This window comes from Bubalus bubalis, chromosome 4, assembly GCF_019923935.1.
Source record: "Bubalus bubalis isolate 160015118507 breed Murrah chromosome 4, NDDB_SH_1, whole genome shotgun sequence".
Taxonomy (NCBI): domain Eukaryota; kingdom Metazoa; phylum Chordata; class Mammalia; order Artiodactyla; family Bovidae; genus Bubalus; species Bubalus bubalis.
Genome location: NC_059160.1, coordinates 21,194,722 through 21,266,810, shown reverse-complemented (window position 1 = coordinate 21,266,810; position 72,089 = coordinate 21,194,722). Strand labels below are relative to the sequence as shown.

The 72,089-nt window shown below is 38.2% G+C and overlaps 4 protein-coding genes and 3 pseudogenes across 4 annotated transcripts; 6 read left to right on the top strand and 1 right to left on the bottom strand.

The window, feature by feature from the left end:
* Positions 1–7,685: 7,685 nt before the first annotated feature.
* On the top strand, positions 7,686–9,167 carry LOC102401174 (taste receptor type 2 member 42-like). The gene has a single exon (XM_006076446.4). The coding sequence runs from the start codon at positions 7,686–7,688 to the stop codon at positions 8,613–8,615; it is 930 nt and encodes a 309-aa protein (XP_006076508.2). The 3' UTR covers positions 8,616–9,167.
* Positions 9,168–18,355: 9,188 nt separating this feature from the next.
* Positions 18,356–19,294, top strand: LOC102395093 (taste receptor type 2 member 42-like). The gene has a single exon (XM_045165306.1). It carries the CDS (start codon positions 18,356–18,358, stop codon positions 19,292–19,294), a length of 939 nt encoding a protein of 312 aa, XP_045021241.1.
* A 10,136-nt stretch (positions 19,295–29,430) lies between these two features.
* SMIM10L1 (small integral membrane protein 10 like 1) lies at positions 29,431–31,656 on the bottom strand. Its single transcript, XM_006076430.4, has one exon. It carries the CDS (start codon positions 31,439–31,441, stop codon positions 31,235–31,237), a length of 207 nt encoding a protein of 68 aa, XP_006076492.1. The 5' UTR covers positions 31,442–31,656; the 3' UTR covers positions 29,431–31,234.
* An 8,919-nt stretch (positions 31,657–40,575) lies between these two features.
* On the top strand, positions 40,576–41,490 carry LOC102394451 (annotated as a pseudogene).
* Positions 41,491–48,609: 7,119 nt separating this feature from the next.
* Positions 48,610–49,527, top strand: LOC102394127 (taste receptor type 2 member 31-like). The gene has a single exon (XM_044940628.2). The coding sequence runs from the start codon at positions 48,610–48,612 to the stop codon at positions 49,525–49,527; it is 918 nt and encodes a 305-aa protein (XP_044796563.2).
* A 6,082-nt stretch (positions 49,528–55,609) lies between these two features.
* On the top strand, positions 55,610–56,519 carry LOC102400854 (annotated as a pseudogene).
* Positions 56,520–60,799: 4,280 nt separating this feature from the next.
* On the top strand, positions 60,800–61,600 carry LOC102400523 (annotated as a pseudogene).
* The last annotated feature ends 10,489 nt before the right edge of the window (positions 61,601–72,089 follow it).

The window sequence follows — 72,089 nt, the reverse complement described above, 5'->3', positions numbered from 1 at the left end:
TCCATCCTAAAGGAGATCAGTCCTGAGTGTTCATTGGAATGACTGGTGCTAAAGCTGAAACTGCAATACTTTGGCCACCTCATGCGAAGAGTTGACTCATTGGAAAAGACCCTGATGTTGGGAGGGATTGGGGGCAGGAGGAGAAGGGGACGACAGAGGATGAGATGGCTGGATAGCATCACTGACTCAATGGACATGGGTTTGGGTAGACTCTGGGAGTTGATGATGTACAGGGAGGCCTGGCGTGCTGGGATTCATGGGGTCGCAAAGAGTTTGACATGACTGAGTGACTGAACTGAACTGAACTAAAAGATGATTACACATCTCTTTTCTTTCAATCTAATAATGTTTATCATGTATGTTTGTGCATGTGTGTGTATATATTTACTACTGAACCATGACTACATTTGTGGAATAAACCTTGTATGATCTTTATGATATTGAACTTATAAGAGAACAAATAGCCTTGCTGAAGTATCATTGACATACAATGAACTGCACATACTTAAAGTATACAATTTGACAGGTTTTGACATAAGTTTACATTCATGAAATCATTACCACTGGTATAATTTTTTTAATGTTTAAATTCATTTGTAAGTGTATTATTTAGAATTTAAGAATGTCTTTAGACTTGCAGTCAGCCCATTTTTTTCCTTTTTTGTGCTCCCATAGGTTTTGGTATCAATTGATGAATGAAATGATCGAATTTACAATTCAGATATAAGAGGTGGCAAATTCAAGTAACTTAACCTAGTGTGAGCTCTGAATGATAAGACTTAGTTTCTCATTTCTTTCAGGTTTCTAGCTGTTTGAACTTTAATAGATTGTGCATGCTTACTCATGTCTGACTCTTTGCGATCCCATGGACTGTACCTCATGAGTCTCCTCTGTCCATGAAATTCCCCAGGCAAGTATATTGGAGTGGGCTGCAATTTCCTCTTCCATGGGTTCTTCCTAACCCAGGGATTGAACCTGCATCTCCTGTGGCTTCTGCATTGGCAAGAGGATTCTTTTTACCTTACCACTGAGCCACCTTGGAAGACCTCGTTTGAACTTTAACAGGATACATAATGTCTCTAAGTCTCAATTCATTAATCCATATAATAGTGATAATATAGTACCTGAACTAGTAGGGTTGTGAACTAGTAGGTTATAACTAATAGGACTATTGTGAGGATTAAATGTGAAGAGTAAATATAATAATTGTAAGGTGCTAGGAAAATAGTGAGAGCTAATTAAAATTTATATAGATGTTATAACTGCCAATATTAATTGATTTAGCATCTATTATTTTCTCCATTTCTATTATATTCTTTACTTTCATTTTAATCTTTATCTTTACTGTTGTTGTACTGAGAGAATTATATCTTATGTTGCACTGCTACCTAAGTTATTTTAATTTTTGCAATGTCTTGTTCAGTTCAGTTCAATTCAGTCACTCAGTTGTGTCTGACTCTTTGTGACCCCATGAATAGCAGCACGCCAGGCCTCCCTGTCCATCAACTCCTGAAGTTCACTCAGACTCACGTCCATTGAGTCAGTGATGCCATCCAGCCATCTCATCCTCTGTCATCCCCTTCTCCTCCTGCCCCCAATCCCTCCCAGCATCAGAGTCTTTTCCAATGAGTCAAATCTTCATATGAGGTGGCCTGTCTTGTTAAAATTGCTATAAAATGAAGGTTTCCAAGAGTCTCATGAATATACATTCATCTGTATAGAAATCAGTGTAATTTGCTAATTAACATGAACTTGGGCAAATTAATTAACCTCTCTGTATTTCTATTCCTTTATGTGTAAAATGGAGATAGTGACAATACCTGTTAATAGGACTATTGTGAGGATTAAATGAGCTTAGACAATAAACTGTGGAAAATTCTGAAAGAGATGGGAGTACCAGACCACCTGACTTGCCTCTTGAGAAACCTGTATGCAGGTCAGGAAGCAACAGTTAGAACTGGACATGGAACAACAGACTGGTTCAAAATAGGAAAAGGAGTACGTCAAGGCTGTATATTGTCACCTTGCTTGTTTAACTTATATGCAGAGTACATCATGAGAAACACTGGGCTGGAAGAAGCACAAGCTGGAATCAAGATTGCCAGGAGAAATATCAATAACCTCAGATATGCAGATGATACTACTCTGATGGCAGAAAGTGAAGAGGAACTAAGAAGCCTCTTGATGAAAGTGAAAGAGGAGAGTGAAAAAGTTGGCTTAAAGCTCAACATTCAGAAAGCTAAGTTCATGGCATCTGGTCCCATCACTTCATGGAAAATAGATGGGGAAACAGTGGAAACAGTGGCACACTTTATTTTGGGGGGCTCCAAAATCACTGCAGATGGTGACTGCAGCCATGAAATTAAAAGATGCTTGTTCCTTGGAAGAAAAGTTATGACCAACCTAGACAGCATATTAAAAAGTAGAGACATTACTTTGCCAATATAGGTCTGTCTAGTCAAGGCTATGGTTTTTCCAGTGGTCATGTATGGATGTGAGAGTTGGACTGTGAAAAAAGCTGAGCACCAAAGAATTGATGCTTTTGAACTGTGGTGTTGGAGAAGATTCTTGAGAGTCCCTTGGACTGCAAGGAGATCCAACCAATCCATCCTAAAGGAGATCAGTCCTGAGTGTTCATTGGAACGACAGATGCTAAAGCTGAAACTGCAATACTTTGGCCACCTCATGCGAAGAGTTGACTCATTGGAAAAGACCCTGATGTTGGGAGGGATTGGTGGCAGGAGGAGAAGGGGACGACAGAGGATGAGATGGTTGGATGGCATCACCGACTCAATGGACATGAGTTTGGATAGGCTCTGGGAGTTGGTGATGGACAGGGATGCCTGGTGTTCTGTGGTTCATGGGGTCGCAAAGAGTCGGACACAACTGAGCGACTGAACTGAGACAAGTAAAATAATTAAACAGTGAAGACAGTGATTAGACAGAACAAGAGCCCAGTAGATGTCAGCTCTTATTTGTATTCTTACTGCTTTCAGGGGGATAATTGTATTCAGATCATGCAGTGAAATTACATCAGCAACCCTAATGACTCTCCTATACTTTACTGCTGCCTCTATGTACAATGGAGATATAAAATAAGCTTTAGTTTTGTGGAGGACCTAAGGTAGAGGGCATCACAGTATTGGGTGTGGAAGGATGAGAGTTGAGTGTCCTTACTACAAAAAATAAAAGGCTGATTTTAGAGAATTTAAAAACTGTAATACAATGAACTAAAAGTCAGTCCACTTTTTATGATCTTCATGCACTTATAATTCAGCAATAAAATACTCCTTTCATGGGAGCTGATATCTCAGTTGGTAAAGAATCTGCCTGCAATACAGGAGACCCCGGTTCAATTCCTGGGTCAGGAAGATCACTGGAGAAGGGGTAGGATATCCACTCTAGTATTCTTGGGCTTCTCTTGTGGCTCAGCTGGTAAAAAAATCCACCTGCAATGTGGGAGACCTGGGTTTGATTCCTGGGTTGGGAAGATTCTCTGGAGATGGGAAAAGCTACCTACTCCAGTATTCTGGCCTGGAGAGAATTTCATGGACTGCGGAGTCCGTGGGGCCATCAAGAGTCGGACACAACTGAGTGACTAACACGCTTTATGGGAGCAGATAGTTCCCATCCTCTTCTTATGTGGCATGCACATACAGGGTATATGAGATATTTGCCTGTAGCTATTACTGGATAGAAGCTTTAAAATGTGACAACCATTATAATTAATGATGTAAAGTAATTTTTCCTCATACTCTTAAGATATTGCTTTTACACATGGGAAAGCATTTTAATGATAATAATGATTAAGTATTATTTTCAGGACTTCAGGCTGAAATATTATGCTTAGAACTGACAGAATATAGTTTTCTTTATATGAGGCTTTGAACAACACCCAGTACTGTGCCTTGTACCTGGTAGGCATTTGATCTAAATTTTCAAAATAAATATATATTTCCTTGCTGCTACTGCTAAGTCACTTCAGTCGTGTCCGACTCTGTGCGACCCCACAGATGGCAGCCCACCAGGCTCCCCTGTCCCTGGGATTCTCCAGGCAAGAACACTGGAGTGGGTTGCCATTTCCTTCTCCAATGCATGATAGTGAAAAGTGAAAGTGAAGTTGCTCAGTCGTATCCGACTCTTTGCGACCCCATGGACTGCACCCTACCAGGCTCCTCCATCCATGGGATTTTCCAGGCAAGAGTACTGGAGTGGGGTGCCATTGCCTTCTCCAATGTATTTCCTTAAACTCAGATAAACACTGGAAAATATTTATCTGAATAACTCATGGTAAACATATACACTGCTTCAATTCATAAACCACTTCCAAAGTATTCTGAATCTTTTGCACATTCCTTATTAATGGTGAGACCATAAGGTTGTAGCTGGCAGGTGTTCTGAATACCACTGGTGATAATCTTGGATCTGGTACAGTTCAAAGAAAGTTCCAGTTTTCAGTGAGACAGAGGTGTCTGAGACTAGATACTCAATGGTCATTTTACACCCTTGGTGTATGCTTGAACTGTGATTACTCCATTCTCATTTTGATTTGTCATCAAAATGAAATACAAGAGAATTGTATTCTCTTCTAACTGCACCTTTTAAATGACCTTCTAATTGGAAGGTCATTGTGAGTGAAACCCAGTTTTCTGTTGATCAGATTCTTGTTAACCTGAAGTCTATTCACTTAGGATTTCTCAAATCTTGTGTTCCTTGTCAGTTAACCCTCTGTGGAGAAAACAGCAGATATCTGGCTCAAAGGACAGAGGCCAATGAGAGACCATGAGCATTTTGATTGCTTTCTCTTCTTTTTCTTTTATTTGGAAAATTTTCTAACATCTTTAGCTACTTTGCAATCAAGAGGAACATAGCTGTGCTAGGTGGTTATTTATCCCTCAGCTTAGCCATTTATTCTGATGTGGGGAATGAAAAGAAATGATCAAAATGGAGATAATATAAATGATAGAGGATAATCAAAGAAGTAGAAAAAATATTCCTGAGTGGAAAGAAAGACTGATTTTCAATTCAAAAGGACTATTGAGCCCTGGATGAGCACACTGAAAAAATAAATAAACATACTTTTTCATGCATCCTAGCAAATGTACTATGTTCCAAAGATAAAGAGAAAAACCACACATGCTTCTGGATGAAAACAAAGGTTGCCTACCAAGGGAAGATAGCTGGATGGTCTCCAGTTAGAAGACAAGGAAGTAGTATTTACAGATCTCCAAAGAGAAAGAGTTGTGACCTTTATGTTGTCAGCGATGCTATTACTCTAGTGTGAAGGTAAAACCAAGTCCTTTATGGAAATGCCAGGATCCAGAAATACCACACGTGCAATTTTTTGAAAACAAAACAAAACAAAACAAAAAAAACAAAACAAAAAAAAACCCAGAGCTAATCAAAATAAAAGTGTTAGGAAAAGAGGCCTCAGATTTAGCATAACATTTAACACATGTTACGGGTGTGCTAAGTCACTTCAGTCGTGTCTGACTCTGTGATTCAATGGACCATAGCCCGTCAGGCTCCACTGTCTGCGAATTCTCCAGGCAAGAATACTGGAGTGGGTTGCCATTTCCTCTCCATGGTAGGAACACAGTAGACATTCAATAAATATTTGCTGATATGAATGAATAGATTTTGATTTTAGTGGTTTTTATGAGGCTAGGTAATGGTAAATAAAAGGTAAAATGATTAGTACTACCTTTGAAAATGTATCTGTTTCTGTGTTCACTGGAACAATATGAGAGCAGAAAGATAAAAGTGAACGGTCATTATTTGGCATATTATAAATTTTGATCTCAGTGGGGACAGTGTTGGTTAAAGGGTGTGTTCTCACTCAATCACATCTGATTCTTTGTAACCCTATGGACCATAGCCTTCCAGGCTCCTCTGTCCATGGCATTTCCCAGGCAAGAACACTGGAGTGGGTTGCCATTTCCTTCTCCAATGCATGAAAGTGAAATCGCTCAGTCGTGTCCGACTCTTTGCGACCCCTTGGACTGCAGCCCACCAGGCTCCTCCGTCCATGGGATTTTCCAGGCAAGAGTACTGGAGTGGGTTGCCATTGCCTTCTCCGTTTTTCTACCCTAATGGCTCCTAAACCTGTTATTTCTCCAACAATTCCCTCAGGTCACTGTATTCCACACATTCAGGTGCAAAACAAGCTTGCTGTCATTGTTGGTTTCTCTTCCTTTTTATAACCCCCAAATCCATCACCAAGTCTTACTGATTCTACTTCCTGGATGCTTCTCATTGTTGTGAATTTCTCTCTATCTCTAGACATTAATTTATTAATAGTTGTATGTACCATTCTCCTCTTGAAAACAGAATCAAATTTCTTGCTCTAGCCAATAAATTCCTTCCTTTTTTTTCCCTTCCCTTCTTCCTTCCTGTTTTTTCCTTCCCCTTTTCTTCCATTCTTTCTTTCTTCTTATAATTTTAAATATTTGTCCTAAATAAAAATATTTTTTGTACAAAATAACTTACCAACAGTTCATTACACATCATTGTTCTTCAAAAATACACTTTAAAAATTAGTAGAATTTAACTGAGGCATGTGACAGCAGCATTGAAAAGGTTGAATTTTTTAATGATTTTATTCATTCTGGGGGGATGTTATCTGGCAACACTTAAATGCTTGAATAATTAATACTAACAATAGAATACCTGCAAGCACACCAAGATACAAAGGTTGTAAAGCTCATTCTAATGCATTAATGGCTTTGGTCAAAATTATTGTTCCTAGAATATAGAACAGATACATTTGTTCACTATTTTCTTATTTAAACTAAAACAGTTTTATACCTATTCTCTGCCTACTATTTAATTGTGCATGTTACTAAAAGTAAACTTTCAGTTAGGCTTTTATTTCAGAAAAGTGTGAGTTTTGGTGTCTTTTTGTAATTGTTCAACCAGTCCAAATTACTTGCCAGTTTCCTCATGAAATTCTAAATATCTTAAAAATCCAAGGCAAATATCACCTCCTTTTCTCTCCTGACAATAATGTTTGTAGTTACCTTTTCCATGTTCACATTACATTTTATTTTTACTTCTATATTGTTATTTCTTTGTGTTTTGACTATTTTATAGATTTCCTAATGCTTTCTTTGTTCTTTTTTGTATTAATCTATTCTGTATTTGGAAAAAACTCTGACACAAAGTAGGCACTCATAAAATATAATCATTGAATAATACCTAAATTACTTAGCTTATTTCTAAAGCAAGCTAAGATATTTTGATCCAAATGGTATATAGGACTTCTGGTGAGGAGGAAAGTACAGTCAGTGAAAAAGAACCTCTCTATATTTGCATGCATATTTGCCTTTAACATCTTCATCACCACCACAAGTGGAAAATTTCAGTCTCTGCCCATGATAAATGGACACACAAATTATTTGGCTTGAAAATTAGTAGCTCTCTCAAAGAAATAAAACCATTTCCATGAAAGTACTTAAGACTGTAAAACTTAGCAAATCTTTCTGGATTGATATTGGCATTACAATCAAAGCAGAAAGGTTTTCTAGGTATGAGACTGTATCCAACAGCAAGAATTCTTCTTCAGACTGGAACTGCAATAAAAGCACTGAAGATAAGGATCAGAAATGGATCCTATTCTGCTGTAGCCTCATTCTAATTTTTTCATTGAGACGTAGTATTAGAAATCTGGATTTCTTCCAGTGGAAATGTTCCCTGGGTTGAGTACAGTCTTTCTGATACTATCAGGAGTGGAATTCTTAATCGGAATTCTAGGCAATGTGTTCATTGGACTGGTACTCTGCTCTGAATGCGTTAAGAACCAAAAGACATCTTTATTTGACTTCATTCTCACTGGCTTGGCTATCTCCAGAATCAGTCAACTGTTGGTGTTTTTTGTGGAGTCACTTGTGATGGGACTAGATTCACAGGTATTTGCCATTTTTAAACTAGCAAAACCCATTACTTTACTTTGGAGAATATCTAATCATTTGACTACCTGGCTCGTCACCTGTCTAAGTATTTTCTATCTCCTTAAGATAGCTCATTTCTCCCATTCTCTTTTTTTCTGGCTGAAGTGGAGAATGAACAGAGTCATTCTTGCGATGCTTGCATTTTCTTTGGTCTTTCTGATTTTGGATATTCTTTTGCTAGAAACATTTAATGATCTCTTCTGGAATTTAATAAATGAAGACAATTGGACTTTAGTTGAAAGTAAAACTCATTATATTAAAAGTGAGAGTCTTCTTAGTTTCTCCTATTTCATTCCTATTGTTCTGTCCCTGCTCTCATTGTTTATTTTATTTTGGTCCTTGGTGAAACACACCAGAAATTTGCAGCTCAATTTTATGGGTTCCAGGGACTTCAGCACAAAGGCCCATAAAAGAGCCATGAAAATGGTGACATCATTCCTCCTCCTTATCATGGTTCATTTTCTTTTTACACAATTGGCAAATTGGATGTTTCATAGGTTTTTGGACAATAAGTTCACAAAGTTCATCATGTTAGCACTATATGTCTTTCCTTCAGGCCACTCGTTCATGTTGATTCTGGGAAATAGCCAGTTAAGACAGATAGCCTTGAAGGTACTGAAGCATCTTAAAAGCTCCTTAAAAAGACAAAATCCATTGGCTTTATAGAAACACTTTCAGAGTCTTTTCAAAGATGAAAACTTTAGGAGGAGATTTTGAGGGTTAATTTTCACTTCTACTATTTTGTTTTTCCTCTTGGGTTCCTTTAGGTATTGTTGAGCATAACTGAAATTTTCCCTAGAACAGGTAGCTTTTGATGATAATTCACACATGTTCATTGGTTACCAATATTTAAAAGTTTCAAATATTCTTTTAAAGAGAGTTAAATTAGATTTCTGAAAAAGATGTGTGTAATTTCAACTTGTATATGGGAGAAGAGGCTTGTAACTCTTTAGAAATTAAGATAAATCCTAAACTTGACTAAGTAGAAGATCTATAAAATATTGATAGAAAAGTTAACTAAGCAGCTAAAGTCATAGGTGGGAAAAACATAACCTCATAGCTCAAAAGTCTTAAAAAGAAAAAAAAAGGCTTTGCATTGTTATTGGGAGTCTTACTGATAACAAAAGAATGAGATGTTTCAGAATAAGAGTGATATTCATAGTGCTGCTGCCAATATAGACGTTATCTGCAAAAACATGAAAAAGACCTCTTCCTTTCCCATATTCATTTGTTTTTATATTACAATGTTGTATCAATTACCATATTTCTTTATCCTTTATGCCTACATCAATCAGTGTTATAAGAACACTACTGAAAAACAGCAAGGTTACCAGGCATCTCCATCTTGAGGTTTCAATAGTTTTTATCACATTAAAGAAGTGTTCTCCTAGACCAAGCCTATTAATGGTTATATCTGGATTGAGGGTGAAATTTTATCAGAAGTCTTTTTGACATCTATCCAAATAAATTGCTTTTATTTCCCTTGGAAAAAAGAATTGTATTCATAGTACAAAATAAAATAAATTATATTTAAGTAGAAGTTCAAAACATGCTTATAATATTAATCTTAATTTGAAACCCCAAATCATAAATGATGTATCTGGGCACTTACTAATTTTGCTGAATTCCAGAATAAGGGGTATGTATTTTCAGAGTGGTATAAGTCAATATTTCTATCATGTTATGTAATAGAAGTAAACATATATGGAAGAATTATCCTTAATTCAAAATCACACTACTGCTTTTACAAAAATATCATAATTACAATTTGAGAATATATTTTTGTCTGTGCAGATACATTTTCTTGTAATCTGATCAGTGGAGTTCTTAGAGAAACAGATGGAAACAGGTCAATAGTAAAGACACAGAAATTTTTTATTAGAACATTACCTGTTTAGTGTAAATTTTGGTCATGCATGTGTATAGTGTTGTTTTGACTAAAATTATCTGAATTTATATAAGGTGACTACAAATTGTAAATAAGGTTAAGGATAAGAAAGTTTACTATAAAATTTCAAAATGATGGTATGAATTTTAATATTGCACAGATCCTATACTTGTATATATAATGGAAATTATTAGAAATAATCCTTGTTAAGGTTTACCTTTGATATAATCTTCAGATTGTATTAGAGTAAAGAAACAAAAAGCTGCAATTAGATGGTGATAAATATGTGACCTATAAGTTAATCTTAATAAAGCCATAAGAAAGGGCACTGCTTTAGGGCTGTTCCCTGAAGCTAGGAATGATGTTAGAATTAGTAATATTTATGTCCACCCTCAAACATCATATGTAGGAAACTAAACAGAGACATTACTTTGCCAACAGAGACATTGCTAGCAGAGACATTATTTTGCCAAAAAAGGTCCATCTAGTCAAGGCTATGGTTTTTCCAGTGGTCATGTATGGATGTGAGAGTTGGACTATAAAGAAAGCTGAGCACCTAATAATTGATGCTTTTGAACTGTGGTGTTGGAGAAGACTCTTGAGAGTCGCTTGGACTGCAAGGAGATCCAACCAGTCCATCCTAAAGGAGATCAGTCCTGAGTGTTCTTTGGAAGGACTGATGTTGAAGCTGAAATTCCAATATTTTGGCCACCTGATGTGAAGAGTTGACTCATTTGAAAAGACCCTGATGCTGGGAAGGATTCAGGGCAGGAGGAGAAGGGGATGACAGAGGATGAGATGGTTGGATGGCCTCACCGACTCAATGGACATGAATTTGAGTAAGCTCTGGGAATTGGTGATGGACATGGAGGCCTGGCGTGCTGAGGTCCATGAGGTTGCAAAGAGTCGGACACGACTGAGCAGCTGAACTGAACTGAAATGAACCGAAACGGCTAGCACACCTAGACTCTGTGGTGCTTTTGTGTATCAGTTACAATAATGATTCTGATGATGGTTTTAATGATAAGAAATAGAGTGTCTTGCTCAATGCTATGTAGCGGACTGGATAGGAGGAAAGTTTGGGGGAAAATGGATACATGTATATGTATGGCTGAGTTACTTTGCTGTCTGCCTGAAACTATCACAACATTAATAGACTATACTCTAACAAAATAAAAAGTTAAAAAAAATAGAGTGTCTGTTATAAAAAGTAACTTTCATTTTACAAAATAAAATGTACATATATTGTTTTGGACACTAACTTAGTATTTTACCAAAGATTATCATTGTAGTTATCTTGGATTGGTAAAAAGTAATGTACAAATCAAGCTGAATACATTTAGTTGAGTTTGTTTTGTCTTGGATAGTCTTTCATATAAACTACTTAAAGATAATCTTGCACTCTTTATAAGATAATAACCAAAAGTAACATCTAAGTTTTACCTTTGTTTTTTTTAGTTACTAAATTTCTCTTTGGTAAAGTATATAAAATAATAAGCAAACTTTGCTTCTAATAAGTGAACCTTCAGTGTAAATGTCTAACTAGGAGTAAGCCCATACTTCTGCAGCAACCTTAGGAAGATGGAATTATAAGGAACAGAGCCCTATTTTTGTAAAAGAAGTATACCAAAGGACTAATAAAAGACCAGGCCATAGGCTAGAGTAATTACAATTGATGTATAGATATTATAAGCAGTATACTTGCATAGCAGAGGAGATCAAGCTTGGCAGCCCTGTGAAAAGAGCCTCTGTGGGTGACTAAGTGGCAGACAAGCCACAATACAAGAACAGCCACTCCCAATATGTATGTTGCTGGTCCCATGCAATCTGGAGAAGAAAGACTGAATGATAATAACCTGCTGCTGCTGCTGCTAAGTTGCTTCAATCATGTCCGACTCTGTGCGACCCTATGGACAGCAGCCCACCAGGCTCCTCTGTTCACGGGACTCTCTAGGCAAGAATACTGGACTGTGTTGCCATTTCCTTCTCCAGATAATAACCTACCCTGGGACAAAAAATGTTGGGATAAGAGGGAGATTAACACTGATTTCTCACTAACCACCCTTTTCTCATCCACCAAATAAATGTTCATTATAAGAATCTGGGTGTAATCATTTTCATTTCAGTTTGTTCACTCAGGCAACTTGTAGGAGGGGAAAAATAAACTTTTTATGGATGGAAGAGTGTTATCATTGATCTGTAAGACTAGTGCTGAAGTCAGTTCATTTTTAGTTGCTTTAGTCATGTCTGACTCTTTGCAACCCCATGGACTGTAGCCCTCCAGGCTCCTCTGTCCACGGGGATTCTCCAGGCAAGAATACTGGAGTGGATTGCCATTTTCTTCTCCAGGGGATCTTCCCCACCCAGTGATCCAACTAAATATCTGAAGTCTCCTGCATTGCAGGTGGATTCTTCACCACTAGCACCACCTGGGCAGCCCATCTGATAAGACATAAATCAAGCACATCAGGGCATGTTTTCTTGAACCCTGCTGAATGTGCAGATCAGACAGAAACACATAACTTCACTGATGTCTGAGAAAGAGGTGTGCAGATTTCCTAATGTCTCATGTCATTTATCTGTTCTATCTCAATAGGTGGCTTCTCCTAGCAAGATCCTGACATCCTTTGAAGAGGTGCTTGCTTATCACACAGTCATTCTCAATTCTGTCATATAAGACACTGGATATGTTGTCTAGAGTAATCTATGTTCTATTAAGGACCTTAAGACCAATCATTACAAAAACAAATTGATTTGAAAGATTTTTTTGATTTATTCGAGGAACACATGTAGGGGAGCCTTTTTTATCTCCTTGGACACCAGTATAAATGCAACCTCAGAAAACTAAAAAAAAAAAAAAAAAAAGCACAACTATTCTTACTTTGAGGAGAAAGCAATGGCACCCCACTCCAGTACTCTTGCTTGGAAAATCCCATGGACGGAGGAGCCTGTTAGGCTGCAATCCACGGGGTCGCTAAGAGTCGGACACCACTGAGCGACTTCACTTTCACTTTTCACTTTCATGCATTGGAGAAGGAAATGGCAGCCCACTCCAGTGTTCTTGCCTGGAGAATCCCAGGGACGGGGCAGCCTGGTGGGCTGCCATCTATGGGGTTGCACAGAGTCGGACACGACTGAAGTGACTTAGCATAGCATAGCATATCATTCTTACTTTGAGTTTGAGATACTAATGGTTACCAGTGTGGGAATTTATTAAGTTAGATTGTCTTAGTTTTGCCATGAGGAGGAATCAGGGGATATATTTGCCCTTAAAAGATTTTGGGGAGAAAAGAAACCTAATAGCAAAACCTAATTTTGTAACCTCAGTTACAAAAATGAAAAGAATTCTAAGTGAAACAAAAATGTACCAGGAAACAAGAGATGTTCACAGACAGCAGGGATTGTGTGCTTGTGCCCTGTGCTCAGTTGTGTCTGACTCTTTGCGACACTATGGGCTGTAGCCCTCCAGGTTCCTCTGTCCATGGAATTTCTCAGACAAGAATACTGGAGTGAGTTGCCATTTCCTTTTCTAGGGGATCTTCCCAACCCAGGGATTGAACCTGCATCTCCTGATTCTTCTGCATTGGCAGGTGGATTCTTTACCACTGTGCCACCTTGGAAGCACCATAGTAGTGATTAAGCTGAGCAAATATCCTTCAGGTATGAATGATTAAATCTTTGTCCCTTCAAGCTGTGGCCCTGGTCCCAGTTGACTGCTTCTTGTCCTAGAAACACTGAAGGCAAAGAAACATTGAAGATCCCTTTTACCTGAAAAACACAAAGGCTAGTGCTTTCATTTAGTGACTAGAAAAGAAGTTGTTGTTAAGGTCAATGTGTGGAAGCTCTAAGTTGTGATTCAAAAAGAATTAGGAGGCTATTTCTTTGCTTGAAAATAAATGGGACATCTTTCTATTAACAGGATCAGAGAGCATCACAACTAGGGGAGCATTTGCTGGCTTCTCTGAGACTATTCAGTTCAGTCACTCAGGCGTGTCCAACCCTTTGCAACTGTCGGACTCTTTGTTGGTTCTTCCTTGAGCTGGCCCACTGTTCTAACAGCATCTCCCACTCTAATAAACTTTATTCTCCTCTAATTCTGCCTCATGTCTGAGACTATTGGGAAATCTAAATGTGTGGGCTCAGGGAAGGGAAATATAACTGAGCAGACGGCCACGGGACCTTCCCTACAGGTCTTCCCTCATATCCTCTGCTTTAGCTTCTCTCAATGTGTTTCTCACTATTTCTTGGATGAAATGTGATTCTTCCTATTGACAATTAGAAAATCAATGTTCACAAATTTACTGACTTCAATTATAGTCATTATGGTAAGTTTAGACTGATTAGTTTGGATTGTTATTATAGCATATACATAAATTTAATGAATCATTATCTACCTAAAATTTTTGCAACAATATGCTTTTCATTTAAACATACCATAGCACTTTCTTTTGCATGTATAAATCAATCATTGTAAGAATAAAGGATATAAAGGCAGTTCCCCAGGAACTGAGATAGTTCTGCAGTTATGTAGATTTTTTAAAACTGTGATTGTTACCTTGGACTTTGAATTTAACTTATAGCGTATGGCACTTGTGATTTTAAATTTGTTATTATATCCTTTAGACTGAGTTTCTCCTTTAGTGTAAAGCGTATAACTATGAACTCAAGTGTTTTTTAATGACTGAGCACCTATTGGCTGATTTGCTATCTGTTTTTTGTCACTGCTAAGCCACACCTATCAATGAAGTCTGCTTCTCAGGTAGCCTTCTATACCAGGTCAGAGCATTTCTGAAAACATTAGTGATCTCTAGGCCTTCTTGCTCCCCTGCCACAAAATCTAGAGTTTTCTACCCATTTTCAAATCTTTGGGCTTAAAGTAGTTCTCTTTCAAAGACTCCCACATCTTGGTTGCCAGATGTGTACAATGACCTTGATGATTCAGTATGACTTCTGATTTGAACCAGAAGACTAAAGAGCAGTGTTGGTTATTTCAGGTGAGTACAGAAATCTCTCATGAGTTCATATGTTACAAAACTGTCTCTAGCTTTAAAGGGTTTCCATCTTTTCTTGCTCTAATACTAGTTTCATCATCAAGCCTTAACTCATTTTCTCTTTTTCTGTGTTCTCAATAAGAATACCAACCGAGTTAGCATTCATTCACTTGACAAATAGTTATTGAGGGCCTTCTATTTGCCGGGCCCTCCTTATTCTAGGAATTGGAAAGATATCAGTGGATGACAGAAAATAGTTCCTTTCATCATGGAGTGTAGGTGACTGCCAAGGTGGCTAAGGTCATATAATATAAGTGCCTGACAGTAAGCTTTTGATTGCTGAGGCATCCATCTCTAGGACCTCTGTCTTTTACTTTTATTGGCTGGGCTATGTGGTTTGTGGGATCTTAGTTCTCTAACCAGGGATTGAAACCACTCCCTCGGCAGTGAAACTGTTGGACCACCAAGGAGGTCCTAAAGGCCTCCATCTTGACAGGACGTATTGCCAGCTGTCTATAAGTACTAATCAACACCTAGATAAGATGCCAGGTTGCCCCCAACCCATGAAGTTTCCCCTTTAGAAAATGCCAGGTAAACCAGATAACTGACCATTCACTCAAGGGACTCCATTCCTCCCCTAAAGAGCCCTAATTCCCTCTCTTACATTTTAATTTCACCATTAAAGAGTGAACTTGTGAAACCCTAGGCACCCTACCCTCAACCCTTGAAAGGCAAGTCCCAGGTGCTTTCTTCCTCTCTCCTCATGACTTCACTGTATGGCCCTGGATGTGTCATGTACCCTCTGGATCTGTGATGGTTGCTACTGAGGTGGGTCTTGAAATCATAATAAGAACCAAAACAGCCAGTCCGGAGGCAACACTGGCTGGTGGGGAAATGTCTGTGAGGACTCCCACAGGTAGTTTCAGCCCAGGTGAATGCCTTGCATCACACAGAGAGGATGAGATGGACGTGAAGTAGGTTGTTTGTCAACCACAGTCACAGTTGGCTCAATGGGCTCGGGGTTCTGTGATGAACTAGAGGGATGAGTTGGGGGTGGGCAGTGGGAGAGAGGCTCCAGTTTACAGTCAAGGTTGTAAACCATTGTATTAGAGTTAGTTGTTTGTTGAAGTGAAAATACAGTTTACTTATAAATCAGTTTTTTATGAGACGAAGAATTTTATCAAAAGCAGAATTAATGAAAAGGAGAACCTGCCGGGAGCCGGCATATTGCATACTGAGTGCATATTGCATATTGAGTGCAGCACTTTCCACAGCATCATCTTTCAGGGTCTGGAATAGCTCAACTGAAAGTCTATCACTGCCAGGAGCCAGCGTGAGGAACTCCTCCCGTGGCAAAGGTCATGAGGAAGGAGGCTCGGCATACGCAAAGGCGGGATCGAGCCTCAGGAGTCCCCCTGGAAATTCTTGAGCATCTACCCCCAAAACCAGAGTCTGCCTACTTTCTGCTTTGTGCTTTCACCTACACCTCTGACTTTACGGGGGGCTGTCCCCCACTACCTCTCTCTGAAAAAAGAGTTAGCTTACAGCTCCAGTTAATAATTCCTGGGTGTGATAGTGTTTCAACCTACGAACTCCTTTGGAAGTCCTCTAGCCTGCCTGAATAGGTTTTTCTGGCCACATGTGATTGCTCAGAGCCTCCCAACTGTGAAAGGCATGAGATGTTCTAAACTGTCTAAATACAGATTCCTTTGAGCAGTTAAAAGATTGATTAGAAATTGTATTGGTGAAGGGATTTTCACTTGTTGGGCCAATGTTTGCTGCTAAGTTTCCATATCCCTTACCTGCTGTGTCCCTGCCAGTGTATTGATTAATATAATTGGTGTAAGTAGTAGCTTTAATGTTTGTAACCTGGGACCCTTGAGTTAATTCTTTTTCTTGTTACAGCCCACCACACCTTTGCCCTATAGGAATGCAACTTTAATGCTTTTGGAGGGTGGCGCCTGACTAATCACCTTTAGAGAAAAATAAGTTTTCTGAAGAAAGGGTCTTAAAATGTTAACAGGCCTCTGGGCCAGAAGATGATGCAAATCACCTAAACTTTTGCATATGATAAGTCTGCAGGAAGAAAGCCTGGCTTACTGCATGACTCTACCCCTTCCCCCATTATCCTCTATGCATAATTTAAGGTATAAAAACTACTTTGGAAAATAAAGTGTGGGCCTTGTTCACTGAAACTTGGTCTCCCCATGTCGCTCTCTCTCTCAAATTCTGGCTGAGTCTCCATCTGGAACGCGGAACCCGCCATGCTTGATAATTATGCCTGGGCTTCTAAGATCCGACCAGGGAGGCCTCAGTGTCTCCTCTCCTTCGGGAGAACGGAAGGACGCCTGCGGCCTACGTAAGTGGTGCAAACTTCTTGTCTTGAAGTTTTATTGGTCTCCTGCGTAAACCAAGCTACTCAGCCTCTTTTCTCCACTGAATTTTCCTACTGAGCTATCCTCATTCTATTACTCTTTATATCCTTAATTAACGTTTAATTAAGCAGTTGTTTCCTGACCCTCGCCTACGCCGTCTCTCCTTTGAATACCCTGGATCAGCCGGGGCTGGACCCCGGCAAGAACCTATCTCCTATTCATCTATCACTTGCTTTTTTGGGCTTTTTTCTTAGTATTTTTTCCTCTCAGTTGATGATAGCTAATTCAGAATCAAATAGGCAGTAGCTCCTTGTAAACAAAGTTCAAAAATTCACAGTAGGAGCTCAGATAGAGGTGTGATTTTGGTACCTTTGCACATTATTTGGAAGATCACTTCCCTTTTAATCTATTTCTTCAAGAAACCTTAAATAGCTTCAAACCCTAAGCCAGTTGTCTTTGTCCTTAGGAAACGAGAATTAACTATCAACTATAGATTTTGTAACACCATTCTCGGTGTTACAACTGCATTTTGGTCAAGTTTTTGTCATATACAACAGTAATAGTTTATTTAAAGTTATTTCTTCTGTAACTCTGTGATATCCTATATATTACTTCTCTTTATTATGTTTCTTTCATCTGTAACAGTATCTGAAATGTTATGGATATTATTAAATGAAATCAATGAACAATGCTTTTATTTCGGAGGTTATTTTCTGAGACTACTGTTAAAATTGAGAAACATGAGTTGAGACAGGAAGTGCAAATGAGTGTAAAGAAATCTGTCTCACATTTGCATGTTTGCATCCCTGATTTTCCTTTTCCAGATGTTTCCACAAGTAGAAAATTGATGCCAGCACCAATGATGAGTGGGCACATTCACTGCTTATTCTGGAAATCAGTAGCTGATTGAAAGCAAAATTCAAGTTTTCCATTTAGAGCTATGGGAGTGGATCTCCTTGCATAAATTTCAGAACTATGGCTGGAATAAAAGAGAAAGATCTTTATGAAGATATGAGCGATAGTATCTGAGTTTCATTAAGCATTTTTGAAAAAGATTAAACTGGGTATCGTTCTACAACACTTGGACAGCAACAACAGTAAGAAAAAAATCAGTGAAGAATAGTATTAGCTTTCTGGATTCTTTCTACAGAAATGCCATCTGGAATTGAAAATACTTTTCTAGCAGCAACAATAGGAGGATTCCTGATTGGAATGTTGGGGAATGGGTTCATTGTACTAGTTAACTGCATTGACTTGGTGAAGAGACAAAAGCTCTCATCAGCTGACTGCATCCTCACAGGCCTGGCTCTCTCCAGAATCAGTCAACTTTGGGTAATACTATGCGATTCATTTTTATTGGTACTATGGCCACACTTATATGCCATTGATAAACTAACAAAAGTTGTTAGTATTTTTTGGATATTGTCCAATCACCTAGCTACCTGGTTTGCCACCTGTCTAAGTGTTTTCTACTTCTTTAAAGTAGCCAACCTCTCCCACCCCTGCTTCACTTGGCTGCGGTGGCGAATTCGTAGTGTGGTACTGGTGCTTCTCTTGGGGTCTTTGTCCTTACTGTTTTTGAATTCTGAATCAATATATACATTTAGTCATATCTCAACTAACAGCTACAAAGTATACACAAGAAACTCAACGTGGTCCTCAGATATAAGTGAAACTCATTATCTTCACCAGTTGATTGTTTTTAACTTCATCAACTTAATCCCCTTTCTTCTGTCCCTGACCTCACTGCTCCTCTTAGTTCTCTCCTTGATGAGACACATCAAGAATTTGCAGCTCAACTCCAGCTCAAAGGATCTCAGCACAGAGGCCCATAAAAGAGCCATGAAAATGGTGATGTCTTTCCTCTTCCTCTTCGTCATTCATGTTTCTTCCATCCTATTAACAGCTTGGGTTTTCCTTAAACTGCAGGGATGTCTGGCCAAATTGGTGGTTGTATTAACTTCGACTGTTTTTCCTTCAAGCCACTCCTTTATCCTAATTTTGGGAAATAGCAAGCTGAGACAGAATGCCTTAGGACTACTGTGGTATCCTAACTGCCACCCAAAAAGAGTGAAATCTTTAGCTTCATAGATTTATCCAGAATTTTCTATATTCCAAGAGCATTGAATTAATCAAGATACAGTAAAGATGCATTTTTAACTTCTGTTTTTCTCACTGGATTCCTTAAAAAAATTTTTTTTTCTATTTTATTTTTTAACTTTACAATATTGTATTGGTAAATTCCACTGAGCATCAGAAACTTTCCCTAGAATGGCCTATAAACTAACAACCTACTCACAGAGGTGAATCGATTTTTTACAAAGCAAGCACCATGGTCATCTTAACAGTTCTACTAATCAAAAAATTGGTGTATGTTTACCACTGAATATATAAGGACAAATACACAACCATTTGGACATGCCCATCCTTTGCAAGGTAGAGCAGGTTAAATATTTGTATAATATTAAGCTATAAATAAATCAAGGGGGCTTCCCTGGTGGCTCAGTGGTGGAGAGTCTGCCTGCCAATGCAGGAGACATGGGTTCAGTCCCTGACACGGGAAGGTCCCACATGTCATGGAGCAACTGGGCCCTTGCACACAACTACTGAGCCTGTGTTCTGGAGCCTGGAAGCCGCAACTTCTGAACCCCTGTGCACCCTAGAGCCCGTGTTCTGCAACAAGGGAAGCCACCACAATGAGAAGCCCACTCTCTGCATCTAGAGCAAAGCCTGCACAGCAACGAACACCAAGAAAGCCCCAAATGAAAAATAAAGAAGTTAAATTATAAAAAATAGATAAATGAAGGGCTAAAAATGTTGAAAGCACAGAACCTTAAAATGGCTGTCGACTTAAAAAAATGCACAGTGTGAATTTTGCAAGTTAGGTTTTTCTTAGGGCAAAATGAGGACAGTAGCCCTCGATTCAGCACCTCAGGTAGCTCTGAGAGACTGCTCCAAAGCGGCAGGGGAGAAGGTCAGTGTAGAGGTGATTTTGGTAAAGGGGGAATATATGCAATCAAGCAGGGGTTTTTTTGCAGAATGTTTCTGCTAGTCACAAAGAGCAGTCATCACCATGAAGGATTTTAGTGTTTTTTAGATATGAGGAGATACAAGAACTAGGCTCTCATAAAGTTGTCTCCTGAAAATATCTAACTATCTGAAGACCTGTTCTGCCAGTTTTTCCCTGAGCTCAGAGTACCTTATTTCTGTTCTCCACCCTGAACTCCTTTAGGGAATCTCGAAAATCAGCAGCTGCAACAGTAGATGATTTAATCCTTATGGAGATAGATAGCAAGTGGCATTTCGTAGCTGACTTGGCCAACATATCTTTTAGAAAAAGGAGCAGACTAATATTAGGAATCCAAGCTAGACTAGCCAGTACTTTGTAGAATAAGAAAAAAATTAACTGAACCTATAAAAAGAGACTGTATAATTATCCTAAGTGTATAATGATACTTTTATGTCTACTTAATATTTTTCTGTCTACTTTACATGGATCAAAATCATACTTTGATATCAAATTTGTGTGTGGGGTGTGTGTGTGTGTGTGTGTAAGAATTGTATGAACAATAATGTCGCTTGTCAAAGAGAACAAAAACAATTCACTAGGGGTAAAAACAGAAAGGGAAATTTACAGGAGAATGTCATCTATTTGTAGAATTTTCGGACATGTTTATGGGTGTGTGTGTGTGTGTGTATGTTGTGTATGTGTAGTGCTGAGTTGATGTTTATAATAATTAAAATAAAATAAAAGCAGCTGAAAATGTATATGCATCTTAAGACCAGCATGTGGCAAATTTGTGCTTGCTAATGACATTGGTGGCGGTGCTCAGTTGCTCAGTGGTGTCCGACTCTTTGAGGCTCTATGGACTATAACCCACCAGTTTCCTCTGTCCATGGAATTTTCCAGGCAAGAATATTGGAGTGGGCTGCCATTTCCTACTCCATAGAGTCTTCCTGACTCAAGGATTGAACCCAAGTCTCCTGCATCTGCTGCACTGGCTGCCAGATCCTTTACCACTGGGCCACCTGGGAAGCTCCCCCTCCCCCCCACCCCCCCAAAAAAACACCATAAAAAATGAAGAAATCTTTGCTAGAATTGCCATAATTTTTCAATGGTAGAAGCAAAAAAACAAACACTCACCCAGCAAACTAGAAAATAAATGTTGAAAATATTTATGAAATATATGAAAATATGTGGTTATAAGTTGATTTTGATGGAGCAGTAGGTCAGGTCTGACACTAGGAAGAGTGTAAGAAGCGTAAGGGCTTTGTTAAGTGTACCCTTACTCCAGGGAACTGAGCTATGGTGTGCTCTGATGTTAAGGATGATGAGGAGATGATGATACATGTATATGCAGGTCTATAAAGATTTAGCAGAGAAGGCAATGGCAACCCACTCCAGTACTCTTGCCTGGAAAATCCCATGGATGGAGGGGCCTGGTAGGCTGCAGTCCATGGGGTTGCTAGGAGTCGGACACGACTGAGCGACTTCACTTTATTTTTTCACTTTCATGCACTGGAGAAGGAAATGGCAACCCACTCCAGTGTTCTTGCCTGGAGAATTCTAGGGACGGTGGAGCCTGGTGGGCTGCCGTCTATGGGGTCACAAAGAGACGGACAAGACTGAAGCAACTTAGCAGCAGCAGCAGCAGCATAAAGATTTAGATTTCTTAGCTGTATTCATTATGTTGGACACTATATAAGAAGTTTCTTGGGTGGGTGAAGTAGATTAAGATGGTGAAAACGTACAAACTTCCAGTTGTAAGATAAATAAGTGGTAGCAAATTAATGTATAAAATGATGACTATAATTAACACTGTTGCATGGTAAATTTGAAAGCTGCTTAGAGAGTAGATTACAAAAGTTCTTATCACAGGAGAAAATATATCTTTTTTTTTTTGTATTCTTACTAGATGATGGATGTTAACTAAACTTATTGTGGTAATCATTTTGCAATATATGTAAGTTAGATTGTTATGTGTATACCTTAAACTTATCGAGTGCTGTGTCAAGTATATTTCAATAAAAGTGAAAGAAAACTTGAATTTCCTAATGATTGTCACTGGAATTACCTTGTTTTAGGAAAGGTGAAATTCTAATTATACTGGTTATATTTAAATTCAATATGGAGGATAATTTGATTTAGAATCCCTTTCAGTAAAAAAAGCTAAAAATTCCTTTGTACTTACAAGAAGCACAATTTTAGTTTTTTAGATTTGCATTTCAGTGTTACTAAACTTTTCTTTAATGACTAAGATTAAAAAATAGATTCAAGCAATTATGCATAGCCCTTGATGCTTATGAGGCAATTTAGCAGCAAATGTCTCATTAGGATTAAATCCTTCCTTCTCATGTACTAATCTTGGAGAGTTAAGCTGTAAGAAGTAGGAGCCTATTTCAAATAATCAGATCAGATCAGATCAGTCACTCAGTCGTGTCCGACTCTTTGTGACCCCATGAATTGCAGCACGCCAGGCCTCCCTGTTCCTCACCAACTCCCGGAGTTCACTGAGACTCACGTCCATCGAGTCAGTGATGCCATCCAGCCATCTCATCCTCTGTCGTCCCCTTCTCCTCCTGCCCCTAATCCCTCCCAGCATCAGAGTCTTTTCCAATGAGTCAACTCTTTGCATGAGGTGGCCAAAGTACTGGAGTTTCAGCTTCAGCATCATTCCCTCCAAAGAAATCCCAGGGCTGATTTCCTTCAGAATGGACTGGTTGGATCTCCTTGCAGTCCAAGGGACTCTCAAGAGTCTTCTCCAACACCACAGTTCAAAAGCATCAATTCTTTGGTGCTCAGCCTTCTTTACAGTCCAACTCTCACATCCATACATGACCACAGGAAAAACCATAGCCTTGACTAGACAGGCACACAGAAAAATGACTATAAAAGATGGAGCCTGGAGAATAGGTCAGACAGTGGCTACCAATGTATTTTGTGTCTTCTCCCTATTAAACTGGCATTTAGAGATTAAACTCTGTGCTTCTCAATGTAGAGAACACCAAATGGATATCAAGGGGTGGGGGGGAAGCAGGGTGGGATGTACTGGAAGATTGGGATTGACATATACACCCTGTTATGTATAAAATGGACTTCCCTGATGGTTCAGATGGTAAAAGAATCCACATGCAATGCAGGAGACCTGGGTTCCATCCCTGGGTTGGAAAGATCCTCTGGAGAAGGGAATGGCAACCCACTCCAGTATTCTTGTTTGAAGAATTTCAAGGACAGAAGAGCCTGGAGGGCTACAGTCCATGCGGTCACAAAGAGTCAGACACGACTGAGAGACTAGTACACACACACTTATAAAACAGATAACAAGAACCTATGGGATATCACAGGGAACTCTAGTAAATGCTCTGTGGCAACCTATATATCAATGAAGGAAAGGACATCTAAAAAGGGGAAGGAAATTTTAAAAAGAGAGAATATATAACTTTGTTGTATAGCAGAAACTAACACAATGCTGTAAACCAATTATAGTCCAAAAAATTAAAAACAAAACACAACACAACTCTGTGCCTCTCCTTACCATAGCACAGCCTGTGTTAGAGACCCCAGTCTTGACCCAAGAAAAGCTGCTAGTATCACATTCATAGGTGGTCTCATGCAATCTGGAGAGTGCTGGATTCTATACTGGAACCAAATTATTGGGAAAATAAAACGATCGTCAATGTTTGCCTGCTGATCACTTCCCTCCGAAATATACTTTTTATAGTCTCGGTGTAGAGAATTTTGTTTGTTTGTTTGTTTTTTCAGTTTGCCCACACCTAAGATCAGGAGTGTTGCAAATAAGCTGTTTCTGATGTCAAGTGAAAGTGAAAGTTGCTCAGTGGTGTCCCGACTCTTTGCCACCCCATGGACTATACAGTCCAGGAATTCTCCAGGCCAGAATACTGAAGTGGGTAGCCATTCCCTTCTCCAGTGGATCTTCCCAACCCAGGGATCGAACCCAGGTCTCCCACACTGCAGGTGGATTTTTTACCAGCTGAGCCACCAGGGAAGCCCAAGAATACTGGAGTGGGTAGCCGATGCCTTCTCCAGAGGATCTCCCCGACTCAGGAATTGAACAGGGGTCTCCTGCATTGCAGGCAGATTCTTTATCAGCTGAGTTACCAGGGAAGCCCCCAATGTCAAAACAGGCTAGAACTTAAACTGTAAAGATATTTTAGTGTTCAAGCCGTGCTGCCTTGAACTTTACTGAAAGGAGAGATCCCAGCAGAAATCTGCACAGATTAATACAGAATGCTGAATTTCGATTGTTCAGGTATTTTGTCCACTGCTGTTGGTTAAACCTCAGGTCCTCTGAGCCAGAGACTTTTATAACTTTCTAGCTGAAATACAGAAGCCAGGGGGACACCTGAAAAACCCATTCTTCCACAGTCCACCCACTTTGACCTTGGTTAGTGCTCTATATAGAGATCTATGCTTTGGGCTGGATTGCCCGCAACAAACCTTCATTTATAAAATGGATCAGGTGGTTGGTTTGGTCAATTTAGACAATATACATTTTTTGGAGGGAAAAAAGCACAGGTGACAGATGGGTTATTTTCAATTTTGGAGGGATACCAACATAGATAACTAGATACATAGTTTTCTGTTTCAGAAGACTAAGACACTATCTTAACTTGTATATTAGTACCTCTATTTCTTAGTCCCATGTTTAAATGAGTTCTAAAATATCTTCTTTTCCTTCTATACAGATTTAGCTTAACCTCTAAATTTTAAGGCTTCTATTAATTGTATTCCTCTTTGCGGTTTGAGATGTTTTTTCTTATCAGTTAAAATGCTAAAATAGACTTTTAAAAAACAGCTTTTTTTTTAAACATCTTGTTTCTTTATCTGCTGGACACAATCTATACTACTGCGCCAATGATTTCAGAGTCAGATGTTCTAAGTATAGTACAGTATTTCCTTTGTGGTTTTTGCTTTTTGGTGGTGTGATGATTTTTTTTTCCTTATTTTGATTTGCATGAAAAAGTATATCCACTCTCCCTCCCTCAATATATGGAAGGCCTCTATTCCTCCTTATTGTTCATTGATGGCACTTCACCCACCTTGGTGTGAATAAACCCACTTGGTGCTTGAAAGCCCTTAAGGATGACCAGGAATTTCTAATGCTCACTGTAGATCCCTAACTAGGACAGAAACTGGCAGGAGTGCCCTCTGATGTACTTTACTAAGAATTCTATTGTTTCATCATTAGTTGTAGGCACTCAGGAATGTCCTTTGGCCTTTCAGCTCCTCTAAGAGCAATGCTGAGAAGCAGAAGTGGGGAGGAGTTGGCTTCAGCTGCGAAAAGATTCATGACCTGACCTGGTAGAAACCCTGCTGGGAAACATCCAGGGCTCTTGTTGAAATTTCCAGGTAGTTCTGACACTCAGGGTAGTTCAAAAAGTAGACTTGATGTGGCTCAATCCAGCCCAAGTGTTGAAAATTCTGACAGTTCTTGCAGTTTTTTTCTTGGTCCAGTTGTTTGGAACATTTCAAATCTACTCCCCAGACTACCTTCCAGGCATTAGGACTTCCCTCTCCTTTTGTTCCTATACTCATAAGCTTTCTGTTCTGCCATCCCTGTATGTCTCTATGTGTAAGTCCTATTTTTTTCTTGACTCTATCAAATACTGCTGATGCACCAGGAAAAGTCCCCATTAAAACAGGACTGCAGAAATTTTAACAGAAAATTTAGTTAGGTCTCCTTAGGACACTGATGATTCAGCTTCAAAATTTATGTTTGTAACTGCTCTCTACTACATCATGGGAAGGAAAGTGTTTTCTTTCCATCCTAGGGGAAATGTCCTTTCCTCTGTCTCTTCCATCATCTTCCCCCTGCTTCTCCACAAATAGGCCAAATGGCTTTAGGAATCAGAGTATAAAACACTTGAATTTACAAATCAAATAATGTTAAAAAGTCAAAGTGTTAGTCCTTCAGTCATGCCTGACTCTTTGTGACCCCATGGACTGTAGCCCATCAGACTCCTCTCTCCATGGGATTTCCCAGGCAAGAATACTGGAGTGGGTTGCCATTTCCTTCTCTAGGGGATTTTTCCTGACCCAGGGATCAAACCCGGGTCTCCCACATTGCAGGCAGATTTTTTAACACCTGAGCCAGCACGGAAGCCCTATCAAATAATGTTAAATATATTCTAATACAAAATACCCTCAATAATTATATTTTAAAAAGATATCCTCAAATAATATTTGGGTTATACTTTTGTTTGAGAATCTGAGAAAAGCAATTGGATTATTCAGAATTGTTGTTACTGTTCAGTTGCTAAATTGTGTCCAACTATTTGTGACCCCGTTTTTCCAGGCAAGAATACTGAAGTGGGTTGCCATTCCCTTCTCTAAGGGATCTTCCCGAGCAGGGATCGAACCTGGGTCTCCCACATTGCAGGCATATTCTTTACCATCTGAGCCAATCAAATATTGTTAGTGAAAGTCACTCAATCATGTCCAACTCTTTATGACCCCATGAACTACACAGTCCATGGAATTATCCAGGCCAGAATACTGGAGTGGGTAACCTTCCCCTTCTCCAGGGTATCTTCCCAACTGGGGATCGAACCGATGTCTCTCACATTGCAGGCAGATTCTTTACCAGCTGAGCCTCAAGGAAAGCTCTCAAATAATGTTAAATATATTCTAATACAAAAGGCCCTCAATAATTATATTTTAAAAAAGATGTCCTGAAGTATTACATAGGTAAGACTTACCTAAAAAAGTATTACATAGGTAATACTTTTGTTTGAGAATCTGAGAAAAGCAATGGGATTATTCAGAATTGCTGTTGTTGTTTTTCAGTCAGTAAGTCATGTCCAACTCTTGGCCGCCCCATGGACTGCAGCACACCAGGCTCCCCTATCTTTCACAATCTCCGTTTGCTCAAACTCATGTCCACTGAGCCAGTAATGCTATCCAACCACCTCATTCTCTGCTGTCCCTACTCCTGCTCTCAGTCTTTCTCAGCATCAGGGTCTTTTCCAATGAAAATAATTACCTATAGTTACTTATATTCAGAATTACCTATAGTCAAAAAAAATTGAATTCCTTATCAAATGTATCTTTAGGAATAAACCTGAGATTCACTTGTGGTTTGGCCAGTTACTATGACCTTGGAAACATACTCAACCTCATGAAATCCTAGTTTCCTTATCTGAAAAATGATGGTGAAAGTATCTTCCTCATAGGGTACACACAAGGATTATGACCATATAAGTAAATAAGTTTTCATAGTTCCTGATATTAAAAGCTCAATAAAATTTTAAAAAATGTTAATAACTTTAAAAACTATTGATAGCAAAGCTATGTTTTTTTGCCAAGTAATCACTTAGGTTATGTGTTTACTATGATCATTGTATCTCCCTTTATAAGTAAATTTTAATAGTCTCTACTTCCTAGAATTTTTTTCAGCTACACTGCATAAACAAGTTTTTTCCTTTCTTGATCAGAATTATGCCACCTTGTTGCTTCTTCCAGTTTGAGAGCTCTCTAGGCAAATTAATATTCACCATGGCCTGTAAAAACTTGATTTATGGACAATAAAGTAGATGCCTTTAGTATCAGGGACAAATATATTCTCATTTCTTGTTTTGACTGCTGACTAGGTATAGGAAAATCAACAAATACGGCATTCATTCAAAAATATTTACCTAATATCACATTAGGCAAAGCTCTAGGCTGGAAACAGAGCAACAGACAAAATCTTTGGCTTCATGGATAACGGAAAGAATAAAATTACTTGTAAAGTGGAATAGTAAGTGGTTAACAAGAAGCAGTGAGGGCAAAAATCTTGTTTCCTTCTTTGGGAAACTTCACTGAGCTGTAATATGTAGGAAGAAAAATAGACATCTGATTTTAAAAGCAATTGTTAAGAATAAGTGGAGACCTATGACTGATTCATGTTGATGTTTGGTGGAAACCAATACAGTACTGTAAAGCAAATATCCTTTAATTAAAAATAAATTTAAAAAAGAATAAGTGGTAAATCACAGAGCTTTCATTCAGTTCCTACTCTATACCTGCTGACAGTATAGGCTGTAAAATTTGATAGGATATAGTATCTTCCCTCACAGAGCTTCTAATCTAGTTGGATGATATACTAATAAATCTGCTCAAGCGCCTTACTGTCTTCAGTGTTGTTGTTTAGTCACTAAGTTGTGTCCAACTTTTGCTACTGACAGGCTCCTCTGTCCATGGGATTTCCCAGGCAAGGATACTGGAGTGAGTTGCCATTTCCTTTTTCAGGGGACAGTCCCAGGGATTGAACCTGTGTCTCCATTGCCAGGCGTATTCCTTACCACTGAACCACCTGGGAAGCCCTTCTTCAGTGTAGCAGAAGACGAACAGAAGAGAAAAGGCTGAGGAAAGCATATGTTCATGAACCACCCAAGTGGAGTATTCCTGTATGTCACCATCCCAGGGCTAATGGCAGTCACATTCTTTTGTGTTACAAACTGGGATATTAGTGCCTCTATGAAAGTGATGCCCACCATTTGCCAGCTCATTGGCATTACTGAATTATTTCATTGATCTAATTACATTTCTCATAGTTTAGACTAGGATGTTCTAGTCCCTGTACTTTCATAGCAACATATAATTACCAAGGGAAGAGATTATAGTATAGGAAGTCTGTCTTCTTGAATATTAAAAAAAAAAAACCTAAATACACTAATTAATGCACAATTAAGAATGAATAAAGAAGCCTATGATACTGGTATAGGTTGATACTAACACAGCCTTTTAGATGGACTAAAAGAAATGAACTCTAATCTGATTAGGAGCATTTGGGAAAAACTTAGTGGAAAAAGTGATGTCCAAGTTTGGCCTTGAAACACAGAGTAACCACAGACAAAACAAACAAACAAACAAACAAAAACCCCACAGGTACAGAAGGCAGAAGAAACTGTAAGAAGAGAGAGGAAGTTGTGCTCCAGTTCAGCTGGAGACAAGGAATGAAGGGTAGGAAGAACAATTACTCAAAGCCAGACATGTTGCTGAAGGAGGCACTTATTTTACAACTCTAGAGTACACCTATTGGACACAATTAGTGAAATGTGGAATACAGAACATTACAGTTTCAATCTTTACCTTGACGAATGACTGTCCCTTTCTGCTCAAATATCTCACCAGTATCTTTCTGGAAGGGCTTCCCGCTACCCTTACTGTCAGTAATCTACAAATATCTTTCAGTACTAAAACCTTCCACGGGTAAAGCAAGCACTCCAGAGTTTTAAGGTTTATTCACAAGTTAATGAGATATTCTATAAAAACAAACACTTTTATTGTGTATATATCAAGCACTAAGGCAGGCTTATTTTTAACTCTCAGACTGATCTATCCATTGGGTATGTTTATTCTCATTTAATAGGTTTGAGAAAACAGGGATTTAGGCAGACTGTTGGGCTCATCTGGACCACAAAATTAGTTTGTATTTTAACAGAGGTGTGTCTGATATACATATACACACAGGGCTAAGAAAAAAACACTGTTACTGTTAGACCAGTAGTAAAAAACAGCAATTCTCCACTTTTTCTCTGCCCATCCCTGATTTTCCTTCACCAGAGACTACCAATTTTAACTCTTCAGCTATTTGTTACTGTACTTCTTTCTAAGTGACAAGTTATACTGCTTTATTTTAAACCGACATTTCTGTATCAGATCTTGATGTATTCTCCATTACATATATACTCCTTTCCAATTATCCTAGGCTTACCTAATAATTTGTTATTATTTGTATTCAGTGTTTAGATAAATATGACTGACTTTATATGATGACTAACATTATTCACAGTTGACTTAATGCAGTGTAATTTCTGAAAACTTTTATTTTTCCTGCGGCTCATAATTGCCTCAATTTTGCTTCCTTAATTAGAAAAAAAATATGCAGACCTCTAATTCGTCTCCAAACTCTCTAACACCTAAAAACCTCTTGACCCTGTATTTATAAACACAGGACAATGTATCCGTTTTCCTTTCTAAGACATTCCACCTGAACTATCATCTTTAGGCATTTCTTGTTGACCTCATGCTGTTCTCCCTTCTTCTGTTATATGGTTATATTTTAGCAACTTTATCATCACTCTTTAAGTAAAATAAAATAACCTCTTTCCCCATCGACAACAGACTCTACCTGTCAACTTTAAAAGACACCATTACTTTTCCAGGCACCCGCCCTGCCATCCTACCTTGTAAACTGCACTTTTACGCCATCAAGGCTGATAATATTGACACTCAACTCTGTAACCGTAATTAAGCATTCTCTTAAAAAGATGAAAACCATAAACAGCACTTACATTATGATTATTTAAATGTTATTCAATAAACCACCAAGCTTTGTGCTATGATTGGATTTCCTTTTCTTTGGCTCCAAGATTCTGAACCACAATGCTAATTTACAGAGACACTGAAATTGAGTCCACCTTCTTACATTCCAACCCTCGGTCAAAACCCTGCAGTATTTTACACTGTTTGGTTATCTGAAAGATGTGTTCCTCTTACAACGTTGTTTTTTTTTTTTTTTCACTTAAAAGTTTCTGATCGTCATAGTTTTCTCTTGTGGAATGAAGAGATGTTTGCCTTCCACTGCATATCCTTAAGATCTTCAGCTTCTGACTCATCCTGTTTATAATCCAGTCTCATCTTCCCGAAATTTACTATTTATGAACACGGGCCATGAGCTTGTACATTTCTGTCCTGAAAGTTCTGACAGCCTTCCCTTGTTATAATACATCCTGTTCGTCCCGTTTTTAAGGATGCACAGCTTCTTAAATATTGTAGTGGGTTTTAATTGAAGTTCTCGGTTCCCGGAATCGCGTATTTCCTCTTCCGACACTCAGGAGGTCTCGGTGCCAGTTCAGGGAATCGGAGGAGAGCAGACGGCGGAGAGGAAAGAGCGCAGCGGTGGAGGGAGACCAAGCACTCTCGCGAGACAGCGGGACTGCTCGCCCCAAGCTCCACGGTGCCGCGGGGCCTCCTGGGAGTCGGCCATAATGCAGGCCCGGAACGCCGGCGGCATCCCCAGGGCTCTAAAAATGTACCTGTAAGCGGATGTTGAGAACGACGGAGCCCGCGATGTAGAAATACGGGAAGTTCATGCGCAGCTGCCAGGCCAGCTCGAAGAAGGCGAGCAGGGTGCGGGAAAGCCCCTTGCAGAAGACCCCGTACGAGCTGGGGGTCGCGGCCGGGCTCGAGGCCCTGAGGGCCAAAGATGACGGAGCTGCCGTGGTGGCCATGGACGCGATGTTGCCGCTAGCCCGGTGCGGTGCCTGGAACCGAGGGTGACCGCAGACCCCACGGACCCCCAACTGATGGCGATGACCTGGAGGGGCCGGGGGCTTAGCGGCCTCCGGGATAGCACTCCCGCCTCACGCAGACGCCGCTTCTCTCCGAGCGGCGGTGAGGCTGGGGCTGCGGCTGGCGCTCCTCCCCTTCCTGTCTGCTGCTTAAAATGACATTCAGCGTTTAGAGTTTAACTCTTGGTAGTTCCGGAACGGGTTACTTATTTACATATATGCCACACAGTTATTTTATATAGCAATTACAAACAGCCTTACAGATACTCGTTTCACTTTAAAATGAAGAAAGGAAACTAAGTAAAATTCTGTAATTTGCCCTAGAGCCCCGTCCAACGCTCGCGTTAAAACTCGGGTTAGTCTGCTCTGGACTGTTCCCGTTCGATTTCATAACATTAATCTCTTTAAATAAGCCAGTTAGGGCAGAGTCTCTGTATTCACAACATACTATTAAAACTTAAAGGGCCACAATCTCAGGCAATGAATTTTCTATTAGGACTATTTCAGTTGCAAGTGCCGGAAATTAACACATGTAAAGCAAACACAGATTAATTATTATTTTTTGAGGTACATATTACATGCAAATATCAAATTTTCCCTCATGTAAACCCATGAAACGTTCAGATTAGGTATGAAGGCTTCTATCATTTCTTCATGGGCACCTGATGTGGTTAGGCGGGGAAGGCTTAGAATGTTACTGACATTACTTCCAAGCCCCGAATACCCGTAAGGTAACATCTTAATGGATCGTCCGTATTCTTGTGGTGTTTAAGTGATGCCCATTTCATTAACTTCTATGATCTATTTTAACTAGTAAGCACTGTATTTTTCCTCATAGACAACCTCTACATTCGTGACTTATTCAGACATGTTACTGATTATAACTCAGATTATGGTCTAGTTCCGAAAAGCGTTCTTTCAATATCTCAGGATTCACCCTGCACTGAATAATTGTAGCAACTGTTCAAAGCACAATTTATGTATCCTGAAGGACCTCTGTTTTTTTGTACAGCCTACTGATGATAAGACTGGTACAAATAACATGCCATTGTGCAATTTGTAAAGCTGAATTGTGTATCCCCAACTAGTTTCTTTTGCTGCTTTGTTAGACCAGTACCAACCCATCAACTAGACAGCACCTAAAGGAACTGATTACTGCTCACTTAGAGCAATTTATGAAATACTGATTTGGAGACTGAAGAGAAGTGTAAGATAATGACAATTCAGAACCAAGAGAAGATGTAAATTTTTGGTATAGAAGTACAATTTGTGGGTATTAGTGCCACACAAATCATTAAGTCCCTGAATCTTCCTCTTCCAACTACCTAAAACAATGTGGACTCATCCTCTTCTACCATTCTGCTCTTCACTCCCTTCACCCCTAGCTTTGATTAATTCCATGAAAACCAGGTCTTCCATTGGAAACCCCCAGGAAAATAGCAGCCGTTTACTTACAATGGCTGTCATAAGTAACAGATTTCCTGTTTTAATTGGAAAGGAATAGGGATTCCCTGGTGGCTCTGATGGTAAAGAATCTGCCATGTGGGAGAACTGGTTTCAATCCCTGGGTTGGGAAGATCCCCTGGAGAAGGGCATGGCAATCCACTCCAGTATTCTTGCCTGGAGAATCCCCATGGACAGAGGAGCCTGGCTGGCTACAGTCCATGGAGTCGCAGTCATGACTGAGTGACTAAGCACACACAGGCAAAAAAAAGAGTAGTTACTAAGCGCCAACTCCTATCCTTAATACTGTAGAGCTGTTGAAAGATTTCTGTCGTGTGAAAGTGACTGGAGAGTGGGATAGGATCAATATTTTACGTGACTGTGGTTTTTATTCTGTCCCTTGATACTTAGACTTGAATGACAGATCCACACTTGTTGCCAAGTAGGCACATATAAGTGAGTTATCAACATGTATCAATCCATTTCTGAAGACAATATTTCATTGACCCTTTAACTTGCCCTTCCTTTCTAAATCTTATATTCCTATTGTTGACCCTAAAATTGCCAATTTGGTGGTGGTTCAGTTGACAAGTCTTGTCCGACTCTTGCGACCCCATGGACTGTAGCCTGCCAGGCTACTCTGTCCATGGGATTTTCCAGGCAAGAATGCTGGAGTGGATTGCCATTTCCTTCTCCAGGGGATCTTCCCAACCCAGGAATCAAACCTGGGTCTCCTGCATTTTAGGCAGATTCTTTACCAAGTGAGCTATAAGGGAAGCCTGGAAGTTTAGTACTTTTTAATGGCTTGTTAAGTTTAATGCAGCTTGAAAGTTTAAAGGTAAGCTGTAATTACGGGTCTGAAATTTACCATATTGGTAAATTTTGGGTCTGAAATTTACCATATTGGCAATTGGTACCAAATTTACCATATTGGTAATTGGTAATTATGGGTCTGAAAATTACCATATTGGCAAATTCTCAACTCCTTTTTTAAGGAATTTGCTAGTGTAAGTGTTCTATTTTGTAAGAAATACATTCAGAATGCAAGGATTGAATCAAATGATCCAACCCTAAACACAAGAGAAAAATTACAACTCGATTAAAGTCTCACGTTTGCAGGCTGACAAATTGAGTTTAGTCTTTCTGCAGGTGTCACATCAGGAACTGAAGTTTAGTTACTACTGTTATGTAGGTAGTAAACTCGTTAAAAGGAAAAAAAATTGTAATAACTGATACCAATGATTAGATCCCATAATAAAACTGCAATTTCTGAATTAAGACTGCACATTCAAGTATCAAATATATGTCATACAGAAGGAAATCATTAGCTGCAACATCAAATTATGTTTGTTTCTGGGCTCTCTATTCTGTTCCATTGAACTGTGTCTGTTTTTTATGCCAATACCATCTGTTCTGATTATTAAAGCTTGAACTATAGTTTGAAACCAGAATGTGTGATGCTCCCAGCTTTGTTCTTTCTCAAGATTACTTTAGCTGTCCATGGTCTTTTGAGGTTTTTCTATTTATGTGAAAAATACATAAAATTATAATTTTTAAATTATAAATTTATAATACTTAATACTTCTAAATTAATTTAATTAATGTTTTAATTAAACTCATAATTTTTATGGAACTTGCATTCAATCTACAGCTCTCGGGGTGGTATTGATATTTTAACAATATTAATTCTTCCAATCCATGAATATAGAATAGCTTTCTACTTATTATTTTCTTCACCTTTTTCAGTTTCTTTGAATGTCTTGCAGGTTTCAGTGCACAGATCTTCCACCTAATTAGTTAAATTTATTCTGAGGTGTTTTATTCTTTTGATGCAGTTATAAATGAGATTGTTTTTCTAATCTGTCTTTCTGATATTTCGTTGTTAATGTATAGAAATGCAACTGAATTTTGGATATTGATTTTATATCTTGTCAGTTTCCTGAATTTATTAGTTCTAGCAGTTTTTGTTTCGTGTGTGGAGTTTTTAGGGTTTTTTTTTTTTTAACATGTGATTTGCATATAAAGACAGTTTTGCTTCTTCCTTCTCAATATGGGCACTTTTTATTTTTTATCTTGCCTAATTGCTATTGCTAGGACTTTCTATACTATGTTGAGTAAACCATGAACAGTATGTAAAGGCAAAAAGATAGGACACTGAAAGATGAACTCCTCAGGTCAATAGGTGCCCAATATGCTACTGGAGATCAGTGGAGAAATAACTTCAGAAAGAATCAAGGGATGGAGCCAAAGCAAAAACAACACCCAGTTGTGGATGGGACTGGTGACAGAAGCAAGGTCCGATGCTGTAAAGAGCAATACTGCATAGGAACCTGGAATGTTAGGTCCATGAATCAAGGCAAATTAGAAGTGGTCAAACAGGAGATGGCAAGGGTCAACGTTGACATTCTAGGAATCAGCGAACTAAAATGGACTGGAATGGGTGAATTTAACTCAGATGACCATTATATCTACTACTGTGGGAAGGAATCCCTTAGGAGAGATGGAATAGCCATTGTAGTCAACAAAAGAGTCTGCAATGCAGTACTTGGATGCAATCTCAAAAATGACAGAATGATCTCTGTTCATTTCCAAGGCAAACCATTCAATATCACGGTAATCCAAGTCTATGCCCTGATGAGTAACACTGAAAAAGCTGAAGTTGAATGGTTCTATGAAGACCTACAAGACCTTTTAGAACTAACACCCAAAAAAGATGTCCTTCTCATTATAGGAGACTGGAATGCAAAAGTAGGAAGTCAAGAAACACCTGGAGTAACAGGCAAAATTTGTCTTGGAGTACAGAATGAGGCAGGGCAAAGGCTAACAGAGTTTTGCCAACTGTTCAAGCAGTTGACCAGAACTCACTGGTCAGCACAAATACCCTCTTCCAACAACACAAGAGAAGACTTTACACATGGACATCATCAGATGGCCAACACCGAAATCAGATTGCTTATATTTTTTGCAGCCAAAGATGGAGAAGCTCTATACAGTCAGCAAAACAAAACCAGGAACTGACTGTGGCTCAGATCATGAACTCCTTATTGCCAAATTCAGACTTAAATTGAGGAAAGTAGGGAAAATCACTAGACCACTCAGGTATGACCTAAATCAAATCCCTTATGATTATACAGTGGAAGTGAGCTATAGATAAGGGACTAGATCTGATAGACAGAGTGCCTGATGAACTATGGACGGAGGTTTGTGACACTGTACAGGAACAAGAATCAAGACCATCACCAAGAAAAAGAAATACAAAAAAGCAAAATGGCTGTCTGAGGGGGCCTTAAAAATAGCTGTGGAAAGAAGAGAAGTGAAAAGCAAAGGAGAAAAGGAAAGATATTCCTGTTTGGATGCAGAGTTCCAAAGAATAGCAAGGAGAGATCAGAAAGCCTTCCTCAATGATCAATGCAAAGAAATAGAGGAAAACAATAGAATGGGAAAGACTAGAGATCTCTTCAAGAAAGAGATACCAAGGGAATATTTCATGCAAAGATGGGCTCAATAAAGGATAGAAATGGTATGGACCTAACAAAAGCAGATGATATTAAGAAGAGCTGGCAAGAATACACAGAAGAACTGTACAAAAAAGATCTTTATGACCCAGATAATCACGATGGTGTGATCACTGACCTCCAGCCAGACATCCTGGAATGTGAAGTCAAGGGGTCCTTAGGAAGCATCACTATGAACAAAGCTAGTGGAGGTGATGAAATTCTAGTTGAGCTATTTCAAATCCTGAAAGATGATGCTATGAAAGTGCTGCACATAATGTGCCAGCAAATTTGGAAAACTCAGCAGTGGCCAAAGGACTGGAAAAGGTCAGTTTTCATTTCAATCCCAAAAAGGCAATGCCAAAGAATGCTCAAACTACCACACAATTGTACTCATCTCACATGCTAGTAAAGTAATGCTCAAAACTCTCCAAGCCAGGCTTCAGCAATATGTGAACCGCGAACTTTCAGATGTTCAAGCTGGCTTTAGAAAAGGCAGAGGAACCAGAGATCAAATTGCCAACATCCACTGGATTATCAGAAAAGCAAGAGAGTTCCAGAAAAACATCTTTTTCTGCTTTATTGACTATGCCAAAGCCTTTGACTGTGTGGATCACAATAAACTGTGGAAAATTCTTCAAGAGATGGGAATACCAGACCACCTGACCTGCCTCTTGAGAAATCTGTATGCAGGTCAGGAAGCAACAGTTAGAACTGGACATGGAACAACAGACTGGTTCCAAATAGGAAAAGGAGTACGTCAATGCTGTATATTGTCACCCTGCTTATTTAACTTATATGCAGAGTACATCATGAGAAATGCTGGCCTGGATGAAGCACAAGCTGGAATCAAGATTGCCAGGAGAAATATCAATAACCTCAGATATGCAGATGACACCAGTCTTATGGCAGAAAGTGAAGAAGAACTAAAGAGTCTCTTGATGAAAGTGAAAGAGGAGAGTGAAAAAGTTGGCTTAAAGCTCAACACTCAGAAAACTAAAATCATGGCATCTGTTCCCATCACTTCATGGCAAATAGAGAAACAGTGGAAACAGTGTCAGACTTTATTTTTCTGGGCTCCAAAATCACTGCAGATAGTGACTGCAGTGATGGTGACGCTTACTCCTTGGAAGAAAAGTTATGACAAACCTCGAAAGCATGTTGAAAAGCAGAGACATTACTTTGCCAACAAAGGTCTGTCTAGTCAAGGCTATGGTTTTTCCACTAGTCATCCATGGATGTAAGAGTTGGACTATAAAGAAAACTAAGTACCAAATAATTGATGCTTTTGAACTGTGGTATTGGAGAAGATTCTTGAGAGTCCCTTGGATTGCAAGGAGAACCAACCAGTCCATCCTAAAGAAAATCAGTCCTGATTATTCATTGGAAGGACTGATGTTGACCCTGAAATTCCAGTAGTTGGCCACCTGATGAGAAGATCTGACTCATTGGAAAAGACCCTGATGCTGGGAAAGATTGAAGGCAGGAGGAGAAGGGGCCGACAGAGGATGAGATGGTTGGATGGCATCACCACCTCAACGGACATAAGTTTGAGTAAACTCTGGGAGTTGGTGATGGACAGGGAGGCCTGGCATGCTGTAGTACATGGGGTGGCAAAGAGTCGGATACGACTGAGCGACTGAATGGAACTTAACTGAAAAAATCCCTTCATTCTTGCCAAATACTGCAGCTTAAAAGGTCTTTGTCACACTGAAGGGGCAAGAATTATAAGTCGCAGGTCTGTTTCACATTGTGTGTGTGTGTGTATGTTAGTCACTAAGTCTCACTTTTTGTGATCCCATGAACTCAATCCCACCAGGCTCCTCTGTCATGGGATTCTCCAGGCAAGAATACTGGAATGAGTTGCCAGTTCCTTCTCCAAGGGATCCTCTCAACCCAGGGATTGAACCCGGGTCTCCTACACTGCAGGGAGATTCTTTACCATCTGAGCCACCACACTGAGGTGGAGGGAATTATATAGGGTATGACAATCAGGGAGCAGTAATCATGTGGAGTGTGTTTTCAATTTTGGTGCATTCTAATTGGTTAGTTTAGAATTTTCTGAGTCATATTCTTGGTGTTATATCTAAAAGGTCTAACTCAAGTTTGCAGAAGTTCTCCGCCATTTTTTTTTTTTTTTTTTTGTTAAAGTTTGTAGTTTGAGCATTTGTACTTAGGTCTAAGATCAATTTAGACTTAATCTTTATGTGGTAAGAAATTATGGTATAAATTCATCTTTACGAAGGTGGGTATCTAATAAAGTCCTAGCTTCATTTGTTGGAAAAATAAAGGCTATTTCTCCCTTGACTGCCTTGATACCTTTTTTGAAATCAATTGCCCATGAATGTAAATGTTAAGATGGATTCTCAATTGTGCTTAACTATTATATATGTCTGTCTTCATGAAAGTACTACTCTATTTTCATTGATGCCGTTTAGTGGGGAGAATCCCAGGGACGGAGGAGCCTGATGGGCTGCCGTCTATGGGGTCGCACAGAGTCGGACACGACTGAAGCAACTTAGCAGCAGCAATGGTTAGCTTTGATATCAGGAACTGCAATCGTCTAATTATGTTCCTTTTAAAAAAAAACTTCCTTGTCTCTTCTGGGAGCTTTGTATTTCCATATACATTTTAAGAATAGTTTTTCAGCTTTCTGCAAGGATTTGTGGGATTTGATAGAGATTGTCCTGAATATATAGATAATCTCTTGACCTGGAAAGAGTCTCCTCACTCCAGATTTTAGTTCAGTTGTCCTCTTTCCTTGAACAGCTCTCTTATCAATTTAAAATGTAATTTGGAAATTTATTCCCCTTATCCTGGTCATTGTAGGAGAAAATCTTGCCTTTTTGCACTTGCTATCTTCAACTCATAAGTGGAAGTTCTAACAGGTTAACTGTGAAGTATCAAATGACACAGGATCAAATGAATAAGTAACAATCTTTGGAAGAGGATATCATTATTATCTGCATTTTGCTGAGGAGTATACTGAAGCAGACAGTAGTTTTAAAACAGAGTAAAAGATCAGAGATTGGTAGCAGGAAATCTGGATTTTCCATCCTGTCAGTCTGGTTCCAAGATCCTCTCCTTAAAAACTTCTACTATAAAAAATGAAACAAGAGAATCCAAAAGTATACCTGATTTCAACATCTGTTCTTCTTAAAAAAAATTTCAACAGTCAAAAATGAATTAAATGAGAAAAATAAGACTGAATATTCATATATGGAAAAGTTTTGAATGTGCAATGGAAAACACATATTCTTTTGAAGTGCCCAAGAAATATTGACAAAATTAATACTTTATTTAAAAATTAATATTTAAATATTAACTAAATTAAATAGTTAACTTTATTAAAGACCTAAGCATGAGAGTTATTTTTGACAGCTTTAAATGGTGGAAGGAAAAGCCTACTGGAAAAGAGATTACAACCAGGTGACCTCCCCAAGACTCACTTCAGTTTTGGAAATTATAGGAAAATAATTTCATCAGTGAGATGAATGTGCATTTGGTTGAGTTAATGTGTTCATAGGCTTATAAGCAATAAAGTTATATATAACCAGCTTATAGGGTGTTTTGGTCTTCTTGGGGTCCCCAAGAAAATCTTGGATAGTTTTGATAAGAAAAGCTTGAATTATTTCTACATAAATCCAGTATTAGAAAAAAAATCCATTGGAATGATGATCCAGGTTATGATCGAGCTCCATCTAATAGTTTAGGCTTTCTCTGTACATTCTATGTGTTGATTTTTAAAATTTTGCTCACTAACAACTAAATTTGTTAAGTACAAATTATGGAGAGGTTAAAAAGGGAAAAGTTGCAACACAATATGTCCTTATTTCCATGCTGGCAAATGACATTTAATTTCTCCATTAAAATTATGAAGTAATCCATCCCATGGCAAGGACACAGAGTGCATAAAGAGGAGTCAATTTGAGTTGTTAGGGAATAGCAGTTATTTCATCAAGATAGCGGTGAGCTCTTCTATTAGCATATGCTAGTATTTTCCTGCTTGACATTGGTCACAGAAGTTAAAAGAAAGGAGAACTTCACTGCCCATTCAGAAATCAGCTGCACAAAGAATTTAAGGTCAGACTTGAAGGAATCACAACCGTGATATTAGAATAGGCTTTTTTTCTAGACATGATAACTTTATTATGGACCATTTTTTCCATCCTAGTATTAACAGAATTTGTTCTAGGAAATTTTGCCCATGGCCTCACAGCACTGGTGAACTGCATTGATTGGGTCAAGAGACAAAAGATCTCCTCAGCTGATGGGATTCTCACTGCTCTGGCAGTCTGCAGAATTGTTTTGCTCTGGGTAATGTTAATGAATTGGTACTTAGTTGTGTTGAATCCAGTTCTATATAGTTTAAAAGTAAGAATTATTGTTCATATTGCCTGGATAGTAAGCAGCCATTATAGCACCTGGCTTGCTACTAGTCTCAGCATATTTTACTTGTTGAAGATAGCCATTTCTCCAGCCTAATTTTTATTCACCTGAAGTGGAGTTAAAAGTGTCATGCACATAATACTCCTGGGAACTTCATTCTCCTTGGTTTTTCATGTTGCAGTGATATACAATGATGAGGCTATCCAGACAAATGAATACAAAGGAAACATTCCTCAGAAGAACATATTGAGGGGCAGTTTATGGCTTCCACATGTGACTCTGCTTATGCTAGGAAATCTCATATGCTTTACTATGTCCCTGACAGGTTTTCTGCTATTAACTGTTTCCCTGTGGAAACATCTCAAGAAGATGCAGCTCAGTGGTAAAGGATCTCCAGATTCTAGCACCAAAGTCCATATAAAAGCCATGTAAACTCTGATATCCTTTCTCTTGCTGTTTGCCATTCATTTCCTGGCTCTAATGGGATCCATTTGGAGTTTTAAAAGGCAGCAGAAGGAAACTGTCTTTTTGTTCTTTGAGGCTCTTGGATTCCTCTGTCCTTCAAACCACTCATGTATCCTGATTTGGGGAAACAGGAAGTTAACAAAGGCATTTCTGTCATTTCTGTGGCAGCTAAGGTGCTGACTGAGAGAAAAGAAATAGGTGGACATCATGTGTCTTCCAGCAAAAAAATAAGCTGATGGTGTTTGTAAAATTTTATACTTTCTGCTGCTTTTTCTAATGTGAATATAACTGAGTAATTTCCAAAGGTTAACATGCAAAGTCTTTTACTCAAGCTTATGATGAAAAGTATATATGTGAGTGTTTATGAATGCTATAAAACTGATGATAATATTATGATACCACTAACCAATATTTTTCAGATAAGCAATCTAATTTTACAAAATGATGTATAATTTCAGGGTTATGAAGCAATGTGTATTTCACATGTATATTCTATGCTATTATCTTCAAATGAAGTATTTATAATCTGTATTTATATCTTTTTAAGAATTGAGCTTATCTCAGGACATTATTGCTATTTTCCATTGAAATTAGTATCACAATGTGCTTAGCAAAGATGCCCGCAATAAAATTCAAATGTAACAAATATTTTTAGATTAAAGTTTATATATGTGTATAATTAACTGTATTAAGAATATGTGATTTTTACTAGTGGGGAACACATGTATACCTGTGGCGGATTCATTTTGATATTTGGCAAAACTAATACAATTATGTAAAGTTAAAAAAAAAAAACTTAGAAAAAATCAAATACTACAGTCAGGATGAAGAAGAAAAAATAATCATGATGTCTTCATAGCTGCTATATTTCACATGCAGTTAGGAAAATTATTTCTTAGAAGTTTCAAATTAAGAAGACCTCTTTTCAAGTTGAGATCTGGTGTCAAATTCAAGTTCAGTTTTCAGGACTTCCCTAGTGGTCCAGTGACTAGGACTCTGTGATCCCAAAACAGAGGGCCTGGGTTCCATTTCTGGTCAATGAACTACATCTAGCCTGCCACAACTAAGAGCACTCAAACCACAACTAAAGGTTTCACATGATCAAGGAAGATCTGAAGATCCCGCATGCTGCAACTAACACCCAGTGCAGCCAAATAAATATCTTTTTTTTAATTGCTCAGTTTTCCCCTAAACCAAAATTGGGCCTCTGAATTGTCAATCTTCTCCTCTATTTTGCTACCCAAAAATTCATTTTAAACTTCAGACAAAAGACTTAGGTCTTCCCAATCTTAAAAATACATTCAGTGTAAGAATAGTAAAAAAATTTATGATGCTTAATTCAGTGATCTTTCTGCATGTATTAGAATGGTGTCTATGATGTCTATGTCATAATTATAGGAAATGTCTTGAAGATCTGTTTTATTACAATCTTGTGGAAAATGATGAAATAGAAAGTGTGTTGACATATAGCAGGATTGATAGCAAGTTTCACTATAGGAAATAAATTTATAACCTTGTTCAACAACTGAATTTCTATGACTCTATTAATTCTTGGTATTATGATAGTGTAACAACACGGTCTAAATGTTAAGGTAAATCATTTCCACATCTGAATTACTATTTTTGATCATCTGTCTGCTTAGTGGAACATAAGTCTTATCATGTGAGGATCATGCTTATCCTGTTTTATGCTAACTTTCCAGGACATAAAAATCAGTCTACAGGAGAGTTTATATGAAAGATATTCTAATGATTATTTGGATAAAAAACAACTACATGAAAGCTGGAAACCAATGAAAATGAAACTCTTCACAAAATCTGCAGGTCACATGGATTTTCTAGTTTTGTTTCCTCAACATTTAATTGCTTCTACACAAATCTACACAATCTCAATTCCAGTTTCTGCATTAGAGTAGACAAATAGGTTCCAAAGCATAAAGTGACTCCAATTCAGTGTACATTTAATATTGTTCTTTAAGGGTACTGATATGTCTGAGCACACTTCTCTAGGTAGTTATCCAAGGAATCAGGCTGATCAGAAGTTGGTCATATTTAACATGTGGATCTGGACGATTGGGTGGAGTTTTCTCCATTCAAGAAAGCTGGGAGAAAAAAACATAGGGAGGACAGTCCCTGAGGAGAGTATTGGGGATGGGCCTAAAATACTGCACATTTTCACTTAAATAACATTGTTCAGGTTTTGATCACCTTGCCACAACCAAAGGTAAGGGAGGCTGGGAAATGTGCTCACTCTCTAGCCCAGAAATAAGAGAAGAACATGGAATTGAGGACATGGAAATGGGAGAGCCTTTAGTCACATTTCACTTGAAATAGCAACAAGTTACTGTAAAAGGAAAGATGTTCCTCCCTTTAGAAGCATGATGTATCTTCTTCATGTCATTTTGATAATATGCACACACACTTACATCAGTCTTGAGTTTTTTTCTATTTCTTCACAAATTCCAAAGAATTCAAGTTCACGCTTCATATCTTCATAAAGTCATAACTGACTCTGTACTATAGTACTTGTAGCCTCCTAATGTATATTTCCAGCCTAACTTGCTTACAGTTTTTGACTTGATACTACTATGATATTCTGTACTAATATTTCTAGCTATATTTCCTGGCACTTGGGTGTGCAATTTGAACTGTAAATAACTTCCTTACATTATTTCTATGTGTGTGTGTGTTAGTCACTCAGTTGTGTATGACTCTTTGTGACCCCATGGACTGTAACCCACCAGCCTCCTCTGTCAGTGGGACTTCCCAGCAAGAATATTGGAGTGGGTTGCCATTTCCTTCTCTAGGGGATCTTCCCAACCCAGGAATTGAATCCAAGTCTCCTGCATTGCAGGTAGATTCTTTACTGTTTGAACCACCACATTATTTCTATAAATGAAATTAAATCAACAAAATACTTTTTTAGGTAGAAGGATCTTATTGATGAGTGACAAATAAAGGCTGAGTCATATAATTTTTTCTAGCAATTCCTATTCAAAATCTAAAATATTTGCATTCAAATATGTGGCTCACAGGGCTTCCCAGGTGGTGCTAGTGGTAAAGAACCCGTCTGCCAATGGAGGAGACATAAAGACGTGGATTCAGTCTCTGGGTCAGGAAGATCCCCTGGAAGAGAGCATGGCATCCTACTCCAGTATTCTTGCCTGGAGAATTCCACTTACAGAGGAACTTGGTGGGCTACAGTCCATTAGTTTGCAAAGAGTTGGACATGACTGAAGTGACTTAGCATGCACTCAGCACATGTGGCTCAGAGGAGACGAAAGTACAAATTAGTGGAAACCAGTTTGTCTCATTTTTGCGTGTTTACACACTGACTTCACCGTTTTAGTCATTTTCAGAAATGGGAAACTGCACTGGTGTCAAGGATAAGTGGACGTTATTAATGTTTACTGTAGAAATTATATTGTAACTGAGTGTAAGTCATAAGAAAGATATTCATGAAGCTTTGTATCTGTTACAGAATTATTTGGTTTAACACTGAAATTTCAATATAAGTAGAATAAGCTACTCTTTTAGTGAAGATCTGAAACTATATCAAAGCAGAATTTTGGCTGTACTTTCTGGAATTATGATGAACACTTTAAAGAAGGCATCATAAATGGATTTCAGTCTGCAGCTGTTTGATCATAAAGTTTTCAGTGAAGCACAATATCACAATTTCATCAAAATGTCAATTGGAATTAAGGTCTCTTTCTGGCAGTGGCAACTTGGGTTAGGAGTGCTGAGAAATGGTCTCACTGGACCATTAAACTGTAAACTGCAAGTGGATCAAGAATGGGAACATCTCATCAGCAGATTTCATCCTTTTTTGCTTGGCTGTGGCCAAATTCATTCAACTGTGGGTAATTTACAGTGGGGCTTTTTCCACATCTGTATGCTACCAGAGTGGAGAAATAGCTCCAGAAAGAATGAAGAGGATGAGCCAAAGTGAAAACAATGCCCAGTTGTGGATGTGTCTGGTGATGAAACTAAAGTCCAGTGCTGTAAAGAACAAGATTATATAGGAACCTGGAATGTTAGGTCCATGAATCAAGGTAAATTGCAAATGGTCAAACAGGAGATGGAAAGAGTGAACATCGACATTTTAGAAATCAGTGAACGAAAATGGACCAGAATGGGCGAATTTAATGTAGATGACCATTATATCTATTAATGTGGGTAAGAATTCCTTAGGAAAAATGAAGTACCCTTCATAGTCAACAGAAGAGTCTGAAATGCCATACTTGGCTGCAATCTCAAAAGCAACAAAATGATCTCTTTGTTTCCAAGGCAAACCATTCAATAGCTGAGCAATCCAAGTCTATGCCCCAACCATTAATGCTGAAGAAGCTGAAGTTGAATGGTTCTATGAAGACTTACAAGACCTTCTAGAACTAACATGCCAAAAAGATATTCTTTTCATCATAGGGGATTAGAATGCAAAAGTAGGAAGTCAAAAGATACCTGGAGTAATGGGCAAGTTTGAACTTGGAGTACAAAATGAAGCAGGGCAAAGGCTAACAGAGTTTTACAAAGAGAACCCATTGGTCATAGCAAACACCCTCTTCCAACAACACAAGAGACAACTCTACACATGGACATCACCAGATGATCAATACCAAAATCATATTGATTATATTCTTTGCAGCCAAAGATGGAGAAGCTCTATATGGTCAGCAAAAACAAGACTGGGAGCTGACTGTGGCTCAGATCATGAACTCCTTATTGCCAAATTCAGACTTAAATTGAAGAAAGTAGGGAAAACCACTAGACCATTCAAGTATGACCTAAATCATATCCCTTATGATTATAAAGGTGAAGTGACAAATAGATTCAAGGGATTAGATCTGATAGAGTGCCTGAAGAACTATGAACAGAGGTTCATAACATTGTACAGGAGTGCAGCTCAGTTCATTTAGTCCCTCAGTCAAGTCCGACTCTTTGCAAACCCATGGACTACAGCATGCCAGGCTTCCCTGTCCATAACCAAACTCCAGAGCTTGCTCAAAGCATTCTTTATAGTCCAACTCTCACATCCATATATGATTACTGGAAAAACCATAGCTTTAACTAGATGGGCCTTTGTCAGCAAAGTAATGTCTCTGTTTTTTAATAGGTTGGTCATAACTTTTCTTTCAAGGAGCAAGTGTCTGTTAATTTCATGGCTGCAGTCACCATCTGCAGTGATTTTGGAGCACCCCAAAATAAAGTCTGTCACTGTTTCCATTGTTTCCCCATCTATTAGAGATGAACTGATGGGGCCAGATGCCATGATCTTAGTTTTCTTAATGTTGAGCTTTAAGCCAACTTTTTCACTCTCCTCTTTCACTTTCATCAAGAGGTTCTTAATTCTTCTTTGCTTTCTGCTGTAAGGGTGGTGTCATCTGCATATCTGAGGTTACTGATATTTCTCTTGGCAATCTTGATTCCAGCTTGTGCTTCATCCAGCCCAGAATTTCTCATGATGTACTCTGCATATAAGTTAAATAAGCAGGGTGACCAGATACAGCCTTGACGTACTCCTTTACCTATTTGGAACCAGTCTGTTGTTCCATGTCCAGTTCTAACTGTTGCTTCTTGACCTGTATACAAATTTCTCAAGAGGCAGGTCAGATGGTCTGGTATTGCCATCTCTTGAAGAATTTCCCACAGTTTATTTTGATCCACACAGTCAAAGGCTTTGGCATAGTCAATAAAGCAGAAGTAGATGTTTTTCTGGAACTCTCCTGCTTTTTTGATGATCCAGTGGATGTTGACAATTTGATCTCTGTTTCCTCTGCCTTTTCTAAATCCAGCTTGAACATCTGGAAGTTCACAGTTCACGTACTGTTGAAGCCTGGCTTGGGGAATCTTGAGCATTACTTTACTAGCGTGTGAGATGAGTGCAGTTATAGTAGTTTGAGCATTCTTTGGCATTGCCTTTCTTTGGGAACAAAATGAAAACCGACCTTTACCGGTCCTGTGGCCACTGCTGAGTTTTCCAAATTTGCTGGCATATTGATTGCAGCACTTTCACAGCATCATCTTTTAGAATTTTAAATAGCTGCACTGGAATTCCATCACCTCCACTAGTTTTGTTCATAGTGATGCTTCCTAAGACCCCCTTGACTTCACATTCCAGGATGTCTGGCTCCAGGTCACACCATCATGGTTATCTGGGTCATGAAGATCTTTTTTTGTATAGTTCTTCTATGTATTGTTGCCACCTCTTTTTAATATCTTCTGCTTCTGTTAGGTCCATACCATTTCTATCCTTTATTGTGCCCATCTTTGCATGAAATGTTCTCTTGGTATCTCTAGTTCTCTTGAAGTGATCTTTAGTCTTTCCCATTCCATTGTCTTCCTCTATTTCTTTGCATTGATCACTGAGGAAAGCTTTCTTATCTCTCCTGCTTTTCTTCGGAACTCTGCATTCAAATGGGTATATTTTTCCTTTTCTATTTTTCTGTTTGCATCCTTTCTTTTCTCAGTTATTTTTAAGGCCTCCTCAGACAACCATTTTGCCTTTTTGCATTTCTTTTCTTTTCTTTTGCATTTCTTTTCTTGATCACTACCTCCTGTACAATGGCATGAACCTCCGTCCATAGTTCTTCAGGCACTCTGTCACCTGATCTAATCCCTTGAATCTATTCTCACTTCCACTGTATAATTGTAAGGGATTTGATTTAGATCATACCTGAATGGTCTAGTGGTTTTCCTTACTTTCTTCAAATTAAGTCTGAATTCGGCAATAAGGAATTCATTATCTGAGTCACAGTCAGCTCCCGGTCTTATTTTTGTATTGGTTATCAGCAACCAATTTTTATTGTGTGTTGGTTTTCCTGGGGTCCCCAAGGAAATCGTAGATGTTTTTGATAAGAAAATCATGAATTCTTTCTTTGTAAATCTGGCATGTGTATTGGGTTTAAAAATTTTACTCACCAGCAACTAAATTTGTTGAACACAAATTATGGGGAGGTTAAATAGGGAAAAGTTGCAACACAATATGTTTTTATTTGCATGCTGGCAAATGAGAATTCTTATTTTGTTTCAACATCAGGTGAGAGATAACCCATCCCACAAATGTGAGTGCAAGGACACAGAGTGCATGAAGAGAAGTCAATATGAGCTGTTAGGTAATAGCAATTATTACATCAAGACAGGACTGAGCTCTTTCATTTACATATGCTGGTACTTTCCTGCTTGACATTGGTCACAGAAGTTAAAAGAAGCAAGAACTTCACTGCACATCCCCAAATCAACTGCCCAAAGAATTTAAGGTCAGAATATTGAAGGAATCACTACAGTGATACTAGACTTGGCTTTTTTTTTCTAGACATGATAGCTCTACTATCAACCGTTTTTTCCATCCTAGTAATAATACAATTTGTTCTGGGAAATTTTGCCAGTGGCTTCATAGCCCTGGTGAACTGCATTGCTTGGGTCAAGAGACAAAAGATCTCCTCAACTGATGCGATTGTCACTGCTATGGCAGTCTCCAGAATTGTTTTGCTCTGTGTAATGTTAATACATTGGTATTATATTTTGCTTCATCCAGCTTTATATAGTTTAAAAGTAAGAACTATTGTTCATGTTGCCTGGACAATAAGCAATCATTATAGCACCTGGCTTGCTACTAGCCTCAGTATATTTTATTTGTTGAAGATAGCCAATTTCTCCAGCCTAACTTTTCTTCACCTGAAGTGGAGAGTTAAAAGTGTAGTTCTCATGATGCTTCTGGGAACTTCATTCATTTTGGTTTTACAAGTTGTAGTTATAAGTGTAAGTGGGACTATGCAGAGAAGTGAATTTGAAGGAAACTTCACACGGAAGACCAAACTGAGGGATATTTTATGGCTTTCACATGTGACCCTGCTCATTCTAGGAAACCTCACACCCTTTACTATGTCCTTAATATCTTTTCTGCTACCAATCTTTTCCCTGTGGAAACATCTCATGAAGATGCAGCTCAATGGCAAAGGATTCCAAGATCCCTGTACGAAGGTCCATATAAAAGCCATGCAAACTGTCGTCTCCTTTCTCTTGCTATTTGCCTTTTACTTTCTGGTTCTAATCATATCAATCTGGAGGCCTAAAAAACTGCATGAGGAACCATTTCTTTTGCTTTTCCCAACAGTTGAAGTCATCTATCCTTCAGTCCACTCATTTATCCTGATTTGGGGAAACAGAAAGTTAACACAGGCCTTTCTGTTGTTTCTGTGGCAGCTGGGGTGCTGGCTGAAAGATAGGAAATAGATGGGCATCATGTGTCTTCTAGCAAAAAATGAGTGGATGGAGTCTGTGACATTTTATACTTTCTACTCCTTTCTTAATTCTGTACGTCATTGAGTAATACCCACAGGTTTACTTAGAAAAGTTTTTCACCAAAGCTTATCACAAAAAGTGTATTTGTGTGTGTGTTTAAGAAAATGGTGTTTACTTTACCATTAACTAAGATTTTTCAGGTAAGCAATATAATTTTACAAAATATTGTGCAATTGATCAGGATGATGAAGCATTGTGTTTTTCACATACATCCATTGTTTGGATGGTAATGACTCTGAATTTTGAATTACACACTGAGGATGTATGGATGTCAGATTTGGACTATAAAGAAAGCTGAGCACTGAAGAATTGATACTTCTGAACTGGGGTGTTGGAGAAGACTCCTGAGATTCCCTTGGACTTCAAGGATATCCAACCAGTCCATCCTAAAGAAAATCAGTCCTGAATATTCATTGGAAGGACTGATGCTGAAACTGAAACTCTAATACTTTGGCCACCTGATGGGAAGAGCTGACTCATTTGAAAAGACCCTGATGCCAGGAAATATCGAAGGCAGAAGGAGAAGGGGATAACAGAAGATGAGATGGTTGGATGGCATCACCAACTCAATGGACATGAGTTTGAGTAAGCTCTGGGAGTTGATGATGGACAGGGAAACCTGGCGTGCTGCGGTCCTTGGGGTCGCAAAGAGTTGGACACGACTGAGTGACTGAAGTGAACTGAACTGATGTATGTTTGGGATAGATAATATTTCATCATTCATTCTTACTTCATAGTCAATAGAGAGTAATTAGAAGTGTTGTTAGGAAAGGAGAATCACCTTAAATTCAAAAGCGGTAAATATTTTGTGTATATTATATATGGAAAAGGCACTTTCACTGAAGAATATTAGATTTTTATAAGTAGGCTAAAACCTTAGAAAAAAATGAAGTCCTATGATAGGGGTGAGCTTCCCTGGTAGGTCAGACAGTAAAGAATCTCTCTGCAATGCAGAGAGACCCACGTTTGATCCTTGGGTCCAGAAAATCACCTGGAGAAGGAAACGGCAACCCACTCCAGTATTCTCGGCTGCAGAATTCCATGGACAGAGGAGCCTGGTGGGTCCCAGTCCATGGGGTCACAGAGTCAGACACGACTGACTGACTAACACTTCCATGATAGGGGTGAAGAAGAAAAAAATAATCATGACTTGTTTTTAATGCTGTAGCATTATCACACTCAGAAAAATAATTTCCTACAATTTTTGTATTATGATTAAACTATATAATGAAATATTAATACATGTAATATATAACAGAAATTTTGTACCTTAGAGAATTTTTGTACTGTGTATCAGTATACATATATAGGAATGTCCCTGTCATTGTTGTTCTGAGTAACTAGAATTAAGACTGGATTTCCATCATTGGTAAGATGGATATAATAGAATGCTGGTATAAAAGAATGTTATACAGGAATAAAACAAAAAGTAGAGATGCTGCTGCTGCTGCTGCTGCTAGTCGCTTCAGTCATGTCCAACTCTGTGCGACCCCATAGACGGCAGCCCACCAGGCTCCTCCATCCATGGAATTTTCCAGGCAAGAGTACTGGAGTGGGGTGCCATTGCCTTCTCTGAGAATTTATATCACAAAAAAATCAACAAATTAGAGCTATATAGATAGTAATGCACATTGGAAATTGAGGAGAAATATCAAGATTAAAAAATTCACTGGAATTCCAGACATACAAAGTTAAAAAATAGGTCAACTGGATAGTTTTCTGAAGTAAAATAAATTAGTGATTACTGTAACAATTGGGAGTGTATGGAAGGTGGAGAGAGAAGAGAAATAGTATCAATAGAAAGGAATATATGGGGGAGGGTCTAGATACGTGGCAAAATTCTGTATTATGAGTCAAATGTGAAAGGGGTATTAACACTATAATTTTTTGATTCCTATGCATTTGTGTTTCCTTTTAATCTCTATAGGTATTATGTTTTACAATAATGAATATGTGTAGAAAGCAGAAAAAGAAATTATTAAAAATAATATTAACCTGAAACCACATATGCTCATAGATACCACTGTAATTAGAGTTCTTGTTGACTAAAGAGAAATACAGGGTTATGGTAGTATGAACCCTGAGTTAAAATTTAAACATAATTTTAATTAATAAAAAAAATGAAGACATGATACAAGAATTATAAATCCACATTATTCATGCTTTTTAAAAAATTATTAATTTTAATTTAAGGATAATTGCTCCACAATATTGTGTTGGTTTCTGCCATGCATCAGCATGAATCAGCCATAGGTATACATGTGTTTTCTCCTTCTTGAACCTTCCTTCCAGCTCCCATTAAAATCTCAAATTCAAAATATCTTAGTTTTCCTAGACACTTTTGTTTTCAAATATCCACTCACTCCCTGGTGGTGGTAGTAGTAAAAGAATCTGCCTGCCAATGCAGGAGATTCAAGAGACATGGGTTCAGTCCCTGGGTTGGGAAGATCCCCTGGAGTAAGGAATGGCAACCCACTTCTGTATTCTTGCCTGGAAAATCCCATGGACAGAGGAGCCTGATGGGCTACAGTCCATGGTGTTGCAGGAAGTTGGACACAACTGAGCACACACAGACACACACACACATTTTGAGGGCAAAATTTAGTGAATTTCCTATGAACTAAACCTAGTTATAAAAAATATGATAGTTTATCTTAAAATTAAATAACAATTTTGTGCTTCCATCCATAATCAATCACACAACTAAGAATGTGTGTGCATGTGTATGTGTATGCACACGTGTGTTGATGCGTATGTTTTGTTGTTATAAATTTTTTAGTTCCTTGTTAGAGAAAAAAAGACATAGAAAGGTAAATTTGTTACAACTCAATACACGTTGAGTAGAATGTTTGAAAATGTTTGTGCATATGTTGTTGTACTTTGACTGCTTAATAAATTACCTAGATTTAATCACAGTAACTTGAAATATAAATAAGCAGGTGAGAGAACTTAGCTTGCTAATGATGGTATTAAAATATGAAAGAAGATTGTATAGTGTATTATTGTATATATATTTTTTCATTTCCATATGAAAATTCAATAAAAATAAAGTACCGTTTGAGGTAACTTTAGCCATAATTGTCAGAATGTAAGTAAAGGGAAAAAACAGCAAGTAAATCATTAAAGTATGTCAGTTTGACGTTGTTCTTGATGACGTAGTAGGTAAAGATAGTCTTTCATGCTAGCTCTGATGCTGAGAAAGATTGAAGTACCTAATAGGAAAGACTGGCTAGTGTTCACCCGTCACAGTGAATTTTGCCACTTTGAAAGCTGGATGATATCACATCTATCAGAGTTCTCCCATTTCACTGCTGACATCATCATCATCACGAAATATGTCATTTAGTGATGCTTATAAATGTAACTTGGACAGTATCTAAGTAATTTCCTAAAGATTAACATTGTCTTTGGAGAAGGCAATGGCACCCCACTCCAGTACTCTTGCCTGGAAAATCCCATGGATGGAGGAGCCTGGTGGGCTACAGTCCATGAGGTCAGTAAGAGTCGGACACAACTGGGTGAATTCACTTTCCCTTTTCCCTTTCATGCACTGGAGAAGGAAATGGCAACCCACTCCAGTGTTCTTGCCTGGAGAATCCCAGGGACGGGGGAGCCTGGTGGGCTGCCTTCTATGGGGTCACACAGAGTCGGACACGACTGAAGCGACTTAGCAGCAGCAGCAGCAACATTGTCTTAGCCTAGTAAAGAGAAAAATTTAAGTCAAAATGAGTATATTTATAAATTAATTTTTTTAGTTTAAAATGTATTACTTGCACAAATTATTTCATTTACTAAATTAAATTCCTCTAATAAAAAAGATAAAGTAAATAACCTTTACAAGCAAGCTCTTAACAGAGGGCTTTAGAGTGTACTCCAGTATTCTTGCCTGAAGAATCCCATGGACAGAGGGCTACGGTCCGTAGGGTCGCAAAGAGTTGGACATGACCGAAACGACTGAGCACACGTAGCAAGCATATAGCATGGTGTCACTGTCATTGATGTACTATAGTTTGCTCATGTGAACGGTGTTTTGAGATCAAGTTTTGTTCCTTGACTTTCCCCATAATGACAGACAAGCTGTTATCCGAGGAAAGTTACTCACATTATCTCTAGTAAATGAGGTTTTTTGCAAATATGATGTCAAAGACAAGAATATTTATAATATATAGGGATATATCTAGCAAATGCTGATTACTATTATTATAATCATCAAAATGAAGATTATTCTGGTAAAAATAGGATGTTTCCTTTAAACTTCAATTACTGAGATTCACTTGTACGAGTTTTTTTTTAATTTAAATTTATTTATTTTAATTATTATGAATTATTTTCAGTTGCTTCACCTAGACCAAGTTGAATTATTGTTACTTTTTACGTGTTTTCTTCTTTGGCTCTATAGTCAATTGAGGCTGCTGATTACAAAGATGATGATAAAATTTCATTCCTAAAATCACAATTTTAATTCTGAAAAATGGCTCTTAGAAACTCCTACTTGGGGGTTTTCATGTTTTTTAAAATTAGTTTAGGGAACTCAGAGGTGAAACTTTGGTAGAGAATCTTTCCTGATCACCATTTAAGTAAACCAAATTCTATTCTTTCACACATATTATAACAAAATATTACATCAGACATTACAATAAAAGAAGAAATAATCACTCTTTGTTGGCAGGAAAATCACATACTAAGTCATTTTAAAGGAATTGAAATGTTTTTCACAATGTTAGCTAGGGACCAGTGTGATAATAGAAGCTGGCATTTATTGGAATGGAAAGGAAACCACAATAAAAACAGAAAAGTACTTCAAAACTACTAGTTTTCAACCCATTAATCATCAGTAGTGGTATTTGGGATGGGAGTTTTTTTTCACTCAGAAGAAATGTGAAGCATACAAGATAAGGACTCTATTTTTTTTTAATCTATGAAATCCATAGTTGGCATTTGGGGAAATGCATTGATTCGAATAATGAACTGAAGCAACTGGGAAGACACCGGAAAATCAACTTCATTAACCTCATTCTCACTAGCTTACCCATAACTAGGATATATTTCTTAATCTTAGTACTGATTGATTAATATCTACTTTGATGCTCTGTGCAGAGCTACATAACACTGGTCAAACAGGAAAAAATAATATTCAATTTTGTGTAATGATCCACCACTTGAGTGTCTTGTTTGACATACGCCTCAACATCTTCTCTTTCCTGAAGATAGCTACTTTTTCCCATCCTCTTATTCTGTGGTTAAAGTGGCAGCTTTTGTAATTTCAAGGCAGACTCAGAAAGTATTTCAATTTAGTTTCCTAAAATGAGAGCTAGATCTCATAGTGCATGGATTCAGGAATAGAACTCAGTTCCTGGGTGACTAAAAATAGTAGCAATTGTCCAATATTGCCCACTTATTCAGCTCTCCAATTCCACCCTTTATTCCACATGTAAAATTTACAAATAGATCCTGATTCTGTCTAAAAAAAGAAAGTTTCCAACACTATAGTAGATGTCTGTTTTGCATTACAAATCACCTCAAGATCCTAATGATTATCCTGATAATGTAGAGCATAATTATGATCAAGCTTGATCAAATTATTTAAGCTTTCACTGTGCATCCTCTGCACTGGGTTTCAAAGTTTTCCTCACTAACAACAAAAGTTGATGAACACAAATTATGAAGAGGTAGACAGGGGAAATTTTGTAAAACGATGAGTCCTTATTTGCATCTGGCAAATGAGAATTCATAGTTTACTTCAAAGTCACTTATGAAGTAATCCATCCCATAGTAGGGCACAAAGTATATGAAGAGAGCTAATTTGAGCTGCTAGGGAATAGCAGTGTTTTTCACCGAGATGTCATTGAGCTCTTCCAATATTATTGCCTGGTGCTTTTCTGCTTGACATTCATCACAGAGTTTGAAAGAAATAAGAACTTCACTGCACAACCAGAAATCAACTTCATAAAGAATTTAAGGTCAGAATATTGAAGGAATCGCAACAGTGACATTAGACTTGGATTTTTTAGACATGATAACTTTAGTATCGAGCATTATTTCCATTCTAATGGTGACAGAATTTGTTCTGGGAAATTCTGTGAATGGTTTCATAGCACTGGTGAACTGCAATGACTGAACAAAAACTCTCCTCAGCTGATGGGATTCTCACTGCTCTGGCAGTCTGCAGAATTGTTTTGCTTTGGACAATATTAATAAATTGGTATGCAACTAGGTATAATCCAGCTCTATATAGTTTAAGAATTGTTATCTGTGTTGCCTGGACAGTAAGCAACCATTTTAGTAACTGGCTTGCTACTAGCCTCAGTATATTTTATTTGTTCAAAATAGCTAATTTCTCCAGCCTAATTTTTCTTCACCTGAAGTGGAGAGTTAAAAGTGTAGTTCTCATGATGATGTTGGGGACTTCAGCGATTTTGTTTTTTCAAGTTGCAGTGTTAAGTATAGATGAGACTATTCAGACAAGTGAATATGAAAGAAACATCACTGAGAAGACCAAATTAAGGGACATTTTACACCTTTCAAATATGACCCTGCTCACACTTACAAACTTCATACCCTTCACTATGTCCCTGATATCTTTTCTGCTGCTAATCTTTTTCCTGTGGAAACATCTCAGGAAGATGCAGCTCAACGGCAAAAGATCCCAAGATCCCAGCACCAAAGTCCACATGAAAGCGATGCAAACTGTTATCTCCTTTCTTTTCCTGTTTGCCACTTACACGCTGACTGTAATTTTAACAATTTGGAATTCTAATGAGCTGCAGAAGGAACTGGTCCAAATGCTTTTCCAGGCTCTTGCAATCACCTATCCTTCAATACACTCATTTATCCTGATTTGGACAAACAGGAAATTAACACAGACCTTTCTGTCGTTTCTGTGGCAGCCAAGATGCTGGCTAAAAGTAAAAGGAACTAGGTAGAGACATATGTCTTCTTACAGAAAATTAAAGGATAAAGTCTGTTACATTTTATACTTTCTTCTGCTTTTTGAAAAAATGTGTTATAATTGAGTAAATATCCAAAGGTTTACCTGGAAAAGTCTTTTACCCAAGCTAAGAACAAAAAGTGTCTTTGTGTGTGTTTATGAAAAATATAAGAAAGATGATAAAATTGCATTCTAAGTGACTTCATTCATGTCCGACTCATTGAGACCCTGTGGACTGTAGCCCGCCACGCTTCTCTGTCTCTGGATTTTGCAGGCAAGAATACTGGAATGGGTTGCCATTTCCTTCTCCAGGGGATCTTTCCAACCCACAGATTGAATCCTAGTCTCCTGCATCTCCTGAAATGGCAAGTGGGTTCTTTACCATTAGCACCATCTAGGAAGTCCTGATAACAATATTACCATACTATTAACCAATATATTTCAGATAAGCATTCTAACTGTACAAAATATTATGTGAAATTCTTCAGAATTATGAAGCAATGTGTGTTTCACCTACATATTCTATGTTATCACCTTCTAATTGAAAAATTTATGATCTACAGTTATGAATTTTAAAGAACTGACAACTTAGGAATTCATCTTTATTTTCACTCTAGTACCATGGTGTGTTTAGATTCTATTGTTTGAGCTTCCAATCGTTTGGATGGTAATAACCTTCAATTCTAGATCATACATTTAGGATACATATTTGAGATAGATGTTACTCCATCATCACTTACTTCCATCCATCACTTACTTTATGGTTATTCGAGAGTAATTAGCAACATTGTTAGGAAAAGATGCTCACAATAAAATTCAAGAATAACAATCATATTTAGATAAATTTTACATATTTGTACAATCAACTCTATAAAGGACTATCAAAAATCAGTTCTGTTATTTGGATGAAGAAGAAAATATTAATCATGGCTTGTTTTCAGAGCTGGTATATTTCCACATGCACTAAGGAAAGTCACTTTTTACAATTTTTAACTAAGAAGACATGTTGAAATGGAGATCTGATGTCAGATTATTCATTTTCCCCCTAAACCACCTGGGGCTTCCTCTGAAATGCTCATCATCTCTTCCATTTTGCTGCCTAAAAATTCCTTTTTACCTTGAGACAAGAAGACACAGATCTTCCCTATCTTAAAAATACATTCCGTATAAGAAAAGTAAAAAAATTTTGCTATATGATTGAATGGCTTTTCTGCATGTATTAAAGTAGTATCTATGCTGTCTATGTAATAATTATAGGAAATGTCTTCAAGATCTGTTTTATAACAATCTCATGGAAAATGATGAAATAGAAAAAGTGTTTTGACATGATATTGATAACAATTTTCACTAGAGGAAAGAAATGTATAATGTTGCTCAACAACTGAATTTACATGTCTACATTAATTCTTAATTGTAAAAGTATAAGAACATGATCTAAACTTAAGGTAAGTCATTTCCACAGTGCTTGTTCATTGTGACTTATTAATCCACACTGACTTATTCATTCTTTTTAATTATCTCTCTGTCCTAGGACAATGTAAATCCTACAATGTGGGGATCATGTCTATCCTGTTTCCTACCCTATCCTTGGACATAAAAAAACAGTCTATAGAAGAGTTCATCCAAATGATATTCTAGTCACTAAATGGATGAATAAACTATGAGGGCTGAAAACCAATGAAAATGAAACCAATTACAAATTCTGCTGGTCGCATGGATTTCCTAGTTCTCTTTCCTCACCATTCAATTGCCTCTACGAAATCTACACAGTCTCCATTTCAGTTTCTGAATTAAACTGAGTAGACAAACTGCTGCCACAAATAGGCTCTCACACATAAAGTGACTCAAACACAGTGCACATTTCATTTTGCCCTTTGAAGAGGACTGATATGTCTGAGCGGTCTTCTTTAGGCAGTTGAATAATAGGAATCAGGCCAACCAAGTTTACCATCTTTATCATGCGGTCTCTAAGATTGCTTGGGATTATTTTCATATGAGAAAGCTGGGAGAAAAAGGCGTGGGGCATACTGTCCATGGGGAAGATTTTGGAATGGGCCTAAAAAGGGTGGACATAATTTTCACTTACATGACATTGTTCAGATTTTGATCAGCTTGCCACAATCATCTGTTAGGGGAGCGGGAAATGTGGTCACTCTCTAGCCCAGAATGAAGAACATGGACTTGAGATGGTGGAAGTGGGAGGGCACTTAGTTATATTGCAATTAAAATAGCAACAAGTCACTGTAAAAGACATTTCTCCATTAAGAAGCATGGTGTAGTTTGTTCATGTCATTTTGATAATATCTACATGCCTTTATATTTGTCTTGAGTTCTTTTTTTCTATTTCTTCATCAACTGCAAAGAATTCAAGTTCACCCTACATGTTTGTACCTTCATAAAGTCATGCCTTTTGAGAAATTTGTATGCAGGTCAGGAAGCAACAGTTAGAACTGGCCATGGAACAACAGACTGGTTCCAAATAGGAAAAGGAGTTCCTCAAGGCTGTATATTGTCACCCTGCTTATTTAACTTCTATGCAGAGTACATCATGAGAAATGCTGGGCTGGAAGAAGCACAAGCTGGAATCAAGATTGCCGGGAGAAATATCAATAACCTCAGATATGCAGATGACACCACCCTTATGGCAGAAAGTGAAGAGGAACTCAAAAGCCTCTTGATGAAAGTGAAAGAGGAGAGTGAAAAAGTTGGCTTAAAACTCAACATTCAGAAAACGAAGATCATGGAATCTGGTCCCATCACTTCATGGGATATAGATGGGGAAACAGTGGAAACAGTGTCAGACTTTATTTCGGGAGGCTCCAAAATCACTGCAGATGGTGACTGCAGCCATGAAATTAAAAGACACTTGCTTCTTGGAAGGAAGGTTATGACCAACCTGGGTAGCATTTTCAAAAGCAGAGACATTACTTTGCCAACAAAAGTCGATCTAGTCAAGGTTATGGTTTTTCCAGGGGTCATGTATGGATGTGAGAGTTGGACTGTGAAGAAAGCTGAGCACCAAAGAATTGATGCTTTTGAACTTTGGTGTTGGAGAAGCCTCTTAAGAGTCCCTTGGACTGCAAGGAGATCCAACCAGTCCATTCTGAAGGAGATCAGCCCTGGGATTTCTTTGGAAGGACTGACGCTAAAGCTGAAACTCCAGTACTTTGGCCACCTCATGCAAAGAGTTGACTCATTGGAAAAGACTCTGATGCTGGGAGGGATTGGGGGCAGGAGGAGAAGGGGACGACAGAGGATGAGATGGCTGGATGGCATCACTGACTCGATGGACGTGAGTCTGAGTGAACTCCGGGAGTTGGTGATGGACAGGGAGGCCTGGTGTGCTGCGATTCATGAGGTTGCAAAGAGTTGGACACGACTGAGCGACTGAACTTAATTGAAAGTCATAGCTGATTGTGCATTGTAGTACTTGTAGCTTCTTCATGTGTTTTGCCTGTCTATTCTGTTTGTAATTTCTGACTTAGCTAGTATAATGTTCTGTTCTAATGTTTCCAGTTAATTTTCCTAGGACTTGGGTGTGAAATGTGAACTATTCATAATTTCTTTATTCCTATAAATTATATATAATCAACAAAATTCTTGACAGAAGGATCCTATTGATGTATGGTGAATAAAGTCTGAGCTATATAATTTTTTTCTAGCAATTTTTACTCAAAATCTAAAATATTTGCATTCAAATATATGACTCAGGGGAGATAAAAGCACAAATTAGTGGAAACCAGTTCTCTCATATTTGTGTTTACATAGCTGAATCATCCTTTTAGTCTTAGCATAAATGGGAAATTGCAGCTGGCATCAAGGATAAATGGACATTATTAATGTTTACTCTGGAAATTATATAGCTACTGACTGTAAGCCATAAAAAAGGTATTCATGAAGCTTTGCATCTGTTAACAGGACAATTTGATGTAGCACTGGAAATACAGTATAAGTAGAATAGACTACTCTTTCTATGAATATCTTCACAACTAAATCACATTGCAGAATTTTGACTGTTCTTTTTGAAATTATGATGAAAACAGTAAAGAAAGCATCATTAACGTTTGTAAGTCTACAACTGTTTTACCATAAAGCTGTCAGTGAAGCACAATAAGGGAAATATTTTAATACAAATGTCAGTTGGAATGAAGGGCTCTTTCTACTAGTGGCAACAGGAGAACTCATCTTAGGAGTGCTGAGAAATGGGTCAAGAACAGGAAAGTCTCATCAGCTGGTTTCATCCTTACCTGCTTAGCTGTGGACAGAATCATTCAAATGTGGGTAACACTATTGGGTTCATTTACAGCGGGGCTATTTTCACATCTGTATGCTACCAGCAAACTAGCAAAGGTGATTACTCTTTTTTGGGCACTAATGAATCATTTAACTACCTGGTTTGCTAACCCCTAAGTGTGTTCCATTTCTTTAAGATAGCTAATTTCTCTAATTTCTTCTTCACATGGCTGGAGTGGAGAAGGAACAGAGTGATTCTTATACTTTTCCTGGGCTCTTTGCTCTAACTGTTTATTAACCTCTTAATGCTCTTGGTGAATTGTGAATGAATAGCTATAGAGAGCCTGAAAGAAACACAGCTTTGCATTTAGATGCAAATAAAATTTTCTATCTTAGACGCCTTATTCTTCTTAGCTTGACCTATGTTATCCATTTTCATCTCTCTCTGGCCTCTTTGTGCTTTCATTTTTCTCCTTGGTGAGACACACCAAGAATTTCCAACTCAACCTGAATGGCTCAGAAGACACCAGCACAGAGGCCCATAAAAAGACCATGAAAAGGGTGACAACCTTCCTCTTCCTGTTCATCATTTACTTTTTCCACTCTATTAGGGAGCTGGATCTTTCTTAAGGTACAGCAGTATCAAGCCATGATGTTTGTCATGAAGACTTCAACTGTCTTCATCTTGGGTCCTCTTATGTTTTAATTTTGGGAATTAGCAAGCTAAGAAAGATCACCTTGAGTTTAATTTTGAATCTTATATTCTCTTTGAGAAAATCAAGATCATTAGTTTCATGGACAGAATTTAAATGTACTTTATGTATTCTAGAGAAAATGCCTTAATGGAAGAACTTGTAGATTCATTTTCAATTTTAACATATCTTTCATCAGGTCCATTTAGGACCTTTCATCAGGTCCTTGTAAGGTTTCCCTTACAACCAGTCATTAATTAATTATATTTTCTCAAAGTGTTTTGAAACAATGTTTGATTAAAGGAAATATGCCTGCTATAATAACATTTGCTGGTAACAAAAAAAGTATTTGAGAGTTTAAGAAAGAGATTAAAAATATGTAATGGAATAGTAATATATATAATACCAGTTCAGTTCAGTCACTCAGTTGTGTCTGATTCTGTGACCCCATGGACTGCAGCACACCAGGCCTCCCTGTCCATCACCAACTCTCAGTTTACTCAAACTCATGTCCATTGAGTCAGTGACACCATCCAACCATCTCATCCTCTGTCGTCTCCTTCTCCTCCTGCCTTTCATCTTTCCCAGCATCAGGACTTTTCCAATGAGTCAGCTCTTCACATCTGGTAGCCAAAGGATTGGAGTTTCAGCTTAGCATCAGTCCTTCCAATGAGTATTCAGGACTGATTTCCAATGTGATATAAATAAATGTGTATGAAATCACATCATAGAAAGCAAAAAGAGTAAAATAATTTTTAAAATTAAACATCAATTCAAAATTGGAATAGGAAAAGGATTTTAAAATGTTATGTGGAATAATTTTCATATAAATATAATTGTAAAATTACTCTCACATTACAAATTTTGTAAAGAATATGAAGCAATGAGAATTTTCATACTCTATTCTTAGGATTATACAGTAGTCCAATTACTTTGGCCAGTAATATGACACTGTTTTAGTAAGATGAAGATAAATATGCTGACTCAGTAATTTTGTACCTTAGAGAATCTTTGTACCTCTACATCAAGATACACATACAGAAATGTGCATATCGCTATTGTCCTGAGTGGCTAGAATTGAGATGTCACCAAAGTTTCCATCATTGATAAATTGGGTACTATAGAATACTGGTATAATAGAATACTATACATCAATGAAATGAAAAAATAGAGCTATATGTTTTTAATTGAATTTATATAACAAAAAATCAACAAATCAGAGCTATATAGATAATAATGCACATAGGAAATTGAGGGGAAATATCAAGATATAAAAAATGCACTGAAATTCCAGACTCATATAGTTAAAAATAGGTAAACTGTATAGTTTTTGAAACTTATAAGATTAGTGGCAAAACTCTCAAGTTAAACAAATGAGTAATTATTGTAACAATTGGGATAGTAGGGCGGTCTGGAGGGAAGAGAAATGTTATCAAAAGAAGGAATATATGGGGAGGTCTAAATAGCTGGCAAAATACTATTTTATGAGTCAAATGTAGCATGGTGTCAGCAGTATAATTTTTTGATTCCTATGCATTTTTGTTTTCTTACAATCTATATTGGTCTTCCATTTTACAGTAATTAAAATGCTTAGATGGCATAAAAAAAGAAAGAAAATTATTGAAAATAATATTAGGCAGGAACCATATATTCTCATAGATAACATTGTAATTTGAGTTCTTGCTGAATAAAGAGGAATACAGGATTATGGTAGTATTAAATCTTAGTTAAATTTTACAAATGATTTAAATTAATTGAAAAAATGAGGATGTGATAAAGGAATTATAAATCCACATTATTAACACTTCAGTTCAGTTCAGTTCAGTTTAGTCACTCAGTCGTGTCCGACTCTTTGCGACCCCATGAATCGCAGCACGCCAGGCCTCCCTGTCCATCACCAACTCCCGGAGTTCACTCAGACTCACGTCCATCGAGTCAGTGATGCCATCCAGCCATCTCATCCTCTGTCGTCCCCTTCTCCTCCTGCCCCCAATCCTTCCCAGCATGAGAGTCTTTTCCAATGAGTCAACTCTTCGCATGAGGTGCCCAAAGTACTGGAGTTTCAGCTTTAGCATCATTCCTTCCAAACATCCAGGGCTGATCTCCTTCAGAATGGACTGGTTGGATCTCCTTGCAGTCCAAGGGACTCTCAAGAGGCTTCTCCAGCACCACAGTTCAAAAGCATCAATTCTTTGGTGCTCAGCTTTCTTCACAGTCCAACTCTATTTGGAATCAGTCTGTTGTTCCATGTCCAGTTCTAACTGTTGCTTCCTGACCTGTGTATAGGTTTCTCAAGAGGCAGGTCAGGTGGTCTGATATTCCCATTTCTTTCAGAATTTTCCACAGTTTATTGTGATCCACACAGTCAAAGGCTTTGGCATAGTCAATAGAGCAGAAATAGATGTTTTTCTGGAATGCTCTTGCTTTTTTGATGATCCAGCAGATCTCTGGTTCCTCTGCCTTTTCTAAAACCAGCTTGAACATCTGGAAGTTCACAGTTCACATATTGCTGAAGCCTGGCTTGGAGAATTTTGAGCATTACTTTACTAGTATGTGAGATGAGTGCAATTGTGTGGTATTTTGAGCATTCTTTGGGCTTGCCTTTCTTTGGGATTGGAATGAAAACTGATCTTTTCCAGTCCTGTGGCCACTGCTGAGTTGTCCAAATTTGCTGGCATATTGAGAGCAGCACTTCCACAGCATCATCTTCCAGGATCTGAAATAGCTCAACTGGAATTCCATCACCTCCACTAGCTTTGTTCCTAGTGATGCTTTCTAAGGCTAGGATAATCACAATGGTGTGATCACTCCCCTTGAGCCAGACATCCTAGAATGTGAAGTCATCCACTCTCAGTTTCTTACAAAGTGGTGTAGAATGACTAAATCATGATTTTATCCCATTGGTAACCAAAGCACTCAGAATAGAAGGCAGATGTTGTCATTTTCTAGCTAATACTACAAAAAAGGAGAAGATACTTTCTTTAAGAGCTTGTGTTCCTAGTATTTTATTCAGTTTCCCCATAGATGATACTTTATGTAAGAGCAAGAGATAATTCCTGTCACTGAAAAAATAAGCTTAAGAAAATGAATAATCAAGATAAGAATGAATAATCAAGGTTAAGAATTCAGTAGATGTATCTTTTAATTTCATTTTAAAAATTTCATTTATTTTTGCCCCACCATGTAGCATGTAGGATCCCAGATCCTCCACCAGGAATTGAGCACATGCCCCCTGCATTGAGAATGTGGAGTCTTAATCATTGAAATGTCAAGGAAGTCCCAGGAATCAGGAATTCCTGATTTATTTAGCAACCAGACACAATTTAAGAGAAAATCAGCGAACTGGGAGATAGCTATCCAGAATGAAACACAAAAACATAAAGATATAAAAAATAAAACCCACAGGGTGAGAAACATGAAGGTTATAGTCAGAAAATCTTCACATATTTGTGTATTTTTGGACAGTACTGTTGAAATCTGGCTTGAAGAATTTTGAGCATTACTTAGCTAACCTGTGAGATGAACCGAGAGAGGTGCGGCATACAAACCCAGCCAGCGCACACAACCCTTGCAGCACAGAGGGCAGGCCTAGGTAGCTGAGTGTGACGCCGCATACAAACCTAGCTAGAGTAGAGCATGGCACAGAGGGCGGGCCCAGGTAGCCGGCAGACAAACACAGCCGGTGCAAAGGGCGGGACTGTGGTGCTGATAGAGGGGAGGCATACAAACTTGGGCAATGCATACAACCCTTCCAGCACAGCCAAAAGAAGAACAAATAACCCCCGCGACAAAGAGTGCAGTCAGTGAGACGTAAGGAGTGCACATAAACCCCATGACACAGAGGGCGGGCACGGGGAGCGGAAACAAGTCCACACTAGCTCCTCGACGCAGAGACCAGCCGGGAGCTGAAACAAGTGCGCACAAGCCTTGCGAAGCAGGGTGCGGGCCCGGGCCCTGAGACAAGTGCACAAGCCCACGACTCAGAGGATGGACTTCGGGAACTGAGAATCAAGTGCACACAGCCCTGCAACACAGCGGGTGAGCTTAGGAGGCTGAGGGTTGCCCACACAAGTTGCTGTGACGCAGAAGGATCCACACAAGCACCTATCTAGCAAGTTTCTGCCAGCAGCGCAGGGTGGGACAGGGGAACAGATGCACCGGCAATGATCCCAGGGACAAGTAGGGGACTGGCTGCACTGCAGTTATGCTGAGAGTCACTTTGAAACTGCTGCGGAAATAGACGCACCTAACACCGCAAAAGCCAGAACGACTGCCCAAAAGCATACTGAACCTAAAGACACTCCAAAACCTACTACTGGACACCGCACTGCCCTTCAGAGAGAGGAGATCCAACTCCATCAACCAGAACACAGGCACAAGCTCCGCCAGCCAGGAAAAAGTCTCAGGACACTAACCCAACCCTATCCACTGAGGCAGACTTGACAGCTAAGAACTGACCTTGAAAACCCTTAAAAATTTTTTTTTTCCTCATAAATCACACTGTTTATTCCCCCAACATATATCCACCTTCACACTAGCATTTAGCAGTGCTGTGGAGTTTTCCTCGTTTTATTTATTAAAAAAAAAAAAAAGGATTCTTTCTTCTTATAATCACACTGCTTATTCTGCAACATATTTCCACCATCACATTAGCTTTTTGCAGTGCTGTGGTGTTTTCCTTTTAAGTTTTTTTTTTTTCCTTTTTTCTTATAAATCACATGTTTTATTCCCGCTACATATTTCCACATCCATATTAGTCTTTTGCGGTACTGTGGAGTTTTCCTCTTTGTGTTTCTTGTCAAAAAAAGCAAGAAAAAAATTCATTTTAGGTTTTTTTTTTTTTTTTTTCCTCACATTTTGTTTTTCTTTTTTCTTGATGAGTGTTTTGGATTTTGTTTTAGATAAATTCAACTGCTTTTCCCACTGTTCTTTACCAGCTGTAGCCATTCCTAAGTATATATAAATCTTTTCCACACATTCATCTTTACTTTTCTATCTTTTCTTTTCTCTTTTTTAAATCTTTTTAATCCCCTTCACCACTCTTTCCTTTTCTTTTTTCCTTCCCTTCTCTCTTTCTTTTCTCTCTCTCTCTTTTTTTATTCTCCCTTTTCTCCTTCACTCTTTCTTCTTTCACCAAGTAAGTTAAATTGCTGAGCTCTCTATGCTATATTCCCCAGTCAGCCTTCTGTTCATGCTCAGATTTCTAGATTGAGCATTAGCTAACTCTGCTTTCAACTGGTTGATATCACCTCTGGTTTCCCTTGCCCACCAGGTCAATCTCCTGTACTCTCTTCTTTAGAATGCTTTGGTTATAACTGTATGTGTGGAAGTGTGTGTCAGTCCCAGTACTTCCCAGTAATTCTCTAATTACCTACTTGATCTCCTCCCACCAGAACACAGGCACAAGACATCCACAACAAGAAATCAACACAAACCACCCAACCAACATTTCCCTCCAAGGGCAAACATCAAAAGGAAGAAGTAATACAACCCTAAAGCCTGGGAAAAAGAGACCTCAAGTGGAGTAAGTTAGGAAAAAAAAAAAAAGGCAATGAAAAGACAGAGAAATACAACACAAATAAAAGAGCAAGGTAGAAACACAAGACCAAATAAATGAAGAGGAAATAAGTAATCTCCCTGAAAGAAAATTCAGAAAATGATAATAAAGATGCTCCAAAGACTTGAAAATAGAATGGAGAAAATGCAGGAAGCATTTAACACAGATAATACAATTACCAAGTGCCGGGGTCCAGCCCCAGCTGATCCAGGGTATTCGAAGGAGAGACGGCTAGGCGAGGGTCGGGGAACAACTGCTTAATTAAACGTTAATTAAGGAATAGAATAAGGATAGCTCAGTGAGGAAAATTCAGTGGAGAAAAGAGGCTGAGTAGCTTGGTTTACGCGGGGGACCAATAAAACTTCAAGACAAGAAGCTTGCACCACTTACGTAGGCCGCAGGCGTCCTTCCGTTCTCCCGAAGGAGAGGAGACACTGAGGCCTCCCCGGTCGGATCTTAGAAGCCCAGGCATAATTAGTAAGCATGGTGGGTTCCGCGCTCCAGATGGAGACTCAACCAGAGTGAGAGAGAGAGAGACATGGGGAGACCAGTCTTTCGAGGAACTGATCCCAATTCTTTATTTTCCATGGTCTACTTTTATACACTGAGGTGTTATGCAAAAGTCACGCGGGGTCAGCAGTCCTGACTTTTATCAAAGTCAGGTGCTTCATACAAATGTATACAGAGGTCTTAGGGGTGTTACATCATCTTCTGGCCGGGGGGCCTGCTGACAATTTACGACCCTCTCCTTGTGACAGCGGTCAGTCAACCAGGACACTTATTTCTCCAGGGGTGATTATTCTTAAAACAGACGCCACCCAAATAAAGTTACATTCCTATAGGGTGAGGGTGTAGTGGGTTTTAGTTAAGGAAAGAATTTACTTAGCCTAAGGTCTAACGTGATTAATATCAAAGGTTAATACTTATGTCTTCTATATATTCATTAATGTGTATAAGGGCAGGGGATGTGGAGACTTAGCAGTAAACATTGGCTCAACAAATGAAAAACCCTTCACCAATACGATTTCTAATCAGCCCATTATACTTATACTAATAATTTTCTAACTTTTCTAAAGAACCTGTTTTTAGAAGATTTAAAGCATCTCGTGCCTCTCACAGTTGGGAGGCTGTGAGCAATCACATGTGGCCGGACAAACCTATTCAGGCAGGCTAGAGGATTTCCAAAGGAGTTTGTAGGTTAAACACTGTCACACCCAGGAATTATTAACTGGAGCTGTAAGCTAACTCTTTTTTCAGAGAGAGGTAGTGGGAGACAGCCCCCCGTAAAGTCAGAGGTGTAGGTGAAAGCACAAAGCAGAAAGTAGGCAGACTCTGGTTTTGGGGGTAGATGCTCGAGAATTTCCAGGGGGACTCCTGAGGCTCGATCCCGCCTTTGCGTATGCCGAGCCTCCTTCCTCATGACCTTTGTCATGGGCGGAGTGCCTCACGCTGGCTCCAGGCAGTGATAGAATTCCAGTTGAGCTATTACAGATCCTCACTCAATATGCAATATGCCGGCTCCCGGCAACCAAGGACAAAGAAGAAATAAATAAAAAGCAAGCAGAGATGAATAACAAACAATTATTGAAATTAAAAACACTCTAGAAGAAACCAATAGCAGAATAACAGGCAGAATAAAGGATAAGTGAGCTGGAGGATAGAATGGTGGAAATAACTGCTGAAGAGCAGAATAAAGGGAAAGGAATGGAAAGAATTGAGGAAAGCCTCAGAGAGCTTTGGGACAATATTAAACACACAAATACTCAAGATATATGGGTCCTAGAGGAAGAAGAAAAAAAAGAAAGGCACTGAGAAAATTTTTGAAGAAATTATAGTTGAAAACTTCCCCAATGTGGGAAAGGAAATAGGCAATGAAGTCCAAGAAGTGCAGAGTCCCCTACAGGTTAAACCCAAGGAGAACACATTGAGACACATATTAATCGAGCTAACAGACATTAAGCACAAAGAAAGAATATTAAAAGCAACAACGGAAAAGCAACAAGTAACATACATGGGAAAACCCATATGATTAAAAGCAGATCTTTCAGCAGAAACTCTACAGGCCAGAAGGGAATGGCAGGATATATTTAAAGTACTGAAAGAGAAAAACCTACAACCATGATTACTATACTTGGCCAAGATCTCATTCAAAATTTATGGAGAAATCAAAAGCTTTACAGACACGCAGAAATTAAGAGAATTCAGCACCACCAAACAAGCCTTGCAACAAATACTAAAGGGACATACATAGCAAGTAAACACAAGAGAAAGGAAAGACCTAGAAAAACAAACCCAAAACAATCAAGAAAATGCCAGTAGGAACATATGTATCAATAGTTACCTTAAATGTAAATGGATTAAATGCACCAACAAAAGATACAGATAGACTGAATGGATACAAAAACAAGACCCATATATATGCTGCCTACAGGAGACCCACTTCAGACCTAGAGACACATACAGAATGAAAGTAAAAGGATGAAAAAAGATAGTCCATGCGAATGGAAACCAAAAGAAAGCTGGAGTGGCAATCCTTATTTCAGACAAAATAGACTTTAAAATAAATGTCATAAGAGACAAGGAAGGACACTACATAATGATCAAGGGATCAATCCAAGAAGAAGACATAACAATTGTAAATGTCTATGCACCCAACATAGCAGCACCTCAATACATAAGGCAAACACTAACAGACATAAGAGGAGAAATTGACAGCAACACTATAATAGTAGGGGACTTTAACACCCCACTGTCATCAATGGACAGATCATCAAAACAGAGAATCAATAAGGAAACACAAACCTTAAATGAAACATTAGGCCAAATGGACCTAATTGATATCTTCAGGACTTTCCATCCAAATGCAGAAGAATACACTTTCTTCTCAAATGTACATGGAACATTCTCTAGGATAGACCACATTTTGGGCCACAAATCAAGCCTCAGTAAATTTAAGAAAATTGAAATTGTATCAAGTATCTTCTCTGACCATAACATTATGAGACTAGGTATCAAGTAATGGAAAAAAAAAAAAACAAAAACACAAACTCATGAAGATTTAAACAATACGTTACTAAATAACAAAGAGGCTACTGGAGAAATTTTTTAAAAATCAAAATATTCCTAGAAGCAAATGACAATGAAAACACGATGACCCAAAACCTATGAGACTCAGCGAAAGCAGTTCTAAGAGGGAGGTTTATAGTGATATAATCATACCTCAAGAAGCAAGAAAAGCATTGAATTGAGACAGCCTATCTCTACATCTGAAGCAGCTGGAAAAAGAAGAACAAACCCCCCCCCCACCAAAATCAGCAGAAGGAAGGAGATCATAAAAATCAGAGCAGAAATAAATGAAAAGAAAGAAAGAAAGAAAGAAACAATAGCAAAGACTAATAAAACTAAAAGCTGATTCTTTGAGAAGATTAATAAAATTGACAAACCATTAGCCAGAAAAAAAGGGAGAAAGAAAAAAAGGGAGAAAAATCTAATCAATAAAATTAGACATAAAAAGTAGAGGTTACAACAAACAACACAGAAATACAAAGAATCATAGAATATTATGAGCAACTATATGCTAATAAAATGGACAACCTAGAGGAAATGGACAGATACTTAGAAAAGATCAGCCTCCCAAGGCTGAACCAGGAAGAAATAGAAATTATGAACAATCCAATTACAAACACTGAAATTGAAACAGTGATCAAAAATTTCCCAAAAAACAAAAGCCCAGGGCCAGATGGCTTCACAGGGGAATTCTATCAAACATTCAGCGAAGAGCTAAAGCCTATTTTTCTGAAATACTTCCAAAAAATTGAAGAGGAAGGAACACTTCCAAACTCATTCTATGAGGCCACAATCACCCTGATACAAAACAAACAACAACAACAACAAACAGGAAGAGACAACACACAAAAAAGAAAATTACAGGCCAATATCACTGATGAACATAGATGCAAAAATCCTCAACAAAATTCTAGCAAACACAAATCCAACAACACATTAAAAAGTTCATACACCATGATCAAGTCAGGTTTATTCCAGGGGCACAAGAATTCTTCATTATATGCAAGTCAATCAATGTGATACACCACATCAACAATTGAAAGATAAAAACCAATCGATCATCTCAATAGCCGCAGAAAAAGCCTTCAACAGAATCCAGCATCCATTTATGATAAAAAAAAATATGCTTCAAAAAATGGGCATAGAAGGAGCCTACCTCAACATAGTAAAGGCCATGTATGAAAAGCCCACAGCAAACATTATTCTCAATGGTGAAAAACTAAAAGCTTTCCCTCTAAGATCAGGAACAAGACAAGGATGTCCACTCTCATCTCTATTATTCAACATAGTTTTGGAACTCCTAGCTACATCAATTAGAGAAGAAAAAGAAATAAAAGGAATCTAGATCAGAAAAGAAGAAGTAAAACTCTCACTGCTTGCAAATGATACTATACATAGAAAACCCAAAAGAAACTATCAGAAAATTACTAGAGCTAATCAGTGAATTCAACAAAGTTGTGGGATACAAGGTCAATACACAGAGACCACTTGCACTCCTATATACTAACAATGAAAAATCAGAGCCAGAAATTAAGGAATAAATACCATTCATTATTGCAACAAAAAGAATAAAATATCTAGAAATAAACCCACCTAAGGAAACAAAAGATCTGTATACAAAAAACTATGACACTAATGAAAGAAATCAAAGACGATATAAACAGATGGAGAATTATTCCATGTTCCTGGGTGGGAAGAATCAATATTGTGAAAATGATGATACTACCAAATGCAATCTACAGATTCATTGTCATCCCTATCAAATTATCAATGACATTTTTCACAGAACTAGAACATAAAATTTCACAATTCGTATGGAAACACAAAAGACCCTGAATAGCCAAAGCAGTCTTAAGAAAAAAGAATGGAGCTGGAGGAATCAACCTTTCTGAATTCAGACAAAGCTACAGTCATCAAGACACTATGGTACTGGCACAAAAACAGAAATATAGACCAATGGAACAAGATAGAAAGCCCAGAGATAAACCCATGCACCTATGGCTAACTTATTTTTGAC

What these genes read in the sequence shown, in the direction of transcription:
- LOC102394127 (XM_044940628.2), top strand. Translation starts at nt 48,610, where the DNA reads ATGATAGCTCTACTATCAACCGTTTTTTCCATCCTAGTAATAATACAA.
- SMIM10L1 (XM_006076430.4), bottom strand. Translation starts at nt 31,441, where the DNA reads ATGGCCACCACGGCAGCTCCGTCATCTTTGGCCCTCAGGGCCTCGAGC.
- LOC102401174 (XM_006076446.4), top strand. Translation starts at nt 7,686, where the DNA reads ATGTTCCCTGGGTTGAGTACAGTCTTTCTGATACTATCAGGAGTGGAA.
- LOC102395093 (XM_045165306.1), top strand. Translation starts at nt 18,356, where the DNA reads ATGCCATCTGGAATTGAAAATACTTTTCTAGCAGCAACAATAGGAGGA.